This window comes from Coregonus clupeaformis, chromosome 16 (genome assembly GCF_020615455.1).
Source record: "Coregonus clupeaformis isolate EN_2021a chromosome 16, ASM2061545v1, whole genome shotgun sequence".
Classification (NCBI taxonomy): domain Eukaryota; kingdom Metazoa; phylum Chordata; class Actinopteri; order Salmoniformes; family Salmonidae; genus Coregonus; species Coregonus clupeaformis.
Window position 1 is genome coordinate 52,620,863 of NC_059207.1, and position 72,089 is coordinate 52,692,951.

The window sequence follows — 72,089 nt, forward strand, 5'->3', positions numbered from 1 at the left end:
ATCGGCAATAACCAATCACTGCATAGATAATGAAACTACGGATGACTAAAAGTGATGTGAATGAAGCTTAAAATATATACAGTGGTTTCAAATACACTGAACTAAAATATAAACGCAACATGTAAAGTGTTTCATGAGTCCCATGTTTCATGAGCTGAAATAAAAGATCCCAGAAATACGCACAAAAAGTGTATCGCAAAAACAAAATTCACTAATTTGTTTACATCCCTGTTAGTGAGCATTTCTCCTTTGCCAAGATTATCCATCTACCTGACAAGGGAGGCATATCAAGAAGCTGATTAAAACAGCATGCTAATTACACAGGTGCACCTTGTGCTGGGGACAATAAAAGGCCACACTAAAATGTACAGTTTTGACAAACAACACAATGCCACAGATGTTTCAAGTTCTGAGGGAGTGTACAATTTGCATGCTGACTGCATGAATGTCCACCAGAGCTGTTCCCAGATAATTTAATGTTAATTTCTCTACCATAAGGTGCCTCCAACGTTGTTTTAGAGAGTTTGGCAGTACGTCAACCGGCCTCACAACCACAGACCATGTGTAACCACACCAGCTAAGGACCTCCACATTCGGCTTCTTCACCTGTGGGATCTTCTGAGACCAGCCTCCCGGACAGGTTTTCTGCACTAACTGTCAGAAACCGTCTCTGGGATGCTCATCTGCGTGCTCGTCGTCCTCACCAGGGACTTGACCGGACTGCAGTTTGGTGACTTAACCGACTTCAGTGGGCAAATGCTCACCTTCGATGGCCACTGGCACACTGGAGAAGTGTGCTCTTCACGGATGATTCCCGGTTTCAACTGTACCGGGCAGATGGCAGACAGCGTGTATGGTGTTGTGTGGGCGAGCGGTTTGTTGATGTCAACGTTGTGAACAGAGTGCACCATGGTTGCGGTGGGGCTATTGTATGGGCAGGCATAAGATACGGACAACGAACACAACTGCATTTTATCGATGGCAATTAGAATGCACAGAGATAGCGTGACGAGATCCTGAGGCCCATTGTCATGTCATTCATCCACTGCCATCACCTCATGTTTCAGCATGATAATGCACGGCCCCATGTCGCAAGAATCTGTACACAATTCCTGGAATCTGAAAATGTCCCAGTTCTTCCATGGCCTGCATACTCACCAGGCATGTCACCTATTGAGCATGTTTGGATCGACGTGTATGACAGCGTGTTCCAGGTCCCGCCAATTTCCAGCAACTTCGCACAGCCATTGAAGAGGAGTGGGACAACTTTCCACAGGCCACAATCAACTGCCTATGCGAAGGAGATGTGTCGCACTGCATGAGGCAAATTGTGGTTACACCAGATACTGACTGGTTTTCTGATCCAGGCTCTCTACCCTTTTTTTTAAAGGTATCTGTGACCAACAGATGCATATCTCTATTCCCAGTCATGTGAAATTAATAGATTAGGGCCTAATGAATTCATTTAAATTGAGTTATTTCCTTATATGAACTGTAACTCAGTAAAATCTTTGAAATTGTTGCATGTTGCGTTTATATTTATATTCAGTGTATATGTTTTGTGCTAGTACACATTGAGTGCATGTGAAAAACCACAGATTGCATTACCAATGGTATAACTGTGTGTGCATAAGTATACATATTCTCTTTTACAATTGTATTGGATACTTCAGAGGACACTTCAGTTACTTCAAAAATACTTGAGTCAAGTTGATCAAATACTGTGAGAGAAGTACAATGCTTTCTGATTTGATCCTTTAAAAAAAGGCCCCTAAACAGCACTAGCTTTGCTCTTGCCCTTGGAGTGCCCACCTGGACTGGTTTTAACCTCCGTTTTCCTGCCAGGCGAGCCCTGGGACACACCACAGCTTGACTGTTTGACAGAGGGAGACGTTTGGGCGTTATTATTATTGCTGTTCTGATTCCCACTCAGCGATTCCATTATGGAGCGGAATGTTCCGAATGGGCGCTTCACCGTCTCGGACCCCGTGGGAGTCCTACCTCCTGCTCCTTCTTTACTGTGGGCACCCTTGGGCGGCTCACTCTCTGGTGGCCCCGTCTTGTGAACCACCTGCTCATCAAAGGTCACCCTCAGTTTCAGATTCTGGGAGGTCTTCCTTCGAGAGGTAGGCGATTTGAGTGCACTTTTGGGGCTCGTCGTGATCTTTTGTCCGTTGTTGTAGTCGGGGAAATCTCCACCGGCCTCTGGTTTACCGTCAGCGTCCGGCTCGCTTTTGTCTGACGTGGGCGAGGGGTATCCATCCATGGACTTGGATGTGCTGAGGGCGAAAGCTGACTTGTGCTCGGTGGTCGAGGTGTGCTTCTTCATCCCCAGATGCAGGCTGCCAACAGGCTCCTCGCTCTCTGCGATGGGCAGGTGGCTGGGTCTCTCTAGCCGCACCCCGGGGGGGGGCGCATGTTTGGCCTCTTCAGGGGGGTAGGTGTCCGAGTCGGACTCGCTGAGAGAGCGCTGCATGATCTGCTTGAGTCTGGCCAGCTTCAGCTCCCGTCTCTCCACCACCCCCATCCTGCGCAGGGGCCCGGGGTTGGCCCCGTTCAGATTAGGAGGCCCCGCTCTGGAGCCCTCCTGGAACTCCAGGGACAGCTTCTCCTTGGTGCACACCTTGTCTGAGATGTCTTTACCCAGCAGCTGGCGCAGGACGGTGTCTGAGTCAACGCTCCTCTGCCTCAGTATCCAGTGGCCATCCCCGGGGGTCCCCTCCGCTGTCAGGGTCATCTCAGGCCAAGCCTCCACAGACGGGACATGGGAGCTGATCATCAAAAAGACATAGAAATTACTGAATTGGGTAGATATAATTTACAGTTGAAGTCGGAAGTTTACATACGCCTTAGCCAAATACATTTAATCCTAGTAAAAAGTCCCTGTCTTAGGTCAGTTAAAATAAAGTGGTGATCCTAAGAATGTGAAATGTCAGAGTAATAGTAGAGAGAATTATTTATTTCAGCTTTTATTTATTTCATCACATTCCCAGTGGGTCAGAAGTTTACATGCACTCAATTAGTATTTGATAGCATTGCCTTTAAGTTGTTTAACTTGGGTCAAACGTTTCAGGTTGCCTTCCACAAGCTTCCCACAATAAGTTGGGTGAATTTTGGCCCATTCCTCCTGACAGAGCTGGTGTAACTGAGTCAGGTTTGTAGGCCTCCTTGCTCGCACATGCTTTTTCAGTTCTGCCCACACATTTTCTATGGGATTGAAGTCAGGGCTTTGTGATGGCCACTCCAATACCTTGACTTTGTTGTCCTTAAGCCATTTTGCCACAACTTTGGAAGTATGCTTAGGGTCATTGTCCATTTGGAAGACCCATTTGCGACCAAGCTTTAACTTCCTGACTGATGTCTTGAGATGTTGCTTCAATATATCCACATAATTTTCCTTCCTCATGATGCCATCTATTTTGTGAAGTGCACCAGTCCCTCCTGCAGCAAAGCACCCCCACAGCATGATGCTGCCACCCCCGTGCTTCACAGTTGGGATGGTGTTCTTCGGCTTGCAAGCCTTCCCCTTTTTCCTCTCTAGGAGACAGAACGCGTCTCTTTCCTGAGCGGTATGATGGCTGCGTGGTCCCATGGTGTTTATACTTGCGTAATATTGTTTGTACAGATGATGAACCAGACATGTGGAGGTCTACAATTTTATTTCTGAGGTCTTGGCTGACTTCTTTTGATTTTCACATGATGTCAAGCAAAGAGGCACTGAGTTTGAAGGTAGGCCTTGAAATACATCCACAGGTACACCTCCAATTGACTCAAATTATGTCAATTAGCCTATCAGAAGCTTCTAAAGCCATGACATCATTTTCTGGAATTTTCCAAGCTGTTTAAAGGCACAGTCAACTTAGTGTATGTAAACTTCTGACCCACTGGAATTGTGATACAGTGAGTTATAAGTGAAATAATCTGTCTGTAAACAATTGTGGGAAAAATTACTTGCATCATGCACAAAGTAGATGTCCTAACCGACTTAACAAAACTATAGTTTGTTAACAAGAAATTTGTGGAATGGTTGAAAAACTAGTTTTAATGACTCCAACCTAAGTGTATGTAAACTTCCGACTTCAACTGTACATACACATTTACATGAACATGTTTGTAATCAATGTGTAGACGGTGAATTATAAGTTTTTTTGAATGGTGTAGCGTACAGTGGTGGAAGATCAGACCTGGGCGATCGCGACGACGTTCCCTCTGCTTTTGAGGGATCCAGGAGTAGCTGGACTTGATTCTGTACAGCTATCGTCTTTGTTGCTTGTCTGAAAATTTTTGCACAATATATAATGATAACACTGACATGCAGGCAAGGTAAATTGACCAGCTATGGAAATCTTCATTGTTAACACATTGATTCATTAAAAATGTTCCTCCTGAAAATCCTCAGCGCATCTCCATTTCCAAAATGCTACAAAGAAGTGTATTACACCATTTGCATGCAAAAAAATTACATTTTCTGAAATACTGCGGTTATTACACCCTTTTAAATAAAATATTATTTATTTTTATCCACATTGGTGTAAAGACTAGGTTAATATGCATCTGAAATGGCACCCTATTCCCCATGTAGTGCACTACTTTTGGCCAGAGAAGAAGTGCACTAATAGCCAGAGGTGGGACCAAGTCATTATTATTCAAGTCACAAGCATTGTAACATTGGTACATACACTATCGTTCAAAAGTTTGGGGTCACTTAGAAATGTCCTTGTTTTCAAAAGAAAAGCAAATTTTTTGACCATTAAAATAACATCTAATTGATCAGAAATACAGTGTAGACATTATTCATGTTATAAATGGCTATTGTAGCTGGAAACGATTTTTTATGGAATATCTACATAGGCGTACAGAGGCCCATTATCAGCAACCATCAGTCCTGTGTTCCAATGGCACGTTGTGTTTGCTAATCCAATTTTATAATTTTAAAAGGCTAATTGATCATTAGAAAACCGTTTTCATGTTAGCACAGCTGAAACTGTTGTGCTGATTAAAGAAGCAATAAAACTGGCCATCTTGAGACTAGTTGAGTATCTGGAGCATCAGCAATTGTGGGTTCGATTACAAGCTCAAAATGGCCAGAAACAAATAACTTTCTTCTGAAATTCGTCAGTCTATTCTTGTTCTGAGAAATGAAGAAATATGCCATATCTCAGACTGGACAATAAAAAGAAAAGATTAAGATGGGCAGTCTGAGTCGCCTCTTCACTGTTGACGTTGAGACTGGTGTTTTGCGGGTACTATTTAATGAAGCTGCCAGTTGAGGACCTTTGAGGAGTCTGTTTCTCAAACTAGACACTAATGTTGTCACGACCCGGTGCAAGAAACAGTCACTAATAATTGTCAGAACCCAGAGGATGAGGCAGACACAGCAGTACTAGAGATGGTGGTTTAATTAAAGAACAAAATCTTCAGGCAAAGAAACTAAATCCACAATGTCCAAAAATAAAGCCAAGAGGCACAAAGAGGAAAACCTCCAAAAAACAAAAGAAACTCCACAAAGTGGTAAAAAACAGCAGGGAAAAACAAACCTCAAAAGACTACTCAAACAAAACACAAGAACTAAACCAGAGAACCTCTGGAAAATCCCACCAGAGAAATATCTATATAAAACAAGGCTTGGGCTGGGGCTGGGTGCTAACTACAAACACTGAGCAAGGAACTGAGGAACACACAGGGTTTAAATACTAACAAGGGAATGACCTACAGGTGCAAACAATAATTAGAGCAAGAAAAACAAAAGGTACAAAAAAGGTGCAATGGGGACATCTAGTGACCAAAACCCGAACAGTCATGGCCAAAACCTGACAGAATCCCCCTCCTAGGAACGGCTCCTGACGTTCCTACCAGCCTTCTCAGGGTGGAGGGCCCTGAACTGACGAATGAGGTCAGGGTCCAGTATGTCCTTGGCAGGAACCCAGGAGCGCTCCTCGGGACCGTAGCCTTCCCAGTCCACCAGATACTGCCAGGACCGCTGCACCCGGCGGGAATCCAGTATCCGGTGGACGGTATAAGCCGACTGGCCACCGATGACACGGGGCGGAGGGGGGAGGTCTGCCTGCCGGGATAAGGGGAGAAAAAACAACAGGTTTTAATAAAGAAATGTGAAATGTTGGATTGATCTTAAGGGATCTGGGTAAGTGCAGGCGAAAAGTAACGGGATTGACTCTCCTGGCAATCTTAAAGGGACCGATGAACCTCTGGGACAGCTTGCGAGACTCCACCCGTAGTGGTAGGTTCTTAGTTGAGAGCCATACTCTCTGGCCGGGGTACAGGGTAGGACCGGGACGGCGACCTCTGTTGGCTTGTCGTTGGTACTGCTGAGAGGAACGCAGAAGATTAAGACGTGCCTTCTTCCACGTAAGCCGACAGCGTCTGATGAACCTCGAGGCTGAAGGCACTCTGACTTCTGCCTCCTGGTCCGGGAACAATAGAGGCGCATAGCCAAACTGACACTCATGCGGGGACATACCAGTGGAGGAGGAGCACAAGGTGTTGTGCGCGTACTCGGCCCAAACAATGAAGGATGACCAAGTGGACGGGTTGTTGGAAACCATGCATCTGAGGGTGGTTTCCAGCTCCTGATTCATCCTCTCAGTTTGGCCATTGGACTCGGATGGTACCCTGAAGATAAACTGGCCGTGGCCCCTATGAGTTGGCAGAAGGCCTTCCAAAACCTTGAGGCGAACTGGGGACCTCTGTCGGAAACCATATCTTGCGGAATCCCAAAGACTCGGAACACATGGTTAATCACCAACTCAGCTGTTTCCTTGGCAGAAGGTAATTTGGTCAAAGGAACAAACCTGGCCGCCTTAGAAAACCTGTCGATGATGACTAGGATCGTAGTATTACCATGGGACGGAGGAAGGCCAGTAATAAAGTCCAACGAGATATGGGACCAGGGTCGGTGGGGGAATAGATAGAGGGTGAAGGAGTCCTTGAGGGCGGAGGTGAGAAGATTTGCCCTGGCAGCACACGGAACAGGCCTTGATGAAAGTGGCAACGTCTTCTTTTATGGTGGGCCACCAGAACTTACGCTGGATGAACTCCAAGGTGCGGCCTACGCCCGGGTGACAGGTGAGGCGAGAGGAGTGCCCCCACCGAAGGACTTGGGACCTTGCTGCCTTGGGAACAAACAACCGATTAGCAGGACCTCCTCCAGGGCCCGGTTCCATGGCTTGAGCTTGTTTCACGGTATCCTCCACTTGCCACGAGATCGGAGCCACGATCTTAGCGGCCGGAAGGACAGTCATGTCAGTATCTTCTCGAATGGCAGGAGAGTAGATTCGTGACAAGGCGTCCGGTTTGAGATTCTTCGACCCGGGTCTATAGGTGAGGATAAACTGAAATCGGCTGAAGAAAAGAGACCATCGAGCTTGTCTGGCGTTCAACCGCTTCGCCTGCTGGATATACTCCAGATTCTTGTGGTCCGTAAGCACTTGAAACGGTTGAGAAGCCCCCTCGAGCCAGTGTCTCCATTCCTTCAATGCCATCTTAACCGCTAGGAGTTCACGATCCCCCACATCGTAATTCCTCTCGGCCGGGGTAAGCCGGTGAGAGAAGAAGGCGCAAGGATGAAGCTTCTTGTCTTCACCCCTCTGAGACAGGACAGCTCCAACCCCAACCTCTGATGCGTCTACCTCCACCACAAAAGGTTCATCCGCCGTTGGTAGTGTCAGGATGGGAGCAGAGAGGATGCGCTGCTTGAGTCCTTGGAAGGCCGTCTCAGCTTCTCTTCCCCACAGAAACCTTGTGTTGCCACCCTTGGTACCGCCGAGAGAGGGGCTGCCACCGAGCTGAAGTTCTTGATGAACTTGCGGTAAAAGTTGGTGAAGCCCAGGAAACGCTGAACTTCCTTAACGGACTTGGGGGTGGGCCAATCCGCTACCGCCTCTACCTTCTTGGGGTCCATCTGGACTCGTCCGGGTTCCACTATAAATCCCAGGAATTGTACTCGAGAGGAATGGAATTCACACTTCTCCGGCTTAACGTACAAATGGCTGTCTAGGGAGGCGTTTGAGCACTTGTCTGACATGCTTAGTGTGTTCTTGAAGGGAGCTCGAAAAGATGAGGATGTCATCCAAGTAAACAAACACAAAGATGTTAAGCATATCTCTAAGCACATCGTTTATGAGCGCTTGGAACACAGCCGGAGCGTTGGTCAGGCCGAAGGGCATCACCGAGTATTCGTAGTGACCAGTAGGCATGTTGAAAGCGGTCTTCCACTCGTCCCCGGGTTTGATCCGCACAAGATGGTATGCGTTCCGCAGGTCAAGCTTAGTGAAGACAACTGCTTCCTGGAGCAGCTCAAAGGCTGTGGCCATAAGGGGTAGCGGGTAGCGGTTACGGACGGTTATGGCATTGAGTCCCCGGTAGTCGATGCAAGGTCGTAATCCACCGTCTTTCTTGGCCACAAAGAAAAACCCCTGCTCCCGCCGGCGAGGTAGATGGACGCATGAGGCCTGCTGTCAGAGCGTCCTTGATGTAGGTATCCATAGCAGCTCGTTCGGGAGGAGAAAGGGAAAAGATCCGACCCCTGGGAGGGCAGGTCCCCGGCAACAGGTCGATGGTGCAATCGTAAGGTCTATGGGGTGGTAGTTTGGTGGCCCTCTGTTTGCTAAATACCAGTTTGAGGTCATGGTAACACTCGGGAACTCGGGACAAGTCGATGGATTCTAGAGACTCGGAAGGAGAACTCTGGGAACTCGGGAAGATACAAGTGGCTTGGCACGTAGGACCCCACTGCTTGATAGTGCCCACAGACCAGTCGATGTGAGGGTTATGGCTGTGAAGCCAGGGATAACCAAGGACGAGAGGAAACTCGGAACAGGAGATCAGATGAAAGTTCATCACTTCCTGGTGTTGGGAAACTGAAAGTCGTAAGGGGGTAGTGGCACGAGTGACAAGTCCAGATCCCAAAGGACTTCTATCCAACGTAGTAACCCTTATGGGGTCACTTAGAGGTTCAGAAGGAACGCCATTCTCCTTCGCCCAGATCCCATCCATGAAGTTACCTGCGGCTCCAGAGTCTACCAAGGCTTGAAGAGAAAACTCGTGGTCGTCCCAGGAAAGGGTAACTGGAATGAGCAGGCGGGGAGTTGGATGGATGGGAGGAGGTTATGTTTCCCCGTTACAGTCCTCCCAGGCCTGCACGGGAGAGTGCGTTTCCCTGGAGCCCGGGACACGTGGAGCGGCAATGGCCCGGTTTGCCGCAATATAGACAGCATCGCTCCCTCATCCGGCGGTCTCTCTCAGCCTGGGAGATGCGTCCAACCTGCATGGGTTCTGGTGGAGCCAGCGAGGATAAAGGTGGAGACTCGGAGCTGGAACCGATAGGAGCTAGGGTGAGCGGTCTATGGTTTTGTTCTCTCTCTCTCAGACGCTGGTCTATGCGTGAAGCCAACTTGATAAGGGACTCGAGGTTGTCCGGTGGTTCCCGAGTGGCCAGTTCATCTTGGATGGTGTCAGAAAGACCCTTCAAAAAACACACTGTGAGCGCCTCGTCGTTCCAGCCACTTGCTGCTGCCACAGTGCGGAACTGGATGGCATAGTCCGTCACGCTGCGCCGACCTTGGCGGAGAGTCAGGAGCTGTTTGGCTGAGTCAGGGCCGTTGGTAGGACCTTGAAACACTCGCTTGAATTCTTCAGCAAAGGTAGAGTAAGTGGCACAGCAGGGACTTTGGGCATCCCACACAGCAGTAGCCCAGGCTAGGGCCTTTTCCGACAGCAGGGTGATGATATATGCTATCTTGGACCGGTCGGTGGGAAACGACGATGGTTGCAGCTCAAAGGAGAGAGAACATTGGGTGAAAAACCCCTTACAAACACTCGGATCCCCTGAGAACCGTTGGGGAGGCGGCAGACGAGGTTCAGCCAGGGGATTAACTGCCAGGGGCCCTTGAATCGGATGAACTGGAGCAGAAGCGGTTGCCGGGGAAAGTCGATCCGAAATCTGCTTTATGGAAGTCAGCATCTCTGACAGAAGTTGAGAATGTCTAGCCATTAAGGCCTCTTGCTGAACCAGAGCAGCCTCGTGGCGTTGGACAGTCCCCTCATGGTGGGACAGCATGGAAAAAAGATCCTGGGTACTGGCTGCCTCTGGGTTCATAATAATGGCTCAGTGTTTCTGTCACGACCCGGTGCAAGAAACAGTCACTAATAATTGTCAGAACCCAGAGGATGAGGCAGACACAGCAGTACTAGAGATGGTGGTTTAATTAAAGAACAAAATCTTCAGGCAAAGAAACTAAATCCACAATGTCCAAAAAATAAAGCCAAGAGGCACAAAGAGGAAAACCTCCAAAAAACAAAAGAAACTCCACAAAGTGGTAAAAAACAGCAGGGAAAAACAAACCTCAAAAGACTACTCAAACAAAACACAAGAACTAAACCAGAGAACCTCTGGAAAATCCCACCAGAGAAATATCTATATAAAACAAGGCTTGGGCTGGGGCTGGGTGCTAACTACAAACACTGAGCAAGGAACTGAGGAACACACAGGGTTTAAATACTAACAAGGGAATGACCTACAGGTGCAAACAATAATTAGAGCAAGAAAAACAAAAAGGTACAAAAAAGGTGCAATGGGGACATCTAGTGACCAAAACCCGAACAGTCATGGCCAAAACCTGACAAATGTATTTGTCCTCTTGCTCAGTTGTGCACCGGGGCCTCCCACTCCTCTTTCTATTCTGGTTAGAGCCAGTTTGCGCTGTTCTGTGAAGGGAGTAGTACACAGCGTTGTACGAGATCTTCAGTTTCTTGGCAATTTCTCGCATAGAATAGCCTTCATTTACATTTACGTCATTTAGCAGACGCTCTTATCCAGAGCGATTTACAAATTGGTGCATTCAACTTATGATAGCCAGTGGGACAACCACTTTTATACTATTCCAGGTATTCCTTAAAGAGGTAGGGTTTCAAGTGTCTCCAGAAGATGGTCAGTGACTCCGCTGTCCTGGTGTCGTGGGGGAGCTTGTTCCAATTCTCAGAACAAGACTAGACTGACGAGTTTCAGAAGAAAGTTTTTGTTTCTGGCCACAATTTTCAGCTGTGCTAACATAATTGCAAAAAGGTTTTCTAATGATCAATTATCAACTTGGATTAGCAAAAACAACGTGCCATTGGAACACAGGACTGATGGTTGCTGATAATGGGCCTCTGTACGCCTATGTAGATATTCCATTAAAAATCAGCTGTTTCCAGCTACAATAGCCATTTACAACATTAATGTCTACACTGTATTTCTGATCAATTTGATGTTATTTTAAATGGACACATTTTTTTTTGCTTTTCTTTCGAAAACAAGGACATTTCTAAGTGACCCCAAACTTTTGAACGGTAGTGTACGTCTTCATCAGACAATGATTATTAATATTTTTTTATCACCATTCATACATGGAACAATAATCTTCTCTTATGAAACGTACTGACTCCAAAGTATGGCGCGTAGTCCATGTAGCCTAGAATGCGCTCTGAGGTGGGCGCGCTCCTATTACGCACAACCAGAATGACAGAGACATAGGACACAGACACAAGGAACTCCGACATAAACCGTGAAATATGAACAAAGGAAACCATACATTGAATAAAATCAACAGAACATCTACCAGATGAGTCTCACAAACATTCATGTGAACAATAAACATCGTGCCCATTCAGAGGCTAAGAAATGGTAAATGAAAATGTATCATATCAAACATGAAACAGAAATGTCCAAGTGTTGCAATAAACAGTACGAGGATGGAATGATGAAACGCTAGCAATTATTGTAGAATTAGATGGAATATAGATTTATGCATTTTAAACATGTGAAAGCAACAGCAAGGAAGTAAAGCGCTCTACACTGGCGAGAATTTCGCCACAGTAATAATTAATTTTAACATAAAATTCCAAATGCAAGATTCATAAGTAAATGATACATTTCAAGCAATTTTGACATACCAGAAGACCAGTAGGCCTATGCTATTAATTGTTGCTTGATGCCCCATTAATGGTGAGCTTTCATTTACATTTTAATTACTTAACAGATGCTCTTATCCAGAGCGACTTATGGGAGCAATTTGGGTTAAGTGCCTTGCTCAAGGGCACAGACAGATTTTTCACCTAGTCAACTCGAGGATTCAAACCAGCAACCTTTCTGTTACTGGCCCAATGTTCTTAACCACTAGCCTGCCTGCAGTTAATATTCTTGATTACAATTTTTTTTTGGAGCTGCATATTTATTTATTATGGCAAACCTCTCTCACTATTTCATGTTTGCGCTGCACCCGATCCTTTAGCTGTACAGCAAATCAGCAATCTGTTCGCTAGCTCACCCGACATGTGTTGATTGACAGTTTGCTGATCCAATCAGAGGGCAGAGTGTTCATTTCACTAGCCAATCTGTTGCACGCTTTTTTTGCAAGGGCGATGCCGCGGCTACTGTCTCTGGCTGCGTGGAGAGTAATCCACGGAGACTCTGTGCCACAAAATGAGTGACAAAATGTTACAAAACCTGGCCAGATAATTTCAAGTCATCAGTCTCAAGTCAAAGTCGAGTCCCGTGTCTTGAGGCTCCAAATCAAGTATTAAGTTATTTTATTTTCTATTAAGTTGAGTCTCAAGCCATCAAATTTGAGACTCGAGTCCAAGTCATGACTCAAATCCACAACTCTGCTAATAGTACTATATAAGGAACAGGGAGTAATTTCAGACACAACACAAGCAATCTGAGGTAAGTCAAAGGCTGCGTCACAGATGACACCCTAATCAATATATAGTGCATTACTTTTGACCAGGACCCATAGGCCAAAGGTCAAAGGTAGTACACTATGTACGTAATAGGATGCTTTTTGGGATAGATCAAAATAGTCAGACAGGAGCCTCCCACTCACTCATTGAGCTGCTTGGTGAGCTTGACCACCTGGGATGCCAGCGACATGCACGTCTCCACCACCACCAGGTAGCGGGCGCAGGTGGTGTGGCCCTGCCGCTCGGCACTCTGGGAAGGCCTCTCGCCGCTCTGGTTCTGCACGGTGACGTTGGAGCCGTACTCCACCAGGGTCTGAGGGAAAGAAAGACCAGGGACATGCTGCTCTGTCAGTTCAATCGTTTTCAAATCATGTGGTAGGAGCTCCAAACAAAGACCTATAGACTATGTTAGTAGTGTCTGAAATGGAATTGAAGCCTTACAAAAATAATGAATAGATGTTTAAGAAAATGGTACAGAAAGCATTTTGTGCAAACTGATGGGCAAACATCCACAAACTAAATTCACAAATGTCCTTATCATCCAGTATTCTTCCTCTAAAACAACTTTGTTTTTTATGTTTAACGACAAAACAGGCAAATTAAATCTGTATTCTCTAGCGTACATAGAAGTGCAGAAACAAAGTAAAACAGAGTAGTTTGAATGTTTCCTAGGCCCGCTTGTCTCTCTCAAACATACAGTGCCTTGCAAAAGTATTCATCCCCCTTGGCGTTTTAAAATTTTTGTTGCATTACAACCTGTAATTTAAATATTTTTATTTGGATTTCATGTAATGAACATACACAAAATAGTCCAAATTGGTGAAGTGAAATGAAAAAAATAACTTATTTCAAAAAATTCTCAGGTGCTATGAAGTTCCTAAATAAGATCTGGTGCAACCAATTACCTTCAGAAATCACATAATTAGTTAAATATAGTCCACCTGTGTGCAATCTAAGTGTCACATGATCTGTCACATGATCTCATATATATATATATATATATATATATATATATATATATATATATATATATATATATATATATATATATATATATATATCACACACACACTGCTCAAAAAAATAAAGGGAACACTTAAACAACACAATGTAACTCCAAGTCAATCACACTTCTGTGAAATCAAACTGTCCAATTAGGAAGCAACACTGATTGACAATAAATGTCACATGCTGTTGTGCAAACCACTTATCAGATCATATACTTCCTGGCTGATGTTTTGGTCACTTTTGAATGCTGGCGGTGCTTTAACTCTAGTGGTAGCATGAGACGGAGTCTACAACCCTCACAAGTGGCTCAGGTAGTGCAGCTCATCCAGGATGGCACATCAATGCGAGCTGTGGCAAGAAGGTTTGCTGTGTCTGTCAGCGTAGTGTCCAGAGCATGAAGACGCTACCAGGAGACAGGCCAGTACATCAGGAGACGTGGAGGAGGCCGTAGGAGGGCAACAACCCAGCAGCAGGACTGCTACCTCCGCCTTTGTGCAAGGAGGAGCAGGAGGAGCACTGCCAGAGCCCTGCAAAATGACCTCCAGCAGGCCACAAATGTGCATGTGTCTGCTCAAACGGTCAGAAACAGACTCCATGAGGGTGGTATGAGGGCCCGACGTCCACAGGTGGGGGTTGTGCTTACAGCCCAACACCGTGCAGGACGTTTGGCATTTGCCAGAGAACACCAAGATTGGCAAATTCGCCACTGGCGCCCTGTGCTCTTCACAGATGAAAGCAGGTTCACACTGAGCACATGTGACAGACGTGACAGAGTCTGGAGACGCCGTGGAGAACGTTCTGCTGCCTGCAACATCCTCCAGCATGACTGGTTTGGCGGTGGGTCAGTCATGGTGTGGGGTGGCATTTCTTTGGGGGGCCGCACAGCCCTCCATGTGCTCGCCAGAGGTAACCTGACTGCCATTAGGTACCGAGATGAGATCCTCAGACCCCTTGTGAGACCATATGCTGGTGCGGTTGGCCCTGGGTTCCTCCTAATGCAAGACAATGCTAGACCTCATGTGGCTGGAGTGTGTCAGCAGTTCCTGCAAGAGGAAGGCATTGATGCTATGGACTGGCCCGCCCGTTCCCCAGACCTGAATCCAATTGAGCACATCTGGGACATCATGTCTCGCTCCATCCACCAACGCCACGTTGCACCACAGACTGTCCAGGAGTTGGCGGATGCTTTAGTCCGCCACCTCATCAGGAGCATGCCCAGGCGTTGTAGGGAGGTCATACAGGCACGTGGAGGCCACACACACTACTGAGCCTCATTTTGACTTGTTTTAAGGACATTACATCAAAGTTGGATCAGCCTGTAGTGTGGTTTTCCACTTTAATTTTGAGGGTGACTCCAAATCCAGACCTCCATGGGTTGATACTTTTGATTTCCATTGATAATTTTTGTGTGATTTTGTTGTCAGCACATTCAACTATATAAAGAAAAAAGTATTTAATAAGATTATTTCATTCATTCAGATCTAGGATGTGTTATTTTAGTGTTCCCTTAATTTTTTTGAGCAATGTGTGCGTGTATATATATATATATATATATATATATATATACATATATATATATATATACATACACACAGTGGGGAGAAGAAGTATTTGATACACTGCCGATTTTGCAGGTTTTCCTACTTAAAAAGCATGTAGAGGTCTGTAATTGTTATCATAGGTACACTTCAACTGTGAGAGACGGAATCTAAAACAAAAATCCAGAAAGTCACATTGTATGATTTTTAAGTAATTAATTTGCATTTTATTGCATGACATAAGTATTTGATCACCTACCAACCAGTAAGAATTCCGTCTCTCACAGACCTGTTAGTTTTTCTTTGAGAAGCCCTCCTGTTCTCCACTCATTACCTGTATTAACTGCACCTGTTTGAACTCGTTACCTGTATAAAAGACACCTGTCCACACACTCAATCAAACAGACTCCAACCTCTCCACAATGGCCAAGACCAGAGAGCTGTGTAAGGACATCAGGGATAAAATTGTAGACCTGCACAAGGCTGGGATGGTCTACAGGACAATAGGCAAGCAGCTTAGTGAGAAGGCAACAACTGTTGGCGCAGTTATTAGAAAATGGAAGAAGTTCAAGATGACGGTCAATCACCCTCGGTCTGGGGCTCCATGCAAGATCTCACCTCGTGGGGCATCAATGATCATGAGGAAGGTGAGGGATCAGCCCAGAACTACACGGCAGGACCTGGTCAATGACTTGAAGAGAGCTGGGACCACAGTCTCAAAGAAAACCATTAGTAACACATTACGCCGTCATGGATTAAAATCCTGCAGTGCACGCAAGGTCCCCCTGCTCAAGCCAGCGCATGTCCAAGCCCATCTGAAGTTTGCCAATGACCATATGGATGATCCAGAGGAGGAATGGGAGAAGGTCATGTGGTCTGATGAGACAAAAATAGAGCTTTTTGGTCTAAACTCCACTCGCCGTGTTTGGAGGAAGAAGAAGGATGAGTACAACCCCAAGAACACCATCCCAACCGTGAAGCATGGAGGTGGAAACATCATTCTTTGGGGATGCTTTTCTGCAAAGGGGACAGGACGACTGCACCGTATTGAGGGGAGGATGGATGGGGCCATGTATCGCGAGATCTTGGCCAACAACCTCCTTCCCTCAGTAAGAGCATTGAAGATGGGTCGTGGCTGGGTCTTCCAGCATGACAACGACCCGAAACACACAGCCAGGGCAACGAAGGAGTGGCTCCGTAAGAAGCATCTCAAGGTCCTGGAGTGGCCTAGCCAGTCTCCAGACCTGAACCCAATAGAACATCTTTGGAGGGAGCTGAAAGTCCGTATTGCCCAGCGACAGCCCCAAACCTGAAGGATCTGGAGAAGGTCTGTATGGAGGAGTGGGCCAAAATCCCTGCTGCAGTGTGTGCAAACCTGGTCAAGACCTACAGGAAACATATGATCTTTGTAATTGCAAACAAAGGTTTCTGTACCAAATATTAAGTTCTGCTTTTCTGATGTATCAAATACTTATGTCATGCAATAAAATGCAAATTAATTACTTAAAAATCATACAATGTGATTTTCTGGATTTTTGTTTTAGGTTCCGTCTCTCACAGTTGAAGTGTACCTATGATAAAAATTACAGACCTCTACATGCTTTGTAAGTAGGAAAACCTGCAAAATCGGCAGCGTATCAAATACTTGTTCTCCCCACTGTATATATATATATATATATATACACACACACACACACACACACACACACACACACACCTGTTCTGAAAGGCCCCAGAGTCTGCAGCAACACTAAGCAAGGGGCACCACCAAGCAAGCGGCACCATGAAGACCAAGGAGCTCTCCAAACAGGTCAGGGACAAAGTTGTGGAGCAGTACAGATCAGGGTTGGGTTATAAAAAAAATATCAGAAACTTTGAACATCCCACGGAGCACCATTAAATCCATTATTAAAAAATTGGAACAAACCTGCCAAGAGAGGGCCGCCCATCAAAACTCACAGCAGAGATTGGAGTATCTGTCCATAGGACCACTTTAAGCCGTACACTCCACAGAGCTGGGCTTTACAGAAGAGTGGCCAGAAAAAAGCCATTGCTTAAAGAAAAAAATAAGCAAACACTTTTGGTGTTCACCAAAAGGCATGTGGGAGACTCCCCAAACATATGGAAGAAGGTACTCTCGTCAGATGAGACTAAAATTGAGCTTTTTGGCCATCAAGGAAAATGCTATGTCTGGCGCAAACCCAACAGCTCTCATCACCCCGAGAACACCATCCCCACAGTGAAGCATGGTGGTGGCAGCATCATGCTGTGGGGATGTTTTTCCATCGGCAGGGACTGGGAAACTGGTCAGAATTGAAGGAATGATGGATGGCGCTAAATACAGGGAAATTCTTGAGGGAAACCTGTTTCAGTCTTCCAGAGATTTGAGACTGGGACAGAGGTTCACCTTCCAGCAGGACAATGACCCTAAGCATACTGCTAAAGCAACACTCGAGTGGTTTAAGGGGAAACATTTAAATGTCTTGGAATGGCCTAGTCAAAGCCCAGACCTCAATCCAATTGAGAATCTGTGGTATGACTTAAAGATTGCTGTACAACAGCGGAACCCATCAAACTTGAAGGAGCTGGAGCAGGTTTGCCTTGAAGAATGGGCAAAAATCCCAGTGGCTAGATGTGCCAAGCTTATAGAGGCAAAGCCGAAGAGACTTGCAGCTGCAGAATAGTTATGGTTTGTTGTCTTATTACTTCTTTGTTTCTCAAAAGAATATATATATATATTTTGCATCTTCAAAGTGGTAGGCATGTTGTATAAATCAAATGATACAAACCCCAAAAAATCAATTTTAATTCTAGGGTGTAAGGCAACAAAAAAGGATAAATGCCAAGGGGTGTGAATACTTTCACATACCACTATATACAGTGAGGGAAAAAAAGTATTTGATTCCCTGCTGATTTTGTACGTTTGCTCACTGACAAAGAAATGATCAGTCTATAATTTTAATGGTAGGTTTATTTGAACAGTGAGAGACAGAATAACAACAAAATTATCCAGAAAAACGCATGTAAAAAATGTTATAAATTGATTTGCATTTTAATGAGGGAAATAAGTATTTGACCCCCTCTCAATCACAAAGATTTCTGGCTCCCAGGTGTCTTTTATACAGGTATAGAGCTGAGATTAGGAGCACACTCTTAAAGGGAGTGCTCCTAATCTCAGTTTGTTACCTGTATAAAAGACACCTGTCCACAGAAGCAATCAATCAATCAAATTCCAAACTCTCCACCATGGTCAAGACCAAAGAGCTCTCCAAGGATGTCAGGGACAAGATTGTAGACCTACACAAGGCTGGAATGGGCTACAAGACCATCACCAAGCAGCTTGGCGAGAAGGTGACAACAGTTGGTGTGATTATTCGCAAATGGAAGAAACACAAAAGAACTGTCAATCTCCCTCGGCCTGGGGCTCCATGCATGATCTCACCTCGTGGAGTTGCAACGATCATGAGAACGGTGAGGAATCAGCCCAGAACTACATGGGAGGATCTTGTCAATGATCTCAAGGCAGCTGGGACCATAGTCACCAAGACAACAATTGGTAACACACTACACCGTGAAGGACTGAAATCCTGCAGCGCCCGCAAGGTCCCCCTGCTCAAGAAAGCACATATACAGGCCCGTCTGAAGTTTGCCAATGAACATCTGAATGATTCAGAGGATAACTGGGTGAGTGTTGTGGTCAGATGAGACCAAAATGGAGCTCTTTGGCATCAACTCAACTCGCCGTGTTTGGAGGAGGAGGAATGCTGCCTATGACCCCAAGAACACCATCCCCACCGTCAAACATGGAGGTGGAAACATTATGCTTTGGGGGTGTTTTTCTGCTAAGAGGACAGGACAACTTCACCGCATCAAAGGGACGATGGACGGGGCCATGTACCGTCAAATCTTGGGTGAGAACCTCCTTCCCTCAGCCAGGGCATTGAAAATGGGTCGTGGATGGGTATTCCAGCATGACAATGACCCAAAACACACGGCCAAGGCAACAAAGGAGTGGCTCAAGAAGAAGGACATTAAGATCCTGGAGTGGCCTATCCAGTCTCCAGACCTTAATCCCATAGAAAATCTGTGGAGGGAGCTGAAGGTTTGAGTTGCCAAACGTCAGCCTTGAAACCTTAATGACTTGGAGAAGATCTGCAAAGAGGAGTGGGACAAAATCCCTCCTGAGATGTGTGCAAACCTGGTGGCCAACTACAAGGAACGTCTGATCGCCAACAAGGTTTTGCCACCAAGTACTAAGTCATGTTTTGCAGAGGGGTCAAATACTTATTTCCCTCAATAAAATGCAAATCAATTTATAACATTTTTGACATGCGTTTTTCAGGATTTTTTTGTTGTTATTCTGTCTCACTGTTCAAATAAACTTACCATTAAAATTATAGACTGATCATTTCTTTGTCAGTGGGCAAAAGTACAAAAATCAGCAGGGGATCAAATACTTTTTTCCCCTCACTGTATATAGTGGTATGTGAAAGTATTCACACCCCTTGGCATTTATCCTTTTTTGTTGCCTTACACCCTAGAATTAAAATGGATTTTTTGGGGGTTTGTATCATTTGATTTACACAACATGCCTACCACTTTGAAGATGCAAAATATATATGTGGTCACTGACCATTCAAAACATACTTTTGATACATCTGGCTTGCTGAATCAACATCAGGAAACAATCAGGAGTAATATATCCGTCCCGCCTCCTTATTATAAGTGTGTTAAAGCACAGTCTAAAGTCCAGTACGGATCCTCTCTTTTATAGAGAAGTGCACAATATATATATATTTGGGCTGGGAATTGACAGGTACCTCACAATACAACATTGGCACAATACTACTGTGCCCTCCTGAATTATTGGCACCCTAGGTAAATATGAACAAAATGGCTTTGAAAAAATGTAATTGTTGTTTATCAGCTTGATCTTACACTCAAAATATCATATGAATCTTTAAATTAGTGAAAATTATTTTATTCAAAAACATGTGTGCCACAATTATTGGCACCCCTAGAAATTCTTATGAACAAAATCTAATTGATGTACAGTACCAGCCAAAGTTTGGACACACCTACTCATTCAAGGGTTTTTCTTTATATGTACTATTTTCTACATTGTAGTAACCAAAAAAAGTATTAAACTTATCAAAATATATTTTATATTTGAGATTCTTCAAAGTAACCACCCTTTGCCTTGATGACAACTTTGCACACTCTTGGCATTCTCTCAACCAGCTTCACCTGGAATGCTTTTCCAACAGTCTTGAAGGAGTTTCCACATATGCTGAGCACTTGTTGACTGCTTTTCCTTCACTCTGTGGTCCAACTCATCCCAAACCATCTCAATTGGGTTGAGGTTGGGTGACTGTGGAGGCCAGGACATCTGATGCAGCACTCCATCACTCTCCGTCTTGGTCAAATAGCCCTTACACAGATTGGAGGTATGTTGGGTCATTGTCCTGTTGAAAAACAAATGATAGTCCCTTAGCGCAAACTAGATTTGTTGGCGTAACACTGCAGAATGCGGTGGTAGCCATGCTGGTTAAGTGTGCCTTGAATTCTAAATAAAATCACAGACAGTGTCACCAACAAAGCACCCCCACACCTCTTCCTCCATGCTTCACGGTTGGAACCACACATGCGGAAATCATCATCTCTCAAATTTGGACTCATCAGACCAAAGGACAGATTTCCACCGGTCTAATGTCCATTGCTCGTGTTTCTTGGCCCAAGCAAGTCTCTTCTTCTTATTGGTGTCCTTTAGTAGTGGTTTCTTTGCAGCAATTCGACCATGAAGGCCTGATTCACGCAGTCTCCTCTGAACAGTTGATGTTGAGATGTGACTGTTACTTGAACTCTGTGAAGCATTTATTTGGGCTGCAATTTCTGAGGCTGGTAACTCTAATTAACTTATCCTCTGCAGCAGAGGTAACTCTGGGTCTTCCTTTCCAGTGGCGGTCCTCATGAGAGCCAATTTCATCATAGCGCTTGATGGTTTTTGCGACTGCACTTGAAGAAACTTTCAAAGTTCTTGACATTTTCCGGATTGACTGACCTTCATGTCTTAAAGTAATGATGGACTGTCATTTCTCTTTGCTTATTTGAGCTGTTCTTGCCATAATATGGACTTGATCTTTTACCAAATAGGGCTATCTTCTGTATACCACCCCTACCTTGTCACAACACAACTGATTGGCTCAAACGCATTAAGAAGGAAAGAAATTCCACAAATTAACTTTTAACAAGGCAAACCTGTTAATTAAAATGCATTCCAGGTGACTATCTCTTGAAGCTGGTTGAGAGAATGCCAAGAGTGTGCAAAGCTGTCATCAAGGCAAAGGTTGGATATTTAAAGAATCTTAAATATAAAATATATTTTGATTTGTTTAACACTTTTTTGGTTACTACATGATTCCATATGTGTTATTTAATAGTTTAGATGTCTCCACTATTATTCTAAAATGTAGAAAATAGTAAAGATTAAAGAAAAACCCTGGAATGAGTAGGTGTGTCCAAACTTTTGACTGGTACTGTATATTCCGATTAAGATTGTACTTTTTAAAGTTCAGCTGAGTCTTTGGGACCTCTTAAGTGGTCATCCATAACTTCCTGTTTCACTGGGGTATAAATATGAGGTGACACAGGCTAAACTCCCTTAGTCATCCATAGGGCTGTGCCAGACACAACATTTTGTCAGCCGGTGATTGTCAAGCAAATAACTGCCGGTCTCACGGTAATGGACCTTTCATTAACATAAACACATTTAGCATCTCCTGGCATCCACACATAGCCTACAAGCCACTGATGCAGACCTTTGGAACATCTACATTTAAAAAAGTTTAATAAATCCATGTAATATAGGCTACACCTCCACAATAAATCCATTATTTATTTTAGACAGGTCTAAAGAAACATGATATGAATGTAGTCTATTTCAGAAGAACAGAATAGCATACTCTGAGTTGTCCTTAAGTTAGGTCCTGATCTGGCTATGGCATATGGCTGTGGGCTACACTAGTTCATTTAGCAGACAAGATTTGCTTAGAATTCCGTGGCATTATTTTATAGTATGAAGAATACAATTGAATAGAACTGATTAAATAGAAAGGATATTTTCTCCAAACGATTTGAGGGAGTGCGCACATGTGGCTATTCTGTGTTGAGCAGTTAACAAAGAAACAGGTACTCCTACATGCTTAATTTAGAGTTATTTATGTAACTTTAGTTGTGATATATGTTTTGATTTTTAATACATTCTAAGGCTGCATGATGCGACTAATGATGATTTGAAAAAAGTTTGCATGAAAAGGCATGAGCTCTGCTTTGTTTTTTTGTGCAGGCTGTACACACTTCATCAGTCTCTCATTCACAATTTGACAAGCAAATTATAATGCCTCGAATTTACCGACGGCATCCCCTTTGTGTGGCCGTAATGCCCCCCCACCCCAAAAAAATGCATGCCTTTTGCGGCCAGCAGCCGTTGTGCCCTTGGGCTGAATATAATAATTATAATTCCATTCTCCATGCGTGCTTCGAAGCACCTCTCACTCAAATGGCTCTCCGTCACATGATCGGGTCTTTCTCACAGGCTACAAGTGAAGACAGACACATCATGGACGCAACTGCGTGCATCCTTATCCAATTCTGAGGCGCATATTGAAGATATTGGAAGAACTTCCACATTTACTTTCGTCAACCAACAAGATGAGTAGGCCTGGCCTATGTAAATCTACTACCCCCCATAGTACAAAAGTTGACCTATTCTATTCTGTGTGAGAAATAAATATTCCAAACATAGTCTGGGACAGCTGTGGGACGCGATAGATCCCAAATTAATATAACCACTAGCATCAAAATAACTTTTTTACGCAATGAGGCTGACGCAACAGATCAGAACGTTTAGCTTAAAATGTTAATAAACTATTCAGCTATTTCTTCACATTATAAGCGTAGCAATGCGCGCACGGCAGTAGGCTATTAGCGCGAAAATACCATTATCAAAAGTGACCGTAAATGTGATTATGCATTTAATGCTTTTATTATACTCCTGAGTGGCGCAGTGGTCTAAGGCACTGCATCGCAGTGCTAACTGTGCCACTAGAGATCCTGGTTCGTATCCAGGCTCTGTCGCCGCCGGCCGCGACCGGGAGACTCATGGGCGGCGCACAATTGGCCCAGCGTCGTCCAGGGTAGGGGAGGGAATGGCCGGCAGGGATGTAGCTCAGTTGATAGAGCATGGTGTTTGCAACGCCAGGGTTGTGGGTTCGATTCCCACGGGGGGCCAGTATAAAAAAAAAATAAATGTATTCACTAACTAAGTCGCTCTGGATAAGAGCGTCTGCTAAATGACTAAAATGTAAATGTAAATGTAATTACAAAGGTGCATTTTTATGGTGAAAATTATCTTCCCCAAACTTGAAACTCACATAATAATAATAATAATAATAATAATAATAATAATATGCCATTTAGCAGACGCTTTTATCCAAAGCGACTTAGTCATGTGTGCATACATTTTTACGTATGGGTGGTCCCGGGGATCGAACCCACTACCCTGGCGTTACAAGCGCCATGCTCTACCAATTGAGCTACAGAGGACATGCTGCATATTTATGCCAGTTAGTCTACACCCGCTGTAAAGTGGATTAATGTGCTTAATTTTAAATAGTTATTTGGCCACTTTAGTTGTGATACAAACCTTATTAAAACATATAGGCTAGGCTACATGAGGTGTGCAACTATGATTTGAAAAAGTCACACACACAAAAAAAGGCATGCATTGTTTCTTGCCTTATGTTGGGCATCATTCACAAGTGATAATGTATAATTCACCAGTCATAGGCTAATATTGTCACCCATCAGACTATTCTTGATTTAATCTTGTCTTTACATATACTAAATAATATATGTGTGAAATTTGTTTTGATTTAGAACGGACCATTATCATGCACGTCTCGAAATAGGGGCAGGGTAAAAAATACATGCAATCCATGCACTTAAATAGCGAATGGAGGACGCTTTTCCCGTGGTTCATTTTCATGCCAGCCAGGTAGGCTATACTCCTGTTGTAAAGAGAAGCAATGTGCTTAATATTAGGAAAGTTGAGAAATAAATATAGTAGGCCTAGCCTACAGAAAGCTGATGGGTTCCTCTTTTTAAGAGGACATCACCTTGTTTTAACGCAATTGCATAGCCTATAGAAAGGTTGCGCAACATGAGCTCATGGGCTCTCATGAAGTGTTTGATTAGATTTTCGATTACATTTGCATTGATGTCAGAGTGATTAGAGGGACAATAGAGTGCTGAGTACCAGGCAGTTAGCAAGTTTGGTAGGCTACTAATGACCATCAGCAGCATCAGAGCTTGGAGCAGCCTAATTACCGTGACTAAACGGTCACGTGGAATTTGGCTGCCTTAATGACTAGTGATCCCCGGTGTGGTGGTAATACGGTCACTGTAACAGCCGTAGTCATCCATCAACATGGGAAAGGCCAGAGAACACACAAATAAAATGAGACAAAAGGTTTTTGACCATCACAAATCAGACAATGGCTATAAGTAAATAGCTACACGCCTGAAAATATCCCTCCATTATAAGGGCAATAAAAAAAAATAAAAAAATAGCTAGAGCTGTGATGAACCTACCTGGAAGAGGACGCAAGTGTACTTTGCCTGAACGCACAGTGAGACGGATGGTTCAAGTGGCAAAACAATCTCCAAGGATCACAGTTGGAGAATTGCAGAAGTTGGTTACATCTTGGGGTCACCAAGTCTCCAAAACTACAATTAGACGCCGTCTAAAAGCCAACAGATGATTTGGAAGGGTTGCCAGAAGAAAGCCTCTGCTGTCACCAAACCACAAATGTAAGCGCCTGGAGTTTGCTAAATGTCATTTGAACTTTGATTGGAACCAGGTTCTATGGTCTGATGAGACTAAAATATAGCTTTTTGGCAACAACACCAGAGGTGCGTTTGGCGTAAAAAGAGCCATGGTCATGCAGAAAATAACCTAATCCCAACTGTGAAGTATGGTGGTAGATCTGTGATGTTGTGAGGCTGTTTGTTAGGCCCTGTGAACTTTGTTAGGATACATGGCATCATGGACTCCATCAAGACCCAGGAGATTTTAGGCCAAAACCTGTCTGCCTCTGCCAGGAGGCTAAAACTGGGTCATCGTTGGAGCTTCCAGCAGGACAACGATCGAAAGCATACTGTACCTCCAAATCAACAAGAAAATGGTTCACTGACCATAGAATCAAGCTTTTGCAATGGCCATCCCAGTCCCCTGACCTAAACCCGTTGAAAACCTGTGGGGTGAGCTGAAGAGGACAGTCCACAACCGAGGACCAAGGAATCTGAAGGATCTGGAGAGTTGCTGTATGGAGGAATGGTCTCAAATCCCTTCCTATGTGTTCTCCCACCTCATCAAACATTATAATAATAATAATAATATAATATGCCATTTAGCAGACGCTTTTATCCAAAGCGACTTACAGTCATGGGTGCATACATTTTTGTGTATGGGTGGTCCCGGGGATTGAACCCACTACCTTGGCGTTACAAGCGCCGTGCTCTACCAGCTGAGCTACAGAGGACCACAGGAGACATTATAGGAGACAACTCACAGCTGTTATCTTGGCAAAGGGAGGGTGCAAAAAGAACTAAATGCAGATAATTGTGACATGCATGTTTTTGAATAAAGTAATTATTTCATGATGACGATTTTATTTTCTTTGAACAATTTTAACTCAATTAAAAGGTTAGATATGATATTTTCATTGTACAATTTTTTCACAGCCTTTTTTGTTCACATTTACCTAGGGTGCAATTAGTTCAGGAGGGCAATGTAGGTGCCGATATGACATGTATCACGATTATATATGTGTTGCGATTCTATACTGCGATTTTATTGCGATTCGATGTTCCAAACATATTGCTCACTACATATCTGCTGCAGAGAGACACGAGAGAGCCATGAGTTTGGATCAATCATGGAAATAAAGGTGCTGAAGCATGTTGGCTCACTAAAAAGAATACGGAGAACAAGCTATAGGATTAATTAAAGCACTCAGAGTTTCAGCGCAGGTACAGCAGACTAGTGCTAGCTAACGCTACCTAAAAAAATATACACTGAACAAAAGTATAAATGCAACATGTAAAGTGTTGGTCCCATGTTTCATGAGCTGAAATAAAAGATCCCATAAATGTTCCATATGCACAAAAAGCTTATTTCTCTCAAATTGTGCACAAATTTGTTTACATCCTTGTTAGTGAGTATTTCTCCTTTGCAAAGATAAACCATCCACCTGACAGGTGTGGCATATCAAGAAGCTGATTAAACAGCATGATCATTACACAGGTGCACCTTGTGCTGGGGACAATACAATCGTTGAAATTGTTGCATGTTGCGTTTATATTTTTGTTCAGTATGTATATACAGTGGGAGAAAAAAGTATTTAGTCAGCCACCAATTGTGCAAGTTCTCCCACTTAAAAAGATGAGAGAGGCCTGTAATTTTCATCATAGGTACACGTCAACTATGACAGACAAAATGAGGGAAAAAAATCCAGAAAATCACATTGTAGGATTTTTAATGAATTTATTTGCAAATTATGGTGGAAAATAAGTATTTGGTCAATAACAAAAGTTTCTCAATACTTTGTTATATAACCTTTGTTAGCAATGACACAGGTCAAACGTTTTCTGTAAGTCTTCACAAGGTTTTCACACACTGTTGCTGGTATTTTGGCCCATTCCTCCATGCAGATCTCCTCTAGAGCAGTGATGTTTTGGGGCTGTCGCTGGGCAACACGGACTTTCAACTCCCTCCAAAGATTTTCTATGGGGTTGAGATCTGGAGACTGGCTAGGCCACTGCAGGACCTTGAAATGCTTCTTACGAAGCCACTCCTTCGTTGCCCGGGCGGTGTGTTTGGGATCATTGTCATGCTGAAAGACCCAGACACGTTTCATCTTCAATGCCCTTGCTGATGGAAGGAGGTTTTCACTCAAAATCTCACGATACATGGCCCCATTCATTCTTTCCTTTACACGGATCAGTCGTCCTGGTCCCTTTGCAGAAAAACAGCCCCAAAGCATGATGTTTCCACCCCCATGCTTCACAGTAGGTATGGTGTTCTTTGGATGCAACTCCGCATTCTTTGTCTTCCAAACACGACGAGTTGAGTTTTTTCCAAAAAGTTATATTTTGGTTTCATCTGACCATATGACATTCTCCCAATCCTCGTCTGGATCATCCAAATGCACTCTAGCAAACTTCAGACGGGCCTGGACATGTACTGGCTTAAGCAGGGGGACACGTCTGGCACTGCAGGATTTGAGTCCCTGGCGGCGTAGTGTGTTACTGATGGTAGGCTTTGTTACTTTGGTCCCAGCTCTCTGCAGGTCATTCACTAGGTCCCCCCGTGTGGTTCTGGGATTTTTGCTCACCGTTCTTGTGATCATTTTGACCCCACGGGGTGAGATCTTGCGTGGAGCCCCAGATCGAGGGAGATTATCAGTGGTCTTGTATGTATTCCATTTCCTAATAATTGCTCCCACAGTTGATTTCTTCAAACCAAGCTGCTTACCTATTGCAGATTCAGTCTTCCCAGCCTGGTAAAGGTCTACAATTTTTTTTCTGGTGTCCTTTGACAGCTCTTTGGTCTTGGCCATAGTGGAGTTTGGAGTGTGACTGTTTGAGGTTGTGGACAGGTGTCTTTTATACTGATAACAAGTTCAAACAGGTGCCATTAATACAGGTAACGAGTGGAGGACAGAGGAGCCTCTTAAAGAAGAAGTTACAGGTCTGTGAGAGCCAGAAATCTTGCTTGTTTGTAGGTGACCAAATACTTATTTTCCACCATAATTTGCAAATAAATTCATTAAAAATCCTACAAAATTCTCAATTTGTCTGTCATAGTTGACGTGTACCTATGATGAAAATTACAGGCCTCTCTCATCTTTTTAAGTGGGAGAACTTGCACAATTGGTGGCTGACTAAATACTTTTTTTCCCCACTGTATTATATATTTTTTGGGGAGTCAAAGAATCAATATCTCCAATACTTCCCACGTGTGTCAAGTTGGCTGGTTGTCCTATGGCGGGTGAACCATTTTTGATACACACGGGAAACTGTTGAGCGTACAAAACCCGGCAGCATTGCAGTTCTTGACATAAACCGGTGCGCCTAGCAGAGGACCACATACCTGAATGCAAGTGAGATGGCCGTACTGAGCGGCTACATGCACTGCACTGTTTCCGTACTGGTCCACTTCGTCCAGAGAAATGGCTTGCTCTTGCATGAATTGGAGCAGCCACAGCAGAACCTTTTCCTAAAAGAGAGATCATGAACATCCAAAAGGACAAAAAAATAAAATAAAATAAAAAAGACGAAAGAAAATGGGATTCAATAGTCATACTACACAATATTAAGTGTGGATAGATATTGCGGTGACAGAAATGCTGCAGTGGTGACCATACTGCAATATACTGTATATATTTCCACACTTAAAGATGCACTACACAGAAATCGCTCCGCCATTTCCTGGTTGCTAAAATTCTGAGTTAGCTTACTAGCCTAATTTCAGTTTATATTTTACAAAACAAGCAAGTGTAGAGAATCATTACACCATCTAAACAGCTGTGAAATAACTTTTCCATAACCAAAAATATTGTATTTTCAGCTGGTGTACAAAACAGAAAGTAAGACTCAAAAACTAAACTTAAGCACAGGAAGCATTGAAATAGTGCACATAGAACAGATCTACCACTTCTTAGACTTGCTTTCAATAAGAATGACAGATCTATAACCCACATTTCTATGTGAATTGCTCGGGTCGCCCAAAAAGTTACATATTACAGAATTAATTGTGTATATATATAGCTCTTATCATGTGTAATTGTTTTGTTTTTACTGTATCTATGTTATATATACTGTATGTCTAGATTCTGTCTGTATTTTCGGTTATAGCACCAATCCACCAGGTCAAATTCCTGGTACATGTAAATGTACTTGTCGAATAAAGGTGACTGTTGCAGATTTTCCCAATGACAGGGTTATAAGATGGTGTGTGTCTCCCTCACCTGTCCATAGCGGGCTGCGTAGTGGATGAGACTGGGGTGCTCTCGGCTACAGCTCAGCTCTGCGATTGCCTCCGTCTCACTCACCATCCAGCGCACACACTCCAAATGGCCGTTCTGCACGCACACAAACACATGCAAGCACGCAAACACCCACAGGTTATTCTGTAGATCAGTTTGATGCAGACACTGTCCTGATGCTCTTTTATTGAAGACAGGGAATGAAAGAGGGTAAACGTGACTAATACAGCCAAGTATCCAAAACCCAGACTTGCACAGCCAGAGACATGGTGTCATCTTTCCCCACAGGAATATCAAGATCTTAACTAACAACCAACTCTAGTAGGCATGCGTTCCAAATAGCACCCTATTCACTATATAGTGCACTACCTTTGACCAGGGCCCATAGGGTGCCATTTAGAATGAAACCTAGACGTCTGCCTTGGTTGACATGGCAGGTGGACATGATTGGACACGGTTGATTCGCCATGTCCACAAAGTTACGTTTTCTAGAGGCCCTGACCCAACCTCTCACCCCATCACTCACCTTCACCCCGAGCCCAGCAGGTGTAAGCTGGTGGTTGTTGCGCTCGTTGAGGCAGTCCTCTCCCATGAGGGAGGTGAGGTGCTGCAGGCAGTCAGCGTGGCCCTGGGCCGCAGAGATGTGGAGCAGGTTGTTCCCCTCCTCGTCCTGGATCAGCTCCAGGTTATCAGCCGCCAGGTGAGGCTGTGGCCAGAGAACACCAGGAAAAACACTCAGTGACTTGTTGATGCAAAATGGTATTGTTCATATAGCCTACTACTATATTGTTATGGCTAGGTACAGTGAGGGAAAACGGTATTTGATCCCCTGCTGATTTTGTACGTTTGCCCACTGACAAAGACATGATCAGTCTATAATTATAATGGTAGGTTTATTTGAACAGTGAGAGACAGAATAACAACAAAAAAATCCAGAAAAACGCATGTCAATTTTTTTTTACATTTATTTGCATTTTAATGAGGGAAATAAGTATTTGACCCCCTCACAATCAGAAAGATTTCTGGCTCCCAGGTGTCTTTTATACAGGTAACGAGCTGAGATTAGGAGCACACTCTTAAAGGGAGTGCTCCTAATCAGTTTGTTACCTGTATAAAAGACACCTGTCCACAGACGCAATCAATCAGATTCCAAACTCTCCACCATGGCCAAGACCAAAGAGCTCTCCAAGGATGTCAGGGAAAAGATTGTAGACCTACACAAGGCTGGAATGGGCTACAAGACCATTGCCAAGCAGCTTGGTGAGAAGGTGACAGCAGTTGGTGTGATTATTCGCAAATGGAAGAAACACCAAAGAACTGTCAATCTCCCTCGGCCTGGGGCTCCATGCAAGATCTCACCTCGTGGAGTTGCAATGATCATGAGAACGGTGAGGAATCAGCCCAGAACTACACGGGAGGATCTTCTCAATGATCTCAAGGCAGCTGGGACCATAGTCACCAAGAAAACAATTGGTAACACACTACGCCGTGAAGGACTGAAATCCTGCAGCGCCCGCAAGGTCCCCCTGCTCACGAAAGCACATACAGTGGGGAAAAAAAGTATTTAGTCAGCCACCAATTGTGCAAGTTCTCCCACTTAAAAAGATGAGAGAGGCCTGTAATTTTCATCATAGGTACACGTCAACTATGACAGACAAATTGAGAAAAAAAAAATCCAGAAAATCCCATTGTAGGATTTTTTATGAATTTATTTGCAAATTATGGTGGAAAATAAGTATTTGGTCACCTACAAACAAGCAAGATTTCTGGCTCTCACAGACCTGTAACTTCTTCTTTAAGAGGCTCCTCTGTCCTCCACTCGTTACCTGTATTAATGGCACCTGTTTGAACTTGTTATCAGTATAAAAGACACCTGTCCACAACCTCAAACAGTCACACTCCAAACTCCACAATGGCCAAGACCAAAGAGCTGTCAAAGGACACCAGAAACAAAATTGTAGACTTGCACCAGGCTGGGAAGACTGAATCTGCAATAGGTAAGCAGCTTGGTTTGAAGAAATCAACTGTGGGAGCAATTATTAGGAAATGGAAGACATACAATACCACTGATAATCTCCCTCAATCTGGGGCTCCACGCAAGATCTCACCCCGTGGGGTCAAAATGATCACAAGAACGGTGAGCAAAAATCCCAGAACCACACGGGGGGACCTAGTGAATGACCTGCAGAGAGCTGGGACCAAAGTAACAAAGCCTACCATCAGTAACACACTACGCCGCCAGGGACTCAAATCCTGCAGTGCGAGACGTGTCCCCCTGCTTAAGCCAGTACATGTCCAGGCCCGTCTGAAGTGCATTTGGATGATCCAGAAGAGGATTGGGAGAATGTCATATGGTCAGATGAAACCAAAATATAACTTTTTGGTAAAAACTCAACTCGTCATGTTTGGAGGACAAAGAATGCTGAGTTGCATCCAAAGAACACCATACCTACTGTGAAGCATGGGGGTGGAAACATCATGCTTTTGGGCTGTTTTTCTGCAAAGGGACCAGGACGACTGATCCGTGTAAAGGAAAGAATGAATGGGGCCATGTATCGTGAGATTTTGAGTGAAAACCTCCTTCCATCAGCAAGGGCATTGAAGATGAAACGTGGCTGGGTCTTTCAGCATGACAATGATCCCAAACACACCGCCCGGGCAACGAAGGAGTGGCTTCGTAAGAAGCATTTCAAGGTCCTGGAGTGGCCTAGCCAGTCTCCAGATCTCAACCCCATAGAAAATCTTTGGAGGGAGTTGAAAGTCTGTGTTGCCCAGCGACAGCCCCAAAACATCACTGCTCTAGAGGAGATCTGCATGGAGGAATGGGCCAAAATACAAGCAACAGTGTGTGAAAACCTTGTGAAGACTTACAGAAAACGTTTGACCTGTGTCATTGCCAACAAAGGGTATATAACAAAGTATTGAGAAACTTTTGTTATTGACCAAATACTTATTTTCCACCATCATTTGCCAATAAATTCATAAAAAATCCTACAATGTGATTTTCTGGATTTTTTTTTCTCATTTTGTTTGTCATAGTTGACGTGTACCTATGATGAAAATTACAGGCCTCTCTCATCTTTTTAAGTGGGAGAACTTGCACAATTGGTGGCTGACTAAATACTTTTTTTCCCCACTGTATACAGGGCCGTCTGAAGTTTGCCAATGAACATCTGAATGATTCAGAGGATAACTGGGTGAAAGTGTTGTGGTCAGATGAGACCAAAATCAAGCTCTTTGGCATCAACTCAACTCGCCGTGTTTGGAGGAGGAGGAATGCTGCCTATGACCCCAAGAACACCATCCCCACCGTCAAACATGGAGGAGGAAACATCATGCTTTGGGGGTGTTTTTCTGCTAAGGGGAAAGGACAACTTCACTGCATCAAAGGGACGATGGACGGGGCCATGTACCGTCAAATCTTGGGTGAGAACCTCCTTCCCTCAGCCAGGGCATTGAAAATGGGTTGTGGATGGGTATTCCAACATGACAATGACCCAAAACACACGGCCAAGGCAACAAAGGAGTGGCTCAAGAAGAAGCACATTAAGGTCCTGGAGTGGCCTAGCCAGTCTCCAAACCTTAATCCCATAGAAAATCTGTGGAGGGAGCTGAAGGTTCGAGTTGCCAAACATCAGCCTCAAAACCTTAATGACTTGGAGAAGATCTGCAAAGAGCAGTGGAACAAAATCCCTCCTGAGATGTGTGCAAACCTGGTGGCCAACTACAAGAAACGTCTGACCTCTGTGATTGCCAACAAGGGTTTTGCCACCAAGTACTGAGTCATGTTTTGCAGAGGGGTTAAATACTTATTTCCCTCATTAAAATGCAAATCAATTTATAACATTTTTGACATGCGTTTTTCTGGATTTTTTTGTTGTTATTCTGTCTCTCACTGTTCAAGTAAACCTACCATTAAAATTATAGACTGATCATGTCTTTGTCAGTGGGCAAACGTACAAAATCAGCAGGGGATCAAATAATTTTTTCCCCCTCACTGTATATTTTCCCCATACTGTTGACTTACCAACAGAGAAATCTGCCCCTCTCGGATGATATTGATGATGTTCTGGGATTTCTTGGTCTCCTCATCACACTCTCCGTGCAGTCTTGTACTGCTCCAGGTCTTACTGTTGTCCTGCCTGGCCCCAGCGCAGCCCTGGAGGGGGGACATCATAGCCTGGCTGCTCCCAGGGGTGTCACCTCCGGTCTTGTGTGCCTGTGGCTCTGGGTAGGCCCTATTGGCTAAAGGTTTATCCACGTCCGAGGCAGAGGAACAGCTAAGTGAGCTTGGTGTGGAGTGGTCATAGCCCCCAGTTGGTGGCCGGTGATTGTCCGGGTCCAGAGATTTCAACTTCCTCATATCAGACCACTTGACGGGCGAAAGCACACAGTACTGGGTGACACTTGCAAGGCTCTCAGGGTGGGGAAGTGTTGAGGTCTTAACGCTCTGGCACCTGTCAGTGGCACTGCCACCGCCGCCCACCATCCTTTTGTCAGGGGGAACTCTGGGAAGAGTAGAGACATGTTGGCTGGATTTAATGTAAGGCACGTCCAGTATCTCATCCATGTCCAGGTCGTAGTGCTCCAGCTCCCCAAAAAGAGCTCCTCCGGTGCCCAGGCTCTTGGCTTTAAATCCCTGGCCTTCGCAGGCCGCAGGTGTTTTGTCTGAGGCCTCCTCTTTGCTGCTGCCTTCCCCATTGTGAGCCTGAGCCTTGCTGTCGCTCTCATTGTCAGAGGTCTCCGGTTGATGTTTGAGTGGCGAGACCCTCTTCACAGGTCGGAATTTGCTGTGGACGTCGGCGATGCCGGTTGGCTTGATTCCACCGCCACTATGTGACGACACACCACGGCTCCAGTTGATGGCTGGGGCTAAAGATAGGAACGTTTTTTGTTTTATTTAGGCTACCTATAGTGCTACAAAATAATAAGGGCTTCATTTTCATAATGTTTTACATTTGTATATATATATTTTTTACAATAATAGCCTAGACCGCCACACACACACACACACACACACACCTTGTCTTTCTTCTCCCTGACCATCGTTTCTTCTGGACAGCTCTGGAATGTTCTTCAAGGATGTCACAGAATACTTTTACAGGGAAAAGACCATCAACGTTTGTTTATAAGCGCTTATTACATTGAAATATTCATTTACCCAACTGTAGCCTAGAAAGTACTTCATATAGGGGTGGTTTCCCCAGACTCAGATTAAGACTAGTCCTGGACTAAAAAGCAAATTTACTGGAGAATCTTAAATGATTTTTTGTCCAGGATTAGCCTTAATCTGTGTCCGGGAAACTGCCCCATAGACTATATTACATCCCCTGGCATAGCCAGATGGTGTGACACCATTTCTGGTACAACAACCTGAGTTTTGGACTTCTACTCACCACTGAATCATCAGTGAAGTCAATCTCATCCAAATCCAAGTACTCAGGAGCATCCATCTTCAGTCAGCATTATTCTTGAGACCCTAGTGAGACGCAACCTGTATGATAAAGCCTGATATTAGCATTCCACATTAATTTATAGCCTAAGTAAAGACAACTTTGTGATTTATAGATCTGGACTGTGTCTTAAATAGCACCCTACTCCATATTGAGTGCACTACTTTTGACCAGGGCCCATAGTGCTCTGGTCAAAAGTAGTGTACTATACAGGAAATAGGCTGCCATTTGGGACAGACCCATTGACTATAGGTCACTTCCTGCAAATCTGTGATGACCAAGTTTCTATGACCTGGAGTGGCTGGTTGAACTGGCTTGATCCAAAAGTCACCCAACAAAGCTGATCAATGTCTATTAGCTAATTCCTTTATGTGACTCATTTGGAATGTTCAACGTAATGTGATTAGCTGTGCAGTGTTTAAGGCTGACCCCATTTAGTTGACTGGTCGATTGTTTGGTCAATAGGCTGTTGGTCGACCGAGATTTCTTTAGTCCAGCAGTCGCAATGAGAAAAAATGTTTCATGTTGCATAAGACACCCGTCTGATTCGCGCCCATCTCAGTGGACTAATCCATTGGTGAGGCTGCGGGGATGGCACAGTCCATCACTGTACGACATTTGATACTGAAATTGTATATGGTTATATTATGTCAAAATACGGGGCAACACTAATAAATTGAATATTATTTTGGATACGGTCGCTGTCTGCGGTTCTGAAACATAATATTCAGTGCGCCGTAGAATTGCCGCCTTTCCCTATGTTGCTATGTGCATAATAGTAAAGTTGACCAGCATATTGGGATTGAGAACAATGCGGTGGAGGCAGCAGCAGCAGAGACGAGGAAACAGCCCTTCCTTAGCCTAATTGTCTAAGAAAAGTGAGGAGAGAGGAAACTCCACCTTAATTAGGTCTATAATCAATAGCCTAACTGTTAAATGTGCCTGGCTTTATAAATCATCCATTTATAGACAGAAATAAGACAGATCTTGCATCTGTTGCCTGTTTGAGTGTTTGTTTAATAGCCTACTGATTCCATGAGCACCAAGCCTCACGCAACGGCAAAATGTTGGATAAAGCAATTTCACAGATTCGGCTGTTTTTAATCTGTGCTATGCTGTAATAAAGGCTTTACAATTTGTTTTCGTTAGAACAGACTGGTATTACTTATAATTGATTTTGTGTTGTTAACACTGTTGCAAACAGGCAGAAAATTATGATTGTAATCTAACAGCACCTGTTTGTCACACATAATATGGACACAGCTCTCGCTCCTACAGTGGGGGAAAAAAGTATTTAGTCAGCCACCAATTGTGCAAGTTCTCCCACTTAAAAAGATGAGAGAGGCCTGTAATTTTCATCATAGGTACACGTCAACTATGACAGACAAATTGAGGAAAAAAAATCCAGAAGATCACATTGTAGGATTTTTAATGAATTTATTTGCAAATTATGGTGGAAAATAAGTATTTGGTCACCTACAAACAAGCAAGATTTCTGGCTCTCACAGACCTGTAACTTCTTCTTTAAGAGGCTCCTCTGTCCTCCACTCGTTACCTGTATTAATGGCACCTGTTTGAACTTGTTATCAGTATAAAACACACCTGTCCACAACCTCAAACAGTCACACTCCAAACTCCACTATGGCCAAGACCAAAGAGCTGTCAAAGGACACCAGAAACAAAATTGTAGACCTGCACCAGGCTGGGAAGACTGAATCTGCAATAGGTAAGCAGCTTGGTTTGAAGAAATCAACTGTGGGAGCAATTATTAGGAAATGGAAGACATACAAGACCACTGATAATCTACCTTGATCTGGGGCTCCACGCAAGATCTCACCCCGTGGGGTCAAAATGATCACAAGAACGGTGAGCAAAAATCCCAGAACCACACGGGGGGGACCTAGTGAATGACCTGCAGAGAGCTGGGACCAAAGTAACAAAGCCTACCATCAGTAACACACTACGCCGCCAGGGACTCAAATCCTGCAGTGCCAGACGTGTCCCCCTGCTTAAGCCAGTACATGTCCAGGCCCGTCTGAAGTTTGCTAGAGTGCATTTGGATGATCCAGAAGAGGATTGGGAGAATGTCATATGGTCAGATGAAACCAAAATATAACTTTTTGGTAAAAACTCAACTTGTCGTGTTTGAAGGACAAAGAATGCTGAGTTGCATCCAAAGAACACCATACCTACTGTGAAGCATGGGGGTGGAAACATCATGCTTTGGGGCTGTTTTTCTGCAAAGGGACCAGGACGACTGATCCGTGTAAAGGAAAGAATGAATGTGGCCATGTATCGTGAGATTTTGAGTGAAAACCTCCTTCCATCAGCAAGGGCATTGAAGATGAAACGTGGCTGGGTCTTTCAGCATGACAATGATCCCAAACACACCGCCCGGGCAACGAAGGAGTGGCTTCGTAAGAAGCATTTCAAGGTCCTGGAGTGACCTAGCCAGTCTCCAGATCTCAACCCCATCGAAAATCTTTGGAGGGAGTTGAAAGTCCGTGTTGCCCAGCGACAGCCCCAAAACATCACTGCTCTAAAGGAGATCTGCATGGAGGAATGGGCCAAAATACCAGCAACAGTGTGTGAAAACCTTGTGAAGACTTACAGAAAACGTTTGACCTGTGTCATTGCCAACAAAGGGTATATAACAAAGTATTGAGAAACTTTTGTTATTGACCAAATACTTATTTTCCACCATAATTTGCAAATAAATTCATTAAAAATCCTACAATGTGATTTTCTGGATTTTTTTCCCTCATTTTGTCTGTCATAGTTGACGTGTACCTATGATGAAAATTACAGGCCTCTCTCATCTTTTTAAGTGGGAGAACTTGCACAATTGGTGGCTGACTAAAAACTTTTTTCCCCCACTGTATATCCTCCTTTTCCTTGATCTCCTTCTTATTGTTATTATTACAATTATTATTATGATCATCATTATAATCATAATTAATGTTGTTAATGTCATTATCATTAGTAGGCTTTGTATAGTAGCCTTGTATAACCCCCATCAAGCTGTAGGCACTACATAGGCTCGGGAATAGGGTGCCATTTGGAATGCAGCTATTGAGGGAAGAATGAACAACAGCCTTTCCTGTGGAAACTGTATGATTGCCAATATTGTGTCAGGAGCTGCATAATCTGAGAATGTAGGTCTAGAATTATAGTTCATTGGCTGTCGGGAAATCTATAAATAATAGGCTGCCTTTTCATTCGCTACAAGATTAGCCTGTTATCTAAATTAATTTAAAATGAAAATATAGGCTAGATCATGTACAAACTGAAAAGCTTTCTAAAAGTCAGTAGCTAGTTAAAGCTACAATCCACCTGTGGTAAAGTCACTTCATTGGACATAATTTGGAAAGGCACACACCTGTCTATATAAAAGGTCCTACAGTTGACAGTGCATGTCAGAGCAAAAACCAAGCCATAAGGTCGAAGGAATTGTCCGTAGAGCTCCGAGACAGGATTGTGTCGAGGCACAGATCTGGGGAAGGGTACCAAAAACAAGAACACAGTGGCCTCCATCATTCTTAAATGGAAGAAGTTTGGAACCACCAAGACTCTTCCTAGAGCTGGCCGCCCGGCCAAACTGAGCAATTGGGGGAGAAGGGCCTTGGTCAGGGAGGTGACCAAGAACCCGATGGTCACTCTGACCTCTGTGGAGATGGGAGAAACTTCCAGAAGGTCAACCATCTTGGCCTGAATGCCAAGCATCACGTCTGGAGGAAACCTGGCACCATCCCTACGGTGAAGGATGGTGTTGGCAGCATCACGCTGTGGGGATGTTTTTCAGCGGCAGGGACTGGGAGACTAGTCAGGATCGAGGGAAAGATGAACGGAGCAAAGTACAGAGAGATCTTTGATGAAAACCTGCTCCAGAGCGCTCTGGACCTCAGACTGGGGCGAAGGTTCACCTTACAACAGGACAACGACCCTAAGCACATAGCCAAGACAATGCAGGAGTGGCTTCGGGACAAGTCTTTGAATGTCCTTGAGTGGCCCAGCCAGAGTCCGGACTTGAACCCGATCGAACATGAAAATAGCTATGCAGCGACGCTCCCCATCCAACCTGACAGAGCTTGAGAGGATCTGCAGAGAAGAATGGGAGAAACTCCCCAAATACAGGTCTACCAACCTTGTAGCGTCATACCCAAGCAGACGAGGCTGTAATCGCTGGTGTTACGGATAAAAAAATATATATATATGATTGTCATAGCCAGAGGGACATGCCATTAACATTAATTCCCTTTAGTACCTACATTGTATATAACTTACAAGTAATACATATTGTAACCTGGATTCACCTGGTCAGTCTATGTCATGGAAAGAGTAGGTGTTCTTAATGTTTTGTATACTCAGTGTATGTACTATTATTATTACTTGTTACGGATACAGGTATCCTGTGTCTGTATTTGTTTTTCCTCTCCTTCTGCCCTAATCACAGGTGTCCCTTGTTTTCCTGATTGGTGGTCGTTGGTGTGTCCGACATCCGTTCGTCTACTGATTGCCGAGGTGGACCAATCAGTGGACACTCCTCTGTATTGCACCATCTGTTTCTGGTTTTACATTACCATATCACATCCCCTGGTTTTAAAAAGCCAGTCAGTTGTGTTTTCTGGAGAGACTCTTTTTGTTTGGGAGTATGGATACTGTGGTGTCTTGTTTTTTTGTGTACTCACTCATTTGCTGTTTACTCCATATGGTAACTATGTTGTTTGTTTGTTCCTGGGAAAAGGGGATTTTTAGCAAGTTGCCCTTGAACATACACTACCCGTAGGAAAACTTTGTCTAAAAACAATAGTTAGACCTGAGCGGACCACCCACTGTATTTTTGTGTAGTTAGTAGTAAGCTTAGCGGTTCTTGAGGCAGGCAAGATCAGTTTAGGGGTTTTTGACATTATTGTTTCATTCCTTGGGTCCTGCTCAGCCCCTTTTCCCCAAACCTTTACCGTGCGTTTATAATTTTAAAAAATGTGTTTGACGGTAGCTTTTTGGTTGTTGGCGTATTTTTGTTCTCACTGTTCGTTGGCAATATTCTAATTAGCATGAGTTATGTTACAGGTCTCTTTTCCATCCACCCTAGACTTAAAGCCACGGGGTTCGTAACAGCTGGCAAAGGTGCTTCAACAAAGTACTGAGTAAAGAGTCTGAATACTTATGTAAATGTGATATTTTAGTGTTTTGTTTATATAAATTTGTTAAAACTTCTAAAAACATGTTTTTGCTTTGTCATTATGAGGTATTGTGTGTAGATTGATGAGGGGGAAAAAACAATTTAATCCATTTTAGAATAAGGCTGTAACGTACAAAATGTGGAAAAAGTCAAGGGGTCTGAATACTTTCCGAATACACTGTATATCAAGAATTTAAAAGATCACTGAATATGAACCCCAGATTGCGCCTTTTATACTTACATTCAATTATGTTTTTGTTTCCTTAACCCAATTAGCAACAATAAATAGCTAGTTTTATGGGCTACAAGCCTCTGATGAGTCCCCAACAATCAGATGTTCCAGGTTTCAGGGGAAATGGAAAGCAAGCCTGTGATGAAACTTCCGTTTTTGGACATTAACAAGGCGACACTCCATCTTAACTCCTCTTCCACATTTACTGGATTGGTTGAACAGTGCAGAAGAGAACCTCCCCTGACAGTTTTTCCCCCTTCTAGTCAAGACCAGTATGTAGGGCATCTAGATTCTGGCGTTTATTTTATGCCTGTTACTTTAGGTTAATGGGCTACAGATACTATACCTAGGCTAGTAGCCTGGGCAGCCGCTAATAGACGCTATGGATCTCCACTATCTATAGCGCACACTAGCGGCTGCTCAGGCTACTACGTTAGCTTGGCTAAGTCTGGTCGTCACTAGTTACCACAGCTACAAAGTCATAAACCCGGTCTATTTCTAAAATGTTGCCTCTTAAAATCGGATTTTAAACCTAACCTTAACCACACTGTTAACTGTATGCCTAACCCTAACTTTAAATTAAGACCAAAAACCTAACGTTTGTTTTTATGACTTTTTACAATATAGCCAATTTTGACTTTGTGGCTGTGGTAACTAGTAATAACCGCAAAGTCCCGCTACTTAGCTGGAACAGCCTAAAAACACGCCACTTCGATACAGCTATGACCGAAAGCGACTTTTTCATAGCAGGTTAGCAGAGCACACGCAGCAGGTTAGGATAATTTACGTAGCAGGTTAGGAGAATTAGGCTAAGGTTAGGAAAAAGGGTCACAGAGTGTTGCAATGTTTTTTGTCACAAAAGAGGCGGCTCCTTGTAATACGCTCCGGCATTCAACATACTTTTTTACTAGCTGAAAATTGAGACACGCCATTCCTTCCGCAGCTGCCATTCCTTCTGCAGCTGTGGGGGCAGTTGTCGCTTGGTTCCTTGATCTGATCTATAGGCTATTCATCAAAGTAGCCTATTTTGCATTACTAACCAAATATAATCTCAGAGACTGTTCAAACAGTATACCAAACAACAAGAATCCACCCAAAAAGGTGATTACAGGCTATTGTAAAATGGTAGAACCTGTTGTAGACAACTAGCTAGCCATGTGCCTTTTTCACTCTGTGACCAAAACATGATTACGTTCTATTTTTAGTTGATATAGGAATGAATACACAAGCAGCGAATCAAACTGGGATCATATTTTAGGTTAGCCTAGGAAGCCGATATTGGAGATCTAGCACCCATGCACTATCGTCTCGGCTCGATGTGTATTCCCAGTAATACACTCGTGTCCCCCGTGGGGCATCATATTCCTCGTTAACTAGCTTTAAAAACGGGGAGAATGCAGAGAGAAACTGGGAAAATATGCATACTTTCTTTATGAAACACTATTTTCCACCACCATGCTAGTGGCTAATGTCTAGGAATGCTACCTCCTGATGTTGCGCCTTACGTTCAGCCAGGGGTAAACAGAATGTGCGACCTAATTGGCTCAACGCGATATGCAACATCTGGGAATATCATATCTAAGCATTAGCCACTAGAAAGGTGGTGGAAATGGTATCTCGTAAAGAAAGTACACATATTTTCCCCGTTTTTCCCCCGCCTTATCAGAAAATGATGCCTTATCAGCCTGAATGGAGGATGCTTTACGTACAAGACGGTCCACGGGGACACGAGTGTATTACTGGGAATGCAAATCAAAACTAGATGATAGTGCAAATACAGAACCCACCAGATACAGAGCCCACCATCGGCTGCCTAGGCTAGTTTTCGATTACACCGGCAAGTATATGAATATTTGCCAGGGCATATTTTTTCAATTATAAAGCTGATTATTTCACATGTAGATGTGGGAAGCTAAAAAAGGCTAGCTAGCTTGCTCTGTTTTTAGCCAGGCTAAAGCCAGCTACCAGGCTGCCAGCTAGCTATTACCAAGCAAGGAGTTTTGTATGGAGGTCAATGAGTGTCGATTTTGGTCAACAAAAAATTTAATGGCTTATTCGCTACGTGAGGTTTATTTGATTGAATATACGTTTTGTAATGGTTAGGTTGTTACGAGTGTACTGATATTAGTAGGTCCCATGACATCCCGGCAACTATGAGAAAAAACCCTATATATATATACAGTGGGGAGAACAAGTATTTGATACACTGACGATTTTGCAGGTTTTCCTACTTGCAAAGCATGTCTGTAATTTTTATCATAGGTACACTTCAACTGTGAGAGACGGAATCTAAAACAAAAATCCAGAAAATCACATTGTACGATTTTTAAGTAATTAATTTGCATTTTATTGCATGACATAAGTATTTGATACATCAAAAAAGCAAAACTTAATATTTGGTACAGAAACCTTTGTTTGCAATTACAGAGATCATACGTTTCCTGTAGGTCTTGACCAGGTTTGCACACACTGCAGCAGGGATTTTGGCCCACTCCTCCATACAGACCTTCTCCAGATCCTTCAGGTTTCGGGGCTGTCGCTGGGCAATACGGACTTTCAGCTCCCTCCAAAGATGTTCTATTGGGTTCAGTTCTGGAGACTGGCTAGGCCACTCCAGGACCTTGACATGCTTCTTATGGAGCCACTCCTTAGTTGCCCTGGCTGTGTGTTTCGGGTCGTTGTCATGCTGGAAGACCCAGCCACGACCCATCTTCAATGCTCTTACTGAGGGAAGGAGGTTGTTGGCCAAGATCTCGCGATACATGGCCCCTTCCATCCTCCCCTCAATACGGTGCAGTCGTCCTGTCCCCTTTGCAGAAAAGCATCCCCAATGATGTTTCCACCTCCATGCTTCACGGTTGGGATGGTGTTCTTGGGGTTGTACTCATCCTTCTTCTTCCTCCAAACACGGCGAGTGGAGTTTAGACCAAAAAGCTCTATTTTTGTCTCATCAGACCACATGACCTTCTCCCATTCCTCCTCTGGATCATCCAGATGGTCATTGTCAAACTTCAGACTGCCTGGACATGCGCTGGCTTTTAATCCATGACGGCGTAGAGTGTTACTAATGGTTTTCTTTGAGACTGTGGTTCCAGCTCTCTTCAGGTCATTGACCAGGTCCTGCCGTGTAGTTCCGGGCTGATCCCTCACCTTCCTCATGATCATTGATGCCCCACGAGGTGAGATCTTGCATGGAGCCCCAGACCGAGGGTGATTGACCGTCATCTTGAACTTCTTCCATTTTCTAATAATTGCGCCAACAGTTGTTGCCTTCTCACCAAGCTGCTTGCCTATTGTCCTGTAGCCCATCCCAGCCTTGTGCAGGTCTACAATTTTATCCCTGATGTCCTTACACAGCTCTCTGGTCTTGGCCATTGTGGAGAGGTTGGTGTCTGTTTGATTGAGTGTGTGGACAGGTGTCTTTTATACAGGTAACGAGTTCAAACAGGTGCAGTTAATACAGGTAATGAGTGGAGAACAGGAGGGCTTCTTAAAGAAAAACTAACAGGTCTGTGAGAGCCGGAATTCTTACTGGTTGGTAGGTGATCAAATACTTATGTCATGCAATAAAATGCAAATTAATTACTTAAAAATCATAGAATGTGATTTTCTGGATTTTTGTGTATCAAATACTTGTTCTCCCCACTGTAGGTGTTCCTCTTGTCCAGGTGGGAAAGGGCAGTGTGGAGCGTAATAGAGATTGCATCATATGTGGATCTGTTGGGGCAGTATGCAAATTGGAGTGGGTCTAGGGTTTCTGGGATAATGGTGCTGATGTGAGCCATGACCAGCCTTTCAAAGCACTTCATGGCTACAGACGTTAGTGCTACGGGTCGGTAGTCATTAAGGCAGGTTATCTTAGTGTCCTTGGGCACAGGGACTATGGTGGTCTGCTTGAAACATGTTGGTATTACAGACTCAGTCAGGGACATGTTGAAAATGTCAGTGAAGACACTTGCCAGTTGGTCAGCACTTGCTCGGAGTACACGTCCTGGTAATCCGTCTGGCCCTGCGGCCTTGTGAATGTTGACCTGCTTAAAAAGTCTTACTCACATCGGCTACGGAGAGCGTGATCACATAGTCATCCGGAACAGCTGATGCTTTCATGCATGCTTCAGGTGTTGCTTGCCTCGAAGCGAGCATAGAAGTGATTTAGCTCATCTGGTAGGCATGTGTCACTGGGCAGCTCGCAGCTGTGCTTCCCTTTGTAGTCTGTAATAGTTTTCAAGCCCTGCCACATCCGACGAGCGTCAGAGCCGGTGTAGTACGATTTAATCTTAGTCATGTATTGACTCTTTGCCTGTTTGATGGTTCGTCGGAGGTCACAGCGGGATTTCTTATAAGCATCCGAGTTAGACTCCCGCTCCTTGAAAGCGGCAGCTCTACCCTTTAGCTCAGTGCGGATGTTGCCTATAATCCATGGCTTCTGGTTGGGGTATGTACGTACGGTCACTGTGGGGACGACGTCATCGATGCACTTATTGATGAAGCCAGTGACCGATGTGGTGTACTCCTCAATGCCATCGGAAGAATACCGGAACATATTCCACTCTGTGCTAGCAAAACAGTCCTGTAGCTTAGCATCTGCGTCATCTGACCACTTTTTTATTAACCGAGTCACTGGTGCTTCCTGCTTTAGTTTTTGCTTATAAGCAGGAATCAGGAGGACAGAGATATGGTCAGATTTGACAAATGGAGGGCGAGGGAGAGCTTTGCAGCGTCTCTGTGTGTGGAGTCAAGATGGTCTAGAGTTGGCTGACGAAAAGTAAATGTGGATAGTTCTTCCAATATCTTCAATATGCACCTTGGAATTGGATAAGGATGCGCGCAGTTGCGTCCCAGATGTGTCCGTCTTCACTTGTAGCCTGTGAGAAAGACCCGATCACATGATGGAGAGCCCTGTGAGTGAGGTGCTACCGAGCGCGCAGCACTCAGGGAGAAGGGCACAACGGCCAATGGGTGCAAAAGGCATGTATTTTTTTTTTTTTATAGCCGCATGTGCGCACTCCCTCAAATCGTTTGGAGAAAATATCCTTTCTATTTCATTCAGCTTCGTTCAATTGTATTCTTCATACTATAAAATAATGCCATGGAATTCTAAGCAAATCTTGTCTGCTAAATTAACTAGTTTAGCCCACAGCCATTTGGCATAGCCAGATCAGGACCTAACATAAGGACCACTCATAGTATGCTATTCTGTTCTTATGAAATAGACTACATTTTCTTCATATCATGCTTCTTTAGACCTGTCTAAAAATAATAATGGAAAATGTGTGAAGGTGTAGGCTATATTGCATGGATTTATTAGACTTGTTAAAATGTAGATGTTCCAAAGGTCTTCATCAGTGGCTTGTAGGCTATGTGTGGAAACCAGGAGATGCTAAATTTGTTTATGTTAATTAACCGTCAATTACCTTAAGACTGACAGTTATTTGCTTGACAATCATCGGCTGACTAAATTTAGTGACCGCCACAGCCCTAGGCGGGGGCGCTCCTGTACAGTAGGTGGCGTCAATGCACAATAACAATGGATGCCAGCCGCCGATAAACCCTACATAAGAAGGGGCGGGGCGACAACTGTAGCTAGCAAGCCATACACCGGTAGACAGTGTCCTTACATGCTGACCAGACCGCACGCGCATCAGCGTGCGCCATCGCGCGCATGTTGATTTTTTTCCTCCCACACCAGACACGATCAGGACACGCAGGTTGAAATATCAAAACGAACTCTGAACCAACTATATTAACTTGGGGACAGGTCGAAAAGCATTAAACATTTATGGCAATTTAGCTAGCTAGATTCCTGTTGCTAGCTAATTTGTCCTGGGATATAAACTTTGGGTTGTTATTTTACCTGAAATGCACAAGGTCCTCTACTCCAACAATTAATTCACAGATAAAATGGTAAACCAAGTTCAGGCTTCCTTCAGGCTGCTTCTTCTTCTTTGGACGTTATATGTCGTTTGGCAGCCAACTTTAAGATGCATTACCACCACCAACTGGACTGGAGTGTGGACCTCAGTTAATCTTTCATTCACCCACGTGGGTTTATGCTCCTAAAAACCAATGAGGAGATGGGAGAGGCAGGACTTGCAGCGTGTCGAGCGCCACAAATAGAACCAAGGTCAGCAGCAGTGTGGGTGCAATGATTGAATAACATGTGTAAATCTATTTTGCAACACTTGTGACGCGTCCGGTCTGGTCAGCATGTTAGGGTGTGGTAGAAGTTAGGGATTTATTTGGTTTAGAATTTTATTTTCATGGTAGTACAGAATTGGGCAGATCATGATTGATCGTACATTCCAGCACAGTAGGTGGAGGCATGCACTTAAATTATTATTTGTGGACCGCCATTATAATCATAGAAGAAGAAGGAGTGTAGCCACAGTTATAAACTGTACAGCACAAGTCTCAAAGAAGTCTAAGAAACTGGACATTATTGTGGCTGCGGCAGAAAAGTTTTTGAACTTTAGGATTTTACATCTGAAGACTTGCAAAGGGTACTGGCGCCAGATGACCCACCCTCCCAGGTTCCCCTAAAACATTTACATTTTAGTCATTTAGCAGACGCTCTTATCCAGAGCAAATTACAGGAGCAATTAGGGTTAAGTGCCTTGCTCAAGGATTTTTCACCTAGTCGGCTCGGGGATTACAACCAGCAACCTTTCGGTTACTGGCACAACGCTCTTAACCACTAAGCTACCTGTCGAAAAGTTGTTTGATTATTTTTTGGGTAGTTTTTTGGTAGTTTGTTACGTTTTGGGGGGGAATCCTGTTTCCCGCATAGTAGGTGGTGGGATGCACATTAAATTGTGTGATCGCCAATATACTATAGAAGAAGAAGACAGTGTCATTCGCCCCCACCTTTCGGTCACTGTTTTCTGTAAACGACAGTGAGGGCAGGTACAGTCCTAGTCTGCTGTGCTAGCGGGAGGCGGAGACGACCGGTAGATAGTGTCCTTCGCCCCAGCCTATTGGGCACGGTTTTCTCTGGTACACAGCAGGCGGGGACTAGTAAGCTAGCACACAGTGTTGCTAATTAGTAAGCTAGCTAATTAGCCCCCCACACACACAAAAAAAAGCTACTAGCACATGGTGTCGCCCTAGCCTCCTGGCATTCATGGAGGAACCAATGGGGTGCTCAATGGTGGGTGTTCATGAAGGAACCAATGGGATGCTCGGGGGGGGGGCATTCCTGCACATGCAGGAACGCCCCGAATTGCAGGCTGCAGTTGCACACTACCAAAAGGTGTCTGCTACTCCAAAAACCCCACTCCACCCACGCACGTAGATCCAAGTAAGCGAAAACGTTTTCCTAACTTGCTACGAAAATCTCTTCGTGCCAAGTGGCGTGTTTTTAGGGAGTCCCTAGCTAGCTAGCTAGATAGCTAGCTTGATGGCTGGCTGGTCCTTGGAAAACAAATAGCTAGCTATTTACATCAAACGTTAAATGTCTAACTAGCAAGCTAATTAACATGCAGTATATAGGCAGTGAAAATTGGACATGGCGAAGAAAGCTTTCATGAGCGGGTGGGAAAAAAGGTCTGACTGCTAGTTAATTGAGGTTAGCTAGCTAGCTAAGGAGCAAGTATCACCATTCTGTGGTATGACCATCGACCCAAGCATCTCAAGGCAAGCAGGTTAGCCTTTTAGCTAACGTTAGCTAGCGAGCAGTTGGAAACGAATCAGGTCATCAAAAAGAGGGATGCAGATAGCTACACAAGTATTCAACAAACACAACGCTATCTCATATAGCTTAATATATAATATTATAAAAAATAATTGTTTTCGTTTACAATACCGTTTAGCTCAGTTAGCTAATGCCCAGGTTTTGTCTTCGACTGTTTTCTAGGCTCAGTTCCAGATTCCAGCTGTTTTTGAGGTCCCAGACTGGACCAGCGTCTCATCAGCAACATTAAAAAAGTACTTCCGTTCACGGAATTTCGGAAACGTTAAAAATAAAAGTCCCCCACTTAATAATAGAAAAGTGTCATTAACCTGTATTTATTCATGATACTGTATATGAAAAATAATTGTCTAAACATCAACAGTAATTCATATTTGTTCATATTTAAGTGACATTTGCATTAAATGTGGGTTTCAAACCATTTTCCAAAGTTCAATAAATGCCCCCAATGCAATACACTGTGTGTGAAATACATATTGGTTTACAGAGAAACAATTATTCTATGTGCCGATGTAAAAGTGGGATTTGGGAATACCCAGTAGGGTCTGTAGAATCTATACATGGTGTTATTTCATAGGAGACTCTGGTCTAAATACCCAGCAACTCTTTCTACTCCACCCACTCTATAGTGATGGGGGAAAAAATTAATTTTTCCAACAATTGTTTACAGACAGATTATTTCACTTATAATTCACTGTATCACAATTCCAGTGGGTCAGAAGTTTACATACACTAAGTTGACTGTGCCTTTAAACAGCTTGGTATATTCCAGAAAATGATGTCATGGCTTTAGAAGCTTCTGATAAGCTAATTGACATCATTTTAGTCAATTGGAGCTGTGCCTGTGGATGTATTTCAAGGCCTACCTTCAAACTCAGTGCCTCTTTGCTTGACATCATGGGAAAATCAAAAGAAATCAACCAAGACCACAGAAAACAAATTGTAGACCTCCACAAGTCTGGTTCATCCTTGGGAGCAATTTCCAAACGCCTGAAGGTACCACGTTCATCTGTACAAACAATAGTACGCAAGTATAAACACCATGGGACCACACAGCCGTCATACCGCTCAGGAAGGAGACGCGTTCTGTCTCCTAGAGATGAACGTACTTTGGTGCGAAAAGTGCAAATCAATCCCAGAACAACAGCAAAGGACCTTGTGAAGATGCTGGAGGAAACAGGTACAAATGTATCTATATCCACAGTAAAACAAGTCCTATATCGACATAACCTGAAAGGCTGCTCAGCAAGGAAGAAGCCACTGCTCGAAAACCGCCATAAAAAAGCCAGACTATGGTTTGCAACTGCACATGGGGACAAAGATCGTACTTTTTGGAGAAATGTCCTCTGGTCTGATAAAACAAAAATTGAACTGTTTAGCCATAATGACCATCGTTATGTTTGGAGGAAAAAGGGGAATGCTTGCAAGCCGAAGAACACCATCCCAACCGTGAAGCACGGGGGTGGCAGCATCATGCTGTGGGGGTGCTTTGCTGCAGGAGGGACTGGTGCACTTCACAAAATAGATGGCATCATGAGGAAGGAAAATTAGGTGGATATATTGAAGCAACATCTCAAGACATCAGTCAGGAAGTTAAAGCTTGGTCGCAAATGGGTCTTCCAAATGGACAATGACCCCAAGCATACTTCCAAAGTTGTGGCAAAATGGCTTAAGGACAACAAAGTCAAGGTATTGGAGTGGCCATCACAAAGCCCTGACCTCAATCCTATAGAAAATGTGTGGGCAGAACTGAAAAAGCGTGTGCAAGCAAGGAGGCCTACAAACCTGACTCAGTTACACCAGCTATGTCAGGAGGAATGGGCCTAAATTCACCAAACTTATTGTGGGAAGCTTGTGGAAGGCTACCCGAAACGTTTGACCCAAGTTAAACAATTTAAAGGCGATGCTACCAAATACAAATTGAGTGTATGTAAACTTCTGACCCACTGGGAATGTGATGAAATAAATAAAACCTGAAAAGAATCATTCTCTCTTCTATTATTCTGACATTTCACATTCTTAAAATAAAGTGGTGATCCTAACTGACCTAAAACAGGGAATTTTTACTAGGATTAAATGTTTGTGAAAAACTGAGTTTAAATGTATTTGGCTACGGTGTATGTAAACTTCCGACTTCAACTGTATCTGTGCGAGCGGTAATCGGATGTCCTGCTCAGTTTGAGAGGGTAAGCGTGAAGATGAGAAGGAGGACCGGAGGTAAACTTTGATAGTTTGCTACTGCTATCATTTATTTTAATTAAAACAATATGTTTCATTGCCCATGGTGAAGCTATTTGTCAGAGTTATTGATCTCACAATAAGCCAGATTCGAGTAGGCCTGACTTACATAACTTACATTTGGCTACATTGAAGCGGTAGCCCTGGCACAATCCATCAGAGATGGACAGTGCATGGGTGCTGAAAGTAGACTAATTTGAGAACGCCTAATTCATTTAAACTTCTCTTCATTTTAATTCGACTTTATAAGAAGAGGGCTTTGTGTTGGAGCCTATTTCTTCCTATTTAAAGGGGAACTGCACCTGCTGATTTGGCCTAATCTTTGGGCTTGCTCCTCAAGAAATGCTGTTGGCCATGACAGAAGCCAAACGAGAGTTGGCTTGGCGGTGTGGTTTGATGTGGGTGTTTCTTGGGTTTGTCCTTGCCACCACCAAGACACACCCATCTGTCAGAACCTTTCCCGCAGCTGTTTCCCCTCACTCAATCACAACAAATAAACCTCCTTTGTTGTTCTTTTTCTCACACATCTACACACAATACCCCATAATGACAGTGAAAACATGTTTTTAGAAATGTTAGCACATTTATTGAAAATGAAATACAGAAATATTTCATTTACCTAATTATTCACACCCGAGTCAATACATGTTAGAATCACATTTGGCAGCGATTACAGCTGTGAGTCTTTCTAGGTAAGATCTAAGAGCTTTGCACACCTGGATTGTCCAATATTTGCACATTATTCTTTTTTAAATTCTTCAAGCTCTGTGAAGTTTGTTTTTGATCATTGCTAGACAGATATGTTCAAGTCTTGCCATAGATTTTCTAGATGATTTAAGTCAAAACTGTAACTAGGCCACTCAGGAACATTTAATGATGTCTTGGTAAGCAACCCCAGTGTATATTTGATCTTGTGTTTTAGGTTATTGTCCTGCTGAAAGGTGAATTTGTCTCCCAGTATCAGTTGGAAAGCAAACTGAACAAGGTTTTTCTCAGGGATTTTGCCTGTGCCTTTAGCTCTATTCTGTTTATTTTTATCCTTAAAAACTCCCCTAGTCCTTGCCGATGACAAGCATACCAATAACATGATGCAGCCACCACCACACTTGGAAAACATGAAGAGTGGTACTCAGTGATGTGTTGTGTTGGATTTGCCCCAAACATAACGCTTTGTATTCAGGACATAAATATTATTTGCCGCATGTGTTGCTGTTTTACTTTAGTGCCTTATTGCAAATAGGATGCATGTTTTGGAATATTTTTATTCTGTACAGGCTTCCTTCTTTTCACTCTGTCATTTAGGTTAGTATTGTGGAGTAACTGCAAAGTTGTTTATCCATTAAACTCTGTAACTGTTTTAAAGTCACCATTGGTCTCATGGTGAAACCCTGAGCAGTTTCCTTCCTCTCCGGCAACTGACTTAGGAAGGATGCCTGTATCTTTGTAGTGACTGGGTGTATTGATACACCATCCAAAGTGTAATTAATTACTTCACCATGCTCAAAGGGATTTTCAATGTCTGCTTTTTAAATTTGTACGCATCTACCAATTGGAAAACCTCCCTGGTCTTTGTGGTTAAATCTGCGTTTGAAATTCACTGCTCGACTACCTAACAGATAATTGTATGTGTGGGGTACAGAAATGAGATAGTCATTCAAAAATAATGTTTAAACACTATTATTGCACACTGAGTGAGTCCATGCAACTTATTATGTGACTTTTAAGCACAATTTTACTCCTGTCTAGGCTTGCCATAACAAAGGGATTGAATACTTATTGAATCAAGACATTCATCTTTTAATTTTTAATTAACTTGTAAAAATGTCTACAAACATAATTAATTTACATTTTTACATTTACGTAATTTAGCAGACGCTCTTATCCAGAGCGACTTACAAATTGGTGCATTCACCTTATAGCCAGTGGGATAACCACTTTACAATATTTTTTATTTTTTTATTTTTTTTTGGGGGGATAGAAGGATTACTTTATCCTATCCCAGGTATTCCTTAAAGAGGTGGGGTTTCAAGTGTCTCCGGAAGGTGGTGAGTGACTCCGCTGTCCTGGCGTCGTGAGGGAGCTTGTTCCACAATTGGGGTGCCAGAGCAGCGAACAGTTTTGACTGGGCTGAGCGGGAACTGTGCTTCCGCAGAGGTAGGGGGGCCGCAGAGGTGGATGAACGCAATGCCCTCGTTTGGGTGTAGGGACTGATCAGAGCCTGAAGGTACGGAGGTGCCGTTCCCCTCACAGCTCCGTAGGCAAGCACCATGGTCTTGCACCATGGTCACTTTGACATTATGTGGTATTGTTTGCAGGCCAGTGACACAAAATCTCAATTTAATAAAATGTTTATTCAGGTTATAACAAAACAAAATGTGGAAAAAGTCAAGGGGTATGAATAGTTTCTGAAGGCACTGTACTTGTGTTGACTGGGAGGGCCTGTGACAGGGTGATACAATAGACAGCCAAGTAGTTAATTGCATTTAGTTATAAAGAAAGGACAAAGCTTTTTGAAAATGCACTTCACAACCAACATTACTACTACTTGTATCTGCTTGGCTGGGTAATTGACCTACTAGTTTATCAAACAAAGTATTTTTTAATACAACTTTTCCAGAACACACATTACCGTCGTTGGTGAAGCCGTCGGTGTCATCAGGGCAGTAACTCGGGTAAAGCTCATAAAGGTCGCCTATTTCTACAATTTATGTGATTTTAAACCTAACCTTAACTACACTGCTAACCTTATGCCAAAACTAACGTTAAATTAAGACCAAAAAGCTCATTTTAGTTTTCATTAATTTTTACGATATAGCCTATTTAAATTTGTGGCTATGGTAACTAGTGGAAACCCTAATTCTATGCTTTACAGATGTAGACTGACTGTAGCTCCATTGGATTAGATTCGGGCTGGTGACATCATTAAGGTTTGTTGCACCTAGTTCACTGTATTAGTCAGACTCACTCAGACATGAGTTAGCTACCACCATAACTGTAAATGTTGTAATGAGGTAGCTAGCAAGCTAGTTACGCTAACATTAGCTAAAATGTTAGCTAGCCTGCCTCGCTTTATCAAAAGATAGCCGTCAACATAACCAGCAATAACGTTATCTAAGGTCGTTAGCTAAGTTATACCAGAGAGGTCATTATATTCCAATATCTCTGGTTATACTCACCACCACCGGTCGTTGCACACCAAGCTAGCATTATTGGTGCAGACTTGAGGACTGACGAACTCCAAGCAGCTATTCCTTTTATGTTTATTTTTTATAATTCTACACCAGATGCAAACATACACATACGAACAACAACTTACAGACGCACACAAACAACGACTACATCTCATCTGCCCAGACCGGCATGCTCACACCCCCATCCCTAGTGCCTGCTTTCATGTTTTCCACATGGCCTTAAATTGTACCAATTTTAATAAATCATTCAATTTTTCCATTGTGTTAATGATGGCAGATTGATTGATTTCCAAGTTTTTAGTATATGTTTTTTGAAGATGAGTGATGAGAAGAGAATCGTCCAGCCCATTGGGTATCTCACTACACCCCCATATGCCATGTCTTGAAATATACAGACAGATGGATTAAAAGTAAGTTTACATTGTAATACTTCTGACAGACAATTTTCTAGCTCCGCCCATAACTTTTGGACATTATAGCATTTCCAGAAAGCATGGATTATTGAGTCATTGTTAGTTTTACACTTAAGACATGACTCTGCGGTTGTGCTGTAGAATTTGTGAATTTTGTCTCTTGTATAATACATTCTATACATTAGTTTATACCTAATTAAGTGTACATTTTTGCTAACTGTAATTTCGTTAGTTATGCTCCAACATTCCCTCCATCTTGTGCCAACATCAGTTCTTTTTAAGTCATGGTTCCAATAGTTTATATGTTTTTCTAAGAGATTGCCAGTTGGATATGCTCTCTGCAAGGTTTTGTATATTTTACCTATCATTTGAACATCCTTTTTTGACTCAAATTAGATTCCCTCAAGGTTGCTCTGATGTCCAAAAGATTTCAAATCCAAATTCCGTGATATGTAACTTTTAAGTTGCATGTATTTGAAAATATTTACATTGGTCAGTCCAAAATTGCTTTCTAATTCTGTCATGGAAATAAATGTATTTCCTGTTACCAAGTCATTTACGGTTTCTATGCCTTTAGTTTTCCATGTGGACCAATTTATCGGGGAATTCTGAAAAGCTATCCAAGGATTGTGTTTTTAGGGAGTGATATTGGTTCTTGTAGAGTACGTTTCATTTTCTTCCATATTAAATATGAAGTTGTTAATGTTCTTACCTTTATCCTTAGAAAATAGACCCGTAAAAGATTCTGGGGATGAGCATGCACGTCTTCAATATGTACCCATTGTTCCTCTATAGTTCATTCAACTACAGCATATGTCGCAAGTAAAAGCCTTGGGTAGCGAGTTGATACAATTCCAAGTCTGGAAGGTTACAAACAACCCTCAGACTTAGGAAGATGCAAAACTTTCCTTTTTATTCTATTAATTTTATTTGGACATATAAAGTCTGTTATGACCGAGTATACTTTTTAAAAGAATGTCTTTGGTGGGTTAATTAGCATTACCGAAAATAAATACAAAAACTTTGGGAGCCATGCCATTCTGAAGAGGTTTATTCTATCTGTAAGATTTATGGGAAGATTTTTCCATTTAATTAGATCTGCTTTCATATTGTTGAGTAATGGAATAAAGTTATCTTTATATATTTGTTGTTTATTGTCACCTATTATGCATTCTATGTATAAAAAATTTTTTGTGGTCCACTTAAAGGATTGCTGTAGATTGTGAGTTATTCTTTTCCCTTTTCCTATTGGCATTATTTCGTTTTTTCCACGTAAATTTTATATCCTGAAATTTTAGAGTATTCTGAAAATATTTTTAGCAATATTTTTCAATATTGGTCAGGTATATCAGGAGAACATCTGCAAATAAGTTTAGTTTATATTCATGTTTACAAATACTGATACCTGTTACGTTTGGATCCTGTCAATTGCCAGTGCAAATTGGAGGGGGAAGAGGGGGCATCCCTGTCTTGTGCCCCTTTCTAAAGCAATTTCATCAGATACTGTATTATTAGTTTATATTTTTGCTTTACGACATTTATATAATATTTTTATAAAATGTATTATTTCAGCTGGAAAGTTGAAAGCTTCCAAAGTTTTGAATAGAAAAGGCCATTAAAGACAGTCCCCAAAACAAATCAGCATCAACAGGCAATATTGATAAATCTATATTTAGTTTTTTTGCGTATTGTATTAAACTGAAACATGTTCTTGTATTTGTCAGCAACTGGAATAACTATTTGATACATGGAACTAGGAAGTACTGAACTGAGTGACATGTATGTTGTCATCTGTAAATATGGGCGCTACTTTCCGCAGTATCTAATATTTATTTTTTGGGTGATCTCTGTTTTTAGTGATTATTTTTTGTCTGCTGATAATTGCTTCAGGGTTGTTGAGTCTAAGAAGGCAGTTTAATTCTGATTTATATACATTTTCATAGAAGCTTTTAAAATGGTAATTAATCGCGTTGTTGTTTCTAATTACTGCATTTGTATCTTTATCTTTTAAAATTATAACTGGTTTAGCGTGTATTCGTTTTTTGAGACCTGCGAGATATTTACCAGGTTTATTTGCCATTAAGTAGTATGCTTTATTTGAGTTTAACCTGTAGTTCTTGGCTCTCTTCAAAAAGTAAAAGGTGGTATTCCTGCTCATGTTTTTTTATGGGCTACAGATTTTCTCTGTACTCTATGTCTTTTGTAATGGTAAAGGTTAACATTTTTCATTTACGTATTTAATCAGTTTCGGGTCCAGAAGATGCACTCTGTTCATTCTCCATATTCGGTTGCTAAGTGTATATTATATTGGTGTAATTAAGCATGATACCAGAGAATGATCCGATATCACTATATCATGATTTTTTTTATCCAGTAAATTGTTGGAAATAAAGATGAGGTCAATTCTTGAATAGTTTTTTCTTACTTTGAGAAATAAGTTTTCTGTAGTTGGGAATAGTAATCTCCAGGTGTCTTATAAATTATTTGTAGAGATTACATTTTTCAACCTCTTTGGAGGCTCCCTAAATGTGCCTTTTTTATTACTACGTCTGTCAATCTTATCGAATGTATGATTTAGGTCACCTGCTAAAATAATAGTTCCTGTCTGAATATAGCTTCAATTCTATCTAAAAACACTAGATTTGCCCCTGGTTGGATATACAATGACATCAATGTGTATTTATCACCACGTAAGGTACAATTCAACATTAGAAAACGGCCTTCTTGGTCCATGTGCTTGGATATAAGGGAAAATTGTGTATTCTTATTTATCAGGATGCCTACACCTCTGCTGTTACTACAGTAGGGGGCAGCATAGGCCTCTCCATCCCAGCTCCTCTTTAAATATTCAATTTCTCATTTTTTTAAATGTACCTCTTGCAAGAAAACCACATCTACTGACAATCTCTAAGTGTTCGAGAACCAAGTGTTTGAGAACCTGTGCACATTCCATGTGATAAGTTGGATTTTGTTGGTCTTTACGTATAGAATAAAAGTTAACCTTATCTGTTCCGTCTTTGAATAACTAAATAAAACATTTTAGCAGACATGACATATGACGGCAGTGGGCATTCCATAGAATGGGAGGATCATAGTATAAATAAATAGTTATTGTATACAATACACATTTAACAAGAAACCCACAAAAATAAGCAAAGTACGTCTTTGTACTTGAGGCGCTATGCCTTTTTAGGGCTTTTAAGCTCTTCTCCTAATGTACCACAAGTCTGTGGATTATGTCATTGTACATACACTGGAGAAAGACTGCCACTTAAGTACTGTGGACAGTTTGTATTACCTTATACATTTTCTAAAAGTATAGTGGCTGGTGGGGGTCTACTTGGGGAGAGTGGGTCCACCGAGAGACTGAAATGGGATGATTGGAGGCCCGAGGGACACCTCAGAAGTGTCTTATGCCCTCCCAGTCACCCCATCCCAATCCATCGGATAAAGCTTGCCTCCATTCTCACCAATAGCCACCATTGAATCTTAGTTATAATGACAAACAAGGAATAATAATGATTCGACATCCTTTCCTATCTGTCCAGAACTCTTATTCATTTTACAGCGGGTTTGCAAGTCACAAAAAAAAAAGTCTTTAACAAATCAAAATATATTTTATATTTGAGATTCTTCAAATAGCCACCCTTTGCCTTGATGACAGCTTTGCACACTCTAATTTCACACATATATTATCTAGGATACCTAAAGACAACATTAAATTAAGAATAGTCTGAATGGGTGACAATATTATCCTATCACTTGTGGATTATGTATTATCACTTGTGAATAATACTCAGCTTGTGCAGTAAGCAAGGAATAGCGCATTACTTTTATTGCGACGTTTTCAAATTATAGTCACACACCTGATGTAGCCTAGCCCATAGGCCTATTTGTTTTGATAAGGTTTGTATCACAACTAAAGTGGCCAACTTTTGTTTGCAGAAGATACTTTTACACCTTTTTCTCCCTGAGTATTTATTACACTTATAATGTGAAGAAATAGCCTAATAGTTGAGCATCATTTTAAGCTAAACGTTCTGATCTGTTTTATCAGCCTCATTGCTTTTTACATTTTTATTGATGCACAATTTTTGTATTAATTTGAGATCTATTGCATCCCACAACTGTCCCAGTGTATGTTTGGGATATTTACTTATTGCACAGAAGAACAGTTGACCAATAGCATAGGTCAACTTCTGTACTATGGGGGATAGTAGATTGACATAGGCTAGTGCTTTTGCTGTTCATTAGGCCTACTCATCTTGTTGGCTGATGAAAAGTAAATGTGGACAGTTCTTCCAATATCTTCAATATGCACCTCGGAATTGGATAAGGACACGCGCAGTTGCGTCCCCGATGTGTCTGTCTTCACTTGTAGCCTGTGAGAAAGACCCGATCACGTGATGGAGAGCCATGTGAGTGAGAGGTGCTTAGGAGCACGCAGCACTCAGGGAGAAGAGAATTATAATTATTCTATTTCGGCCAAGGGCACAACGGCCACTGGCCTCAAAAGGCATGGATTTTTTTAAGGGGCATTATGGCCACACAAAGGGGATGCCACCGGGAAATTCGAGGCATTATCAAGTGCTTGTAAAATTGTGAATGAGAGACTGATGAAGTGTGTACAGCCTGCGCAAAAAACAAAGCAGAGCTCATGCCTTTCAAGCAACTTTTTTCAAATCACCATTGGAGTCGCATCATGCAGCCTTACAATGTATTAAAAATCAAAACAACTAAAGTTACATTAATAACTCTAAATTAAGCATATAAGAGTACCCAGTGGCAATTTTAGCATGTACAATTCCCCCAACATTTTTTTTATGCATGCCAGCAAAGCCACTACACAACACTAAACAATACATTAATTGGACTATAACGGTGACAAACGGTGCCCACAAACTGTTAGGTCCTACATAAAGCTGTCCCAACAGCAGAGTCCCAACACCTGTCCCAACACCTTACCACTGTTACACCTGGCTATCAGCTGAGCCTTGTCTGGCAGCGAAACAGTTCATTCAGCCTCAAAACACTTAGCTGATATGAATGTGGTTTCTACTGACAATTGAAATGTACAAACAATGGTATAAGGGGATGACGAACGGATAAAAGGCAATCCATAATTTCGATTAAGACATTAATGAGCGAGCTAGGACGGACGTAGTCAATATAAATATTTGTTCAGCACTTTTGAAATGTAAAGCGACAGAATTCAGAACATGGGCCGTTCTTACAGTATTCTCCCTGTACACCAAATTAGAACCGTAGGATAAATAAAGGGGGCATGTAAGCAGACAATGAAATCTCTTACAATATTTGATGATGACATCTCTCTAAAACAGGCTATAGGCTACATGTGCACCACCAAGTCAGAGCAGTAGGCTAAATTATGAGGGGAAAAGGGACCAAATTATTAGGGTGAGGCACATGGGCTACTAACAGCTTACTACACAACATACACTTAGTATTACTTTCTTAGCTACAGTATACATATCTCCCTGGCATATTACATAATTTATGCAGCAGCATACAATACATTTTTGGACTCACCTTGTTGTGCTGTGCTCACTTGAACAGGAAGGTGGCGGGGCGGTCCTTCGTGGGCAAATTTTTCATCAAACTTCATCATCAAAGTCTGGCATTCTCTGGATTTATAGTGTTTTCAAGACCACTGGGAACTCTGAAAAAACAAGGTCGAATCATGACGTTAGTGATCTTCAGGTCGGAGCTCTAGAAAGAGGCCAGAGTTCCCGACTTGAAATTCCGAGTTGGATGACCGTTCAAAACTTATTTTCCCAGTCGGAGCTTGTTTTTTCTGAGTTCCCAGTTGTCTTGAACTCACTTAAGTCTGAGATTTCCCAGTTCTGAGTTTGCAGTTGTTTTGAAAGTGGGAGAAGTCATGCTGGATTGACAACATGGCCAATGTTGAATGTTTATCCTTTTAAGATTGGAAAAAATACCCTCTGCCCCACCTGCCCTGAATGACGGGTCACCACTGGGAGTACCTATTTCTTTGTTAACCGCTCAACACAGAATAGCCGCATGTGCGCATTCCCTCAAATCGTTTGGAGAAAATATAATTTATATTTTATTCAGCTTTGTTCAATTGTATTCTTCATACTATAAAATAATATAAAATAATGCCACTGAATTCTAAGCAAATCTTGTCTGTTAAATTTTTATTTTTTATTTTATTTCACCTTTATTTAACCAGGTAAACCAGTTGAGAACAAGTTCTCATTTACAACTGCGACCTGGCCAAGATAAAGCTAGCTAATGAACTAGTGTAGCCCACAGCCATATGACAAAGCCAGATCAGGACCTAACATAAGGACAACTCAGAGTATGCTATTCTGTTCTTCTGAAATAGACTACATTTTCTTCATATCATGTTTCTTTAGACCTGTCAAAAATAAATCATGGATTCATTGTGAAGGTGTAGGCTATATTACATGGATTTATTAGACTTTTTAAAGTGTAGATGTTTCAAAGGTCTGCATCAGTGGCTTGTAGGCTATGTGTGGAAGCCAGGAGACGCTAAATGTGTTTATGTTCATTAACCGTCAATTACCTTGAGACTGACAGTTATTTGCTTGACAATCATCGGCTGACTAAATTTCATGACCGCCACAGCCCTAGGCGGGGGCGCTCCTGTACAGTAGGTGGCGTTAATGCACTATAACGTTGTGGAAGCCAGGAGATGCTAAATGTGTTCATGTTAATTAACGGTTAATTAACCTGCATTTATTTGCTTGACAATCACCGGCTGACAAAATGTTGTGACTGCCACAGCCCTATTGGTGTCTTCATGGATTTGTCCAAAATCGTGTCACATAAAACATTACTTTTCTGTCCTTGCATTTATGGCAGTGTAAGTTGTCGTTATATACTATATTAAGCATTAATCAGTTAAATTAGACATTGAACTTGACCCATGTAAGAATCGTGGATCTAGCTGTCTGACAGTTTTTTATAGAAATCTCAGAAATGCAGTCTAACTACGTAACATTTTGTGTCTCCTTATGTTACAGGTTGAAAACCGTTTTCATGGGCACCCAAATCCAAAATAATGTATACAGTGGGGAAAATAAGTATTTAGTCAGCCACCAATTGTGCAAGTTCTCCCACTTAAAAAGATGAGAGAGGCCTGTAATTTTCATCATAGGTACACGTCAACTATGACAGACAAATTGAGGAAAAAAAATCCAGAAAATCACATTGTAGGATTTTTAATGAATTTATTTGCAAATTATGGTGGAAAATAAGTATTTGGTCACCTACAAACAAGCAAGATTTCTGGCTCTCACAGACCTGTAACTTCTTCTTTAAGAGGCTCCTCTGTCCTCCACTCGTTACCTGAATTAATGGCACCTGTTTCAACTTGTTATCAGTATAAAATACACCTGTCCACAACCTCAAACAGTCACACTCCAAACTCCACTATGGCCAAGACCAAAGAGCTGTCAAAGGACACCAGAAACAAAATTGTAGACCTGCACCAGGCTGGGAAGAGTGAATCTGCAATAGGTAAGCAGCTTGGTTTGAAGAAATCAACTGTGGGAGCAATTATTAGGAAATGGAAGACATACAAGACCACTGATAATCTCCCTCGATCTGGGGCTCCACGCAAGATCTCACCCCGTGGGGTCAAAATGATCACAAGAACGGTGAGCAAAAATCCCAGAACCACACGGGGGGACCTAGTGAATGACCTGCAGAGAGCTGGGACCAAAATAACAAAGCCTACCATCAGTAACACACTACGCCGCCAGGGACTCAAATCCTGCAGTGCAAGACGTGTCCCCCTGCTTAAGCCAGTACATGTCCAGGCCCGTCTGAAGTTTCCTAGAGTGCATTTGGATGATCCAGAAGAGGATTGGGAGAATGTCATATGGTCAAAATATAACTTTTTGGTAAAAACTCAACTCGTCGTGTTTGGAGGACAAAGAATGCTGAGTTGCATCCAAAGAACACCATACCTACTGTGAAGCATGGGGGTGGAAACATCATGCTTTGGGGCTGTTTTTCTGCAAAGGGACCAGGACGACTGATCCGTGTAAAGGAAATAATTAATGGGGCCATGTATCGTGAGATTTTGAGTGAAAACCTCCTTCCATCAGCAAGGGCATTGAAGATGAAACGTGGCTGGGTCTTTCAGCATGACAATGATCCCAAACACACCGCCCGGGCAACGAAGGAGTGGCTTCGGAAGAAGCATTTCAAGGTCCTGGAGTGGCCTAGCCAGTCTCCAGATCTTAACTCCATAGAAAATCTTTGGAGGGAGTTGAAAGTCTGTGTTGCCCAGCGACAGCCCCAAAACATCACTGCTCTAGAGGTGATCTGCATGGAGGAATGGGCCAAAATACCAGCAACAGTGTGTGAAAACCTTGTGAAGACTTACAGAAAACGTTTGACCTGTGTCATTGCTAACAAAGGGTATATAACAAAGTATTGAGAAACTTTTGTTATTGACCAAATACTTATTTTCCACCATAATTTGCAAATAAATTCATTAAAAATCCTACAATGTGATTTTCTGGATTTTTTTTTCTCATTTTGTCTGTCATAGTTGATGTGTACCTATGATGAAAATTACAGGCCTCTCTCATCTTTTTAAGCGGGAGAACTTGCACAATTGGTGGCTGACTAAATACTTTTTTTCCCCACTGTACATTGCAAAATCGAATGCTTCTAACCGAAAGAGTCAGTTTACCTTGATACTTAAAACCTAAATCTATACTGTCATTAACGTGGTTCTTCAATAATTATGCATAATACTTGTTGTATGCGCATTTGGTGTCCAGCTGATTAGTTACGCTGTGATATTTTCACACTTCATCATCTGATCCAGGAAGGTATTTTCAGAATGACAGTCAAGTGACGAACAGCTGTTGTGATAGCACATGCGATGCAACAACAGCCCAAGTGCTGGAAAAAAAGGTGTTCGCGAGAAATGTTCAGAATATTTTGGTGTCTCATTAGTTACGCCGGTGAAGACAATTATGCCTGGATCTAATATCCCTAGCGAATTGATGTTTATAATTTGTTGATATCTGCTTGATTTATAGCAGGGTCTCGTTAGATTTAAAAGAGAAAGCATCAAGGTAATGAGTTCATGTTTTCTTATATTTTGTGCCTAAGATTAGACACAGAGTCTACTGTGCGCAATTGTGCAGGATAGACTGTTGGGCAACACCCAACGCTATTCCTATTAATTATTCTGGATATAATGACAACAAACATAGCCTAGTGGGCTTATTCACAATATGATCTAGTAATTAAACACCTGCAATTTTAAACAATACAAGGAGCTTAAAGTAGCCTATTGAACTTGAATTTGGAGCTCAGAAATTCAAGTACTGGAATAGGCCTACAGTTGAAGTCGGAAGTTTACATACACCTTAGCCAAATACATTTAAACTCAATTTTTCACAATTGCCGACATTTAATCCTAGTACAATCCTAGTACAATTCCCTGTCTTAGGTCAGAATAATAGTAGAGAGAATTATTTATTTCATCAGATTCCCAGTGGGTCAGAAGTTTACATACACTCAATTAGTATTTGGTAGCATTGCCTTTAAATTGTTTAACTTGGGTCAAACGTTTCGGGTAGCCTTCCACAAGCTTGCCACAATAAGTTGGGTGAATTTTGGCCCATTCCTCCTGACAGAGCTGGTGTAACTGAGTCAGGTTTGTAGACCTCCTTGCTCGCACACGCTTTTTCAGTTCTGCCCACACATTTTCTATAGGATTGAGGTCAGGGCTTTGTGATGGCCACTCCAATACCTTGACTTTGTTGTCCTTAAGCCATTTTGCCACAACTTTGGAAGTATGCTTGGGGTCATTGTCCATTTGGAAGACCTATTTGCTACCAAGCTTAAACTTCCTGACTGATGTCTTGAGATGTTGCTTCAATATATCCACCTAATTTTCCTTCCTCATGATGCCATCTATTTTGTGAAGTGCACCAGTCCCTCCTGCAGCAAAGCACCCCCACAGCATGATGCTGCCACCCCTGTGCTTCACGGTTGGGATGGTGTTCTTCGGCTTGCAAGCATTCCCCCTTTTTCTCCAAACATAACGATGGTCATTATGGCCAAACAGTTCAATTTTTGTTTTATCAGACCAGAGGACATTTCTCTAAAAAGTACGATCTTTGTCCCCATGTGCAGTTGCAAACCGTAGTCTGGCTTTTTTATGGCGGTTTTGGAGCAGTGGCTTCTTCCTTGCTGAGCGGCCTTTCAGGTTATGTCGATATAGGACTCATTTTACTGTGTATATAGATACTTTTGTACCTGTTTCCTCCAGCATCTTCACAAGGTCCTTTGCTGTTGTTCTGGGATTGATTTGCACTTTTCGCACCAAATTACGTTCATCTCTAGGAGACAGAACGCGTCTCCTTCCTGAGCGGTATGATGGCTGCGTAGTCCCATGGTGTTTATACTTGCGTACTATTGTTTGTACAGATGAACGTGGTATCTTCAGGCATTGAAAATTGCTCCCAAGGATGAACCAGACTTGTGGAGGTCCACAATTTGTTTTCTGAGGTCTTGGCTGATTTCTTTTGATTTTCCCATGATGTCAAGCAAAGAGGCACTGAGTTTGAAGGTAGGCCTTGAAATACATCCACAGGTACACCTCCAATTGACTCAAATGATGTAAATTAGCCTATCAGAAGCTTCTAAAGCCATGACATCATTTTCTGGAATTTTCCAAGCTGTTTAAAGGCACAGTCAACTTAGTGTATGTAAACTTCTGACCCACTGGAATTGTGATACAGTGAATTATATGTGAAATAATCTGTCTGTAAACAATTTTTGGAAAAATTACTTGTGTCATGCACAAAGTAGATGTCCTAACCGACTTGCCAAAACTATAGTTTGTTAACAAGAAATTTGTGGAGTGGTTGAAAGACGAGTTTTAATTACTCCAACCTAAGTGTATGTAAACTTCTGACTTCAACTGTACTTAATTTTTTTGAGCAGTGTAATTATCAGCTATACATTTATTATCCGTTTTTGAGGCATTTTTGTTTGTTTCCTTCCGCTTCATTTGAAGGGTGTTGCGCTACTCTGTTGCGGTAAAACCACGTGCGGTTATTATGAGGACGACATCGAATGTTGGCTTCAACTTGGCTTTCCATACAAATCCTTCCATTAAAAAGGAACCTGGTTTTTGGTCACTTTCTCATTATAAAAATAGTGATGGTGAGATTCAAATGGTGAGATAATGCTACCGCTTTTCATGGCTTTATTATGTGTACCTGCGTAGGCCACATAGTTTACAGAAAAATCTCCATGCATGCATCCAATCTATTTAGTCTGGCAATGTCGACATTATTCTCACATATTTTAGAATGTAATAATAATTTGAATATCAATGCGTTGACAAGGCCTAAAAAATGAATTTTTCTTAAAGTGGTAATGGCTTACTTATTATTTAATTTTTTTACACGTTTTGCTATATGTACAATTATATAAATTGTCTAATTGTATAACATTTAAGTCCTTGAAAATTACCATGAAGGGCTTGAAAAAGTCCCTGAAAGTCCTTGAAAGTGATTTGTCAATGTCTGTATGAACCCTGCTTAAAGGATGTATAGTCCTAGGCCTATGTTGTTGTATAGGTGGAGTAATGGGGATAATTTGCATATTTGAACTTATATACCTCTAAGTACACATGTGGAACAGCATGAAAATCCTTTTTATTTTGTTTCAAACCATTTTGAAATTTTGATCCCATTGGCCCCATTATTTATAGAAAGATCCATCTCTACAGCACCTACTCATTCAAGGATTTTTCTTTATTTTGACTATGTTTTACATTGTAGAATAATAGTGAAGACATCAAAACTATGAAATAACACATATGGAATCATGTAGTAACCAAAAAGTGTTAAACAAATCAAAATATATTTTCTATTTGAGATTCTTCAAATAGCCACTCTTTGCCTTGATGACAGCTTTGCACACTATTGGCATTCTCTCAACCAGCTTCACCTGGAATGCTTTTCCAACAGTCTTGAAGGAGTTGGCTGCTTTTCCTTCACTCTGCCGTCCGACTCATCCCAAACCATCTCCATTGGGTTGAGGTCGGGGGATTGTGGAGGCCAGGTCATCTGATGCAGCACTCCATCACTCTCCTTCTTGGTAAAATATCCCTTACACAGCCTGGAGGTTTGTTGGGTCATTGTCCTGTTGAAAAACAAATGATAGTCCCACTAAGCCCAAACCAGATGGGATGGCGTATCACTGCAGAATGCTGTGGTAGCCATGCTGGTTAAGTGTGCCTTGAATTCTAAATAAATCACAGACAGTCTCACCAGCAAAGCACCCACTGTGATGAGTGTGATAGAAGGAGTCAGGCGCAGGAGGGTAATTCACCGAATACAGAGTTTATTCCGTCGTACACAATAGCGCTGGATAGCGACACACGAAAACAGGCACAGGGGAAACGATCTACCCTGACAATACACGGTACGGGATACTCCAACAATATACAGGCACAGGGGAAATATCTACCCCGGCAATACACAGTGCGAGTAGCTCCACCGAGCTACACTACTCTCACAAACAACAGTCACCCACAAAGACAAGGGGGGCAGAGGGAACACTTATACACAGACTAATGAGGGGATAAGAACCTGGTGTGTGTAATATACAAGACAAGACAAATGGAATGATGATATATGGAGCGGCAGTGGCTAGTAAGCCGGTGACAACGAACGCCGAAGCCTGCCCGAACAAGGAGGGGAGGCAGCCTCGGCGGAAGTCGTGACAGTGCCCTTGACACGCAGCTCCAGCAGCGCGCCGACCCCGGCCTCGGGGACGGCCAGGAGGACGCGGAGCAGGGCGAGCCGGATGGCGACGGTGGAAATCCTGCAACAGGGAGGGATCGAGGATATCCCTCACTGGGACCCAGCACCGTTCCTCCGGACCATACCCCTCCCACTCCACGAGGTACTGAAGGCCCCCCACCCGACGCCTCGAATCCAGGATGGAACGGACAGAGTACGCCGGGGCCCCCTCGTTGTCCAGAGGAGGTGGAGGAACCTCCAGCACCTCAGACTCCTGGAGCGGATCAACCACCACCAGCCTGAGGAGAGACACATGAAACGAGGGGTTAATACGGTAATCAGGGGGAAGTAATAACCTATAAATGACCTCGTTGATTCTCCTCAGGACTTTGAACGGCCCCACAAACCGCGGGCTCAGCTCCGGCAGGGCAGGCGGAGGGGCAGATTCCAGATCGAGAGCCAGACATGATCCCCCTGTACGAAGACCGGGGCCTCACTGCAGTGGTGGTCAGCGTTGGCCTTCTGACGACTCACGGCGTGCTGGAGGTGAATGTGGGCAGCGTCCCACGTCTCCTCCGCGAGCTGAAACCAGTCATCCACCGCAGGAGCCTCGGTCTGGCTCTGGTGCCACGGTGCCAGAACCGGTTGGTAACCTAAAACACATTGGAATGGCATTAGGTTAGTAGAGGAGTGGCGGAGAGAGCTCTGGGCATATTCTGCCCATGGCAAGAACACCGACCACTCCCCCGGTCGGTCCTGGCAGTAGGACCGCAGGAACCTACCCACATCCTGATTTACCCATTCCACCTGCCCATTTGACTCGGGGTGGAACTCAGAGGTCAGGCTGACCGAGACCCCCAGACGTTCCATAAACGCCTTCCAGACCTTGGACGTGAACTGGGGACCTTGGTCGGACACTATATCCTCTGGTACCCCGTAGTACCGGAAGACGTGAGTAAACAGGGCCTCCGCAGTTTGCAGGGCCTTGGGGAGACCGGGCAGAGGAAGGAGGCGGCAGGACTTGGAAAAGCGGTCCACAACGACCAGGATGGTGGTGTTACCTTGGGAGAGGGGAAGATCAGTCAAAAAATTAACACTTAGGTGAGACCATGGTCGTTGTGGAACTGGTAAGTAGGACCGCAGGAACGCCGAAGCCTGCCCGAACAAGGAGGGGAGGCAGCCTCGGCGGAAGTCGTGACACCCACACACCATAACATCTCCTCCTCCATGCTTTACGTTGGGAACTACACATGCGGAGATCATCCATTCACCCACACCGCGTCTCACAAAGACACAGCGGTTTGAACCAAATATCTCCAATTTGGACTCCAGACCAAAGGACACATTTCCACCGCTCTAATGTCCATTGCTCGTGTTTCTTGGCCCAAGCAGGTCTCTTCTTCTTATTGATGTCCTTTAGTGCTGGTTTCTTTGCAGCAATTCGACCATGAAGGCCTGATTCACACAGTCCCCTCTGAACAGTTGATGTTGAGATGTGTATGTTACTTGAACTGTTACTTGGGCTGCAATTTCTGAGGCTAGTAACACTAATGAACTTATCCTCTGCAGTAGAGGTAACTCTGGGTCTTCCATTCCTGTGGCGGTCCTCATGAGAGCCAGTTTCATCATAGCACTTGATGGTTTTTGCGACTGCACTTGAAGAAACTTTCAAAGTTCTTGAAATTTCAGTATTGACTGACCTTCATGTCTTAAAGTAATGATGGACTGACGTTTCTCTTTGCTTATTTGAGCTGCTCTTGCCATAATATGGACTTGGTCTTTTATCAAATAGGGCTATCTTCTGTATACCCCCCTATCTTGTCACAACACAACTGATTGTCAGGTTTTGGCCATGACTGTTCGGGTTTTGGTCACTAGATGTCCCCATTGCACCTTTTTTGTACCTTTTGTTTTTCTTGCTCTAATTATTGTTTGCACCTGTAGGTCATTCCCTTGTTAGTATTTATACCCTGTGTGTTCCTCAGTTCCTTGCTCAGTGTTTGTAAGTTAGCACCCAGCCCCAGCCCAAGCCTTGTTTTATATAGATATTTCTCTGGTGGGATTTTCCAGAGGTTCTCTGGTTTAGTTATTGTGTTTTGTTTGAGTAGTCTTTTGAGGTTTGTTTTTCCCTGCTGTTTTTTTACCACTTTGTGGAGTTTCTTTTGTTTTTTGGAGGTTTTCCTCTTTGTGCCTCTTGGCTTTATTTTTGGACATTGTGGATTTAGTTTCTTTGCCTGAAGATTTTGTTCTTTAATTAAACCACCATCTCTAGTACAGCTGTGTCTGCCTCATCTTCTGGGTTCTGACAATTATTAGTGACTGTTTCTCGCACCGGGTCGTGACACTGATTGGCTCAAACGCATTAAGAAGGAAAGAAATTCCACAAATTAACTTTTAAGAAGGCACACCTGTCAACTGTAATGCGTTCCAGGTGACTACCTCATGAAGCTGGTTGAGAGAATGCCAAGAGTGTGCAAAGCTGTCATCAAGGCAAAGGGTGGCTATTTGAGGAATCTCAAATATAAAATATAATTTGATTTGTTTAACACTTTTTTGGTTACTACATGATTCCATATGTGTTACATCATAGTTTTGATGTCTTCACTATTATTCTACAATATAAAACATTGTAAAAAATAAAGAATAACCCTTGAATGCCCTTCTGTAGCTCAGTTGGTAGAGCATGGCGCTTGCAACGCAAGGGTTGTGGGTTCGTTTCCCACAGGGGGCCAGTATGAAAAATGTATGCACTCACTAATTGGAAGTCGCTCTGGATAAGAGCATCTGCTAAATGACTAAAATGTAAATGTAAAATGAATGAGTAGGTGTGTCCAAACTTTTGACTGGTAGTGTATATCTGACATGATACTCTACTTTCGTTTCGAGCAAATCTACTTTTTTAACAACATATTGTAACAGTTTGTTTGTTTTGGTAGGCATTGAGAGCATTTTAGATATGTTTTCCTGGATATCCGTCAGCTGTTTGTTGCTCTCATTTGCATCTCCAAGTTGTTCTTTGTCTTTTTCTCTAAGGGAAGCCATGGCTTGTTGGGTTCAGGTCGCAGCGCTTCTCTACCCACAGATTGGTTCGCTGTTGTATATAACGCTCTCCCGGTTGCTAGGGGATATATTGATCTATTGATTTTAGATGTTTAATTTAAACTATGTTCTCTGTCTTCTACATATAATCACAGTTTTGTAGGTACAAAACGGAGCTACTCACTCCCCATGCATCCTATCGGTATGTGAATGCGATTGCGAATCTAAAGCACCTATTCCAACCGCATACTAGGGTGCTTCGGCAGGGCATGCAAACCATAGAACTTTAGCGTTTGGGGAGATGAAATGCGTTTGGGGGCGTTCTCGAAGGGATTTGTTGCTTTTTAGGGGCAGTCGCTCTTTAAGAAATAAGAGGTATTCTTACCTGTTTGATAGACAATATTATAGGCTATGCTATCCATAGATTTACTGGTTAAGACTCACAAAAAATGGGGGGAAAAGTTAATACATTTTGTGATTATCATGCTATTTTAATGGCAATACATTCTGTTATGCAGCATAATGAAAATGTTAATTTCAAATTTGGGGGGAAGTTGCCAAAACTTTGCCAATTGGATAACCCATTCCCCCTGGGAACACAATGTTTGAATCAACATTGTTTCCATGTAATTTTAATGAAATTACGTTGAACCAATGTGGAATAGACATTGAATTGACCCTTGTGCCCAGTGGGTTGTCACTAAACATAGTGTAAAAAAATCTTAGGAATATGTGGGACAAGAATAGAGGTAACATTCAAAGTCTTATAATAAATGACAGTGGATTGAGAGATATTGCTCCTACATTTACAGTATCCAATTTGACTGTTTAGGCTTGCATATCTATTGTTATAAAAATTGTTTTTTACTTTTTCAGTTTTTCTTCATCTGCTAACTAAACTGTAAAGGTCTGAAAATGGTAACTAATTCTATGTTTTATTTATAAATGTTTGAATACCTTAAGACCCAAAAAATATGCTGCTAAGAGAATCCATGTGTAAGGCTGCCACTCCCCGTTATGCTGCAACCCTGTAATGAAAGTGCAGAGCGGGGGGAACAGAGGAGGGGGGACTGTGGGCTAGGGAGGGGTTGTTAGGGAAGCGGGGCAAGGAAGGCGAGGGAGGGGGGGAATGGTTTACAGGGAGGATCTTCTGGGTGGGGAAAGACCTATGTGTGATTTTCAATGTGGGTCCTGATTTTTGTTACACATCTATGGGCTTATCAACACTAAAGATAACAATTATATCATTAATATAAGATTCCTTTCTGAAAAACAATGGCAACACTAGCTATACTCTCTTGGAATTTGAAAGGGCTAAATGTTCCTATTAAATCTTCCAGCTGTCTTGATATCATAGCAAGAAACCATATTGATATAGCAATGTTCCAAGAAACCCACCTGCTCCAAAAGGCTGCACATAGAATAGAGAACCATTTGTACAAACTGGCTGCTTTTTCATCAGTCCCAAACAAAACTAAAGGTGGAATCATAATGATACATAAGAAACTCAAACACCCCATCTTATGTAAAGGAGAAGACCAAGAAGGCAGAATCACTTTCCTTAAATGTATCCATAATGGAAAGAAAATTCCCTTTATTCATGTATACGCTCCAAATTCATATGATCCTATGACTTTTGATTTTCTGAACAGCATATTATTAAAATTAACTGAATTCCATCTGGTTATTGGGACAGACATGAATGCCATTTTGGACATGAGAGACAAATCTAATAAGACCAACTACAATCCACACGCAACCAAGCATATACTCTCCGATTTCTACCTCATTGATGCCTGGTGAGCACATAATCCTAAAGCAAAAGAGTACACTTTCTACTCAAAAAGGCATAAAAAATTCTCATGAATCGATGTCATACTATGATCTACACCTCTATTTTCTTTAATCAAGAAAACAGAAATTCGACATATGAGCTTGTCTGACACTGCCTACTGCTAACTTCAAATCTTAGAAACTACTAAAAGAGCCACAAGATGGCATTTCAATGTTTCATTACTACAAAATCCTACATTCTGTGATCAATTTGAAATGGAACAAATTAGTATATAATGATCAATAGAAATTCAGTCAATGACCCCCGGATTCTATGGGATGCCATCAAAGGTTTTATAAAAAATAATGCAACTGCATTTGGGTTGAATAAATCAAATGTTTACAATTTAGTAGACGCTCTTATCCAGAGCGACTTACAGTTAGTGAGTGCATACATTATTATTTCATTTTTCATACTGGCCCCCCGTGGGAATCAAACCCACAACCCTGGAGTTGCAAACTCCATGCTCTACCAACTGAGCTACATCCCTGCCGGCCATTCCCTCCCCTACCCTGGATGACGCTAGGCCAATTGTGCGCCGCCCCATGGGTCTCCCGATCACAGCCGGCTACGACAGAGCCTGGATTCGAACCAGGATCTCTAGTGGCACAGCTAGCACTGCGATGCAGTG

General features: G+C 42.7%; 1 protein-coding gene across 3 annotated transcripts; it reads right to left on the reverse strand.

The window, feature by feature from the left end:
* Positions 1 to 1,465: 1,465 nt before the first annotated feature.
* LOC121584622 (synuclein, alpha interacting protein) lies at positions 1,466 to 48,164 on the reverse strand. 3 transcript variants are annotated; one of them, XM_041900616.2, is made up of 10 exons: positions 48,061 to 48,164; positions 34,789 to 34,886; positions 34,415 to 34,466; positions 33,420 to 34,264; positions 29,919 to 30,098; positions 29,375 to 29,488; positions 28,498 to 28,623; positions 12,882 to 13,051; positions 4,167 to 4,274; positions 1,466 to 2,771 (listed from the first exon to the last, which is right to left on the reverse strand). In XM_041900616.2, the coding sequence occupies exons 2-10, from the start codon at positions 34,843 to 34,845 to the stop codon at positions 1,772 to 1,774; spliced, it is 2,652 nt and encodes an 883-aa protein (XP_041756550.1). In that variant the 5' UTR covers positions 34,846 to 34,886; positions 48,061 to 48,164; the 3' UTR covers positions 1,466 to 1,771. The 3 variants fall into 3 exon arrangements, with proteins under 3 accessions (XP_041756550.1, XP_041756549.1, XP_041756548.1); XM_041900615.2 differs by having other exon boundaries at positions 4,185 to 4,274; positions 34,415 to 34,487; positions 48,061 to 48,163; XM_041900614.2 differs by having other exon boundaries at positions 34,415 to 34,487; positions 48,061 to 48,163.
* Between the last annotated feature and the right edge of the window lie 23,925 nt (positions 48,165 to 72,089).

Bases quoted from the DNA above. Each gene is read 5' to 3' on its own strand.
- LOC121584622 (XM_041900614.2), bottom strand. From the start codon at position 34,845: ATGGATGCTCCTGAGTACTTGGATTTGGATGAGATTGACTTCACTGAT. The intron at 29,489-29,918 runs GTGAGTGATGGG...GTGTGCGTGCAG, and splicing joins CTGCTGGGCTCGGGGTGAAG to AACGGCCATTTGGAGTGTGT. The intron at 4,275-12,881 runs GTGAGTGGGAGG...AAAAATTTTCAG, and splicing joins CTCACCAAGCAGCTCAATGA to ACAAGCAACAAAGACGATAG.